Source organism: Rutidosis leptorrhynchoides, chromosome 10 (genome assembly GCF_046630445.1).
Source record: "Rutidosis leptorrhynchoides isolate AG116_Rl617_1_P2 chromosome 10, CSIRO_AGI_Rlap_v1, whole genome shotgun sequence".
Taxonomy (NCBI): Eukaryota; Viridiplantae; Streptophyta; class Magnoliopsida; order Asterales; family Asteraceae; genus Rutidosis; species Rutidosis leptorrhynchoides.
The window spans coordinates 265,513,860-265,585,948 of record NC_092342.1 but is presented as its reverse complement, the minus strand read 5'-3'; the positions used below and the strand labels follow the sequence as shown (position 1 = coordinate 265,585,948).

At 33.8% G+C, this 72,089-nt stretch overlaps 1 protein-coding gene across 1 annotated transcript; it reads left to right on the top strand.

Annotated features, from left to right (window-relative positions):
• The first annotated feature begins 38,773 nt into the window (after nt 1-38,773).
• LOC139872237 (actin-depolymerizing factor 5-like) lies at nt 38,774-40,762 on the top strand. Its single transcript, XM_071860080.1, has 3 exons — nt 38,774-38,868; nt 39,060-39,319; nt 40,414-40,762. Exons 1-3 carry the CDS (start codon nt 38,848-38,850, stop codon nt 40,562-40,564), a joined length of 432 nt encoding a protein of 143 aa, XP_071716181.1. The 5' UTR covers nt 38,774-38,847; the 3' UTR covers nt 40,565-40,762.
• The last annotated feature ends 31,327 nt before the right edge of the window (nt 40,763-72,089 follow it).

Here is a 72,089-nt window from a genome sequence, read left to right as displayed (position 1 = left end):
TGTATCCCTGTGGAATGAACCGGACTTACTAAAAACTACACTACTCTACGATTAGGTACACTGCCTATAAGTGTTGTAGCAAGGTTTAGGTATATCCATTTTATAAATAAATAAATAACTTGTGTAAAATTGTAACGTATTTAATAGTATTTCGTAGTAAAATATAATCTATTTCATACTACACCTAGCACACATCACCTGCATTGTTCAGTATTGTCGTACGAATATTTTTACTACAAAATATTGTATCGCGAGTTTCATTTGCTCCCTTTTTAAATGCTTTTGCAATATATATTTTTGGGACTGAGAATACATGCGCTGCTTTTATAAATGTTTTACGAAATAGACACAAGTAATCGAAACTACATTTTATGGTTGGATTATTGAATCGAATATGCCCCTTTTTAGCTTGGTAGCCTAAGAATTAGGAAAATGGCCCCTGATTGACGCGAATCCTAAAGATAAATCTATGGACCTTGACATGTCCCATTCAGGTTACGAATGCTTTAGTACTTCGATTATCATGTCCAATGAGAGTCCCGGAATGATGGGGATATTCTATATGCATCATGTTAGTTCGGTTATCAAGCGTTCACCATATGAATGATTTTTTTATCTCTATGCAGTTTGCGAAATGCCTGATATGAGATGATGTTTATGAGAAATGAAATTAAACTCTTGTGGTCTATTAAATTAATGGAAATGATTGTTTATGATAAACTAATGAACTCACCAACCTTTTGGTTGACACTTGAAAGCATGTTTATTCTTAGGTATTAAAGAAATCTTCCGCTGTACATTTTCTCATTTTAAAGATATTACGTGGAGTCATTCATGTCATATTTCAAAAGACGTTGCATTCGAGTCGTTGAGTTCATCAAGATTGATAATAAGTCATTCATAGTTTGGATATATTATGAGATAGCATGCATGCCTGTCAACTTTCATTGTAATGAAAGTTTGTCTTTTAAAAATGAATGCAATGTTTGTAAAATGTATCATATAGAGGCCAAATACCTAGCAATGTTACCAAATGTAATGTATTCGTCCTTATGGATTAGGATGTGTCATTAAAGTTGGTATCAGAGCGGTGGTCTTAGCGAACCAGGTCTTGCATTAGTGTGTCTAACTGATAGTTGTTAGGATGCTTTAGTGAGCCTGGACTTCGACCGTGTCTGCATGTCAAAAGTTTTGCCTATCATTTCTAGTCCAAAATCATCTGCTTATCATCCTTAGAAAATTACCTGCTTATCATTCTTAGTCTAGACACATCGTACTGCATTGATTGTATGAATAGTGTATAGACAAAAAAATTCATATCTTAGTGTATCTGCTAATTCATATCTTAGCGTATCTGTTACTGTAAACTTTGCCTGACATATTCTGAAAATTCCTCTGCAATCTACGGAATCTTTTGTTCTATATATAGATATTATATGTAATTAGAATACCATTTGATATCCGAAAATCTTTTCATATCGAAAAATCCTTTATTCAATCGTACGAAATGGAATTCACCACTAGTTCAAGTCCCTCGGATTCTGAAATGGAGTTTCACTCGAGCTCCGAAAGCAGTGTGACTGGAATGGATTAACCAATCAGCCATCATCAATTTGAAATATATGGTGCAAAACGTACCAGCTTCAATAACATCACTGGCACCAACAGTACTACCACCAGCAACATTAATGTAAGACCCAAATATTTATTGTACATAATGTATTTATGGTGTACGAGGCGTGTACGAAGTGTACGACGCATGTACGAGTTGCTTGCTCGAACGTCGAGGGAAACTAGACGTTGTCTATAGTGACAAAGTGTGTACGTATCTTTTCAACCCTAAATAAATTTGAGTTGATGTTTCAAAGCCTTACCATTGGAAATAAAATCTTATTACGTTTCCAACGATATTTGATTCATCGAAAATGGAGCTACGGTCGAAAAGTTATGGCCAAAACAAGTTACTGAAAACTGTTTTTCCTCGACTGCCAGCACCTGAAGGTTGGAGCGACGCTCCACCTTATGGAGCGGCGCTCTGATTATGTCTGATGCAATTTTCAGCATTTTTAAAGGGTTTAAATGAGGGGTACTTCGGGCTTTTCACTTGGGGTCGGTTTGGGTCATCAAAACTGATCCATTAATCATTGTGGATCACATTTCACTCATCAACACTCTCATCTTCAAAGCCTAGAGAGAGAGGAGAGATTTAGAGAGAGAGAGCTCCAATTGGAGAAGAAGAAGAAGAGTGTTTCGGGTCAAACCTCAAGTATTAAAGTTGTTCATCTCGTCAACGGCATCATTTTGGCAGTATTGGTAAGTTCTAACTCCGAGTTTCATTGTTTGATTTGAGATTCAATGTTAGGATTTTGAGATTGTTAGTTGTAAAATCCATTTAGTTGATGAAGAGGGTTTATGGAAACTTGCTATTTTGATACTTGGCGGGTTTTAGGTTGGTTAATGATTTAACCATGTTTAAGACTTGTAAATGGTGTATAATCACTAGTATTAGTGATTATTGATGTTTTAGAGACAATTAGGGTTCTTGTGGTTGACTAATTTTGACTAGAGTCAAAATTAGGGTTTGTTGATGATTATGATCCAATTTTCGATTTAATAAGGTTTATAAACTTAAAATGGATTAAGTTGAAGCATAGAACCGAGTTAATTATGTTTTGGTGTCAAAACTTGCTAATGGCGCGATGTTGACTCCTTATGGGTCAAAATTAGGGTTTAAGTGTCATTTTGGGAAAGATAGGTGTTTAACACCTATGATTGGGTTTAATTGGCATATTAGGACCATTCTCACTTGTGTTAGTGATTATTGATTAGTTTGGGCGCGGATTATGCTTGGAAGTGCATTTGGGTCGAAATTGCACTAGTTGTCAATTTAGGTTGATTTGTATATCCACCCTAATTGTGTTACTTGTTATGTGATAAATGGAATAGGTACATTCCATCGGCGATTGCGGATTATTCGGTGGCATTCTTCAAGGCAACAAGGTGAGTGTTAATATCCTATGTGCATATGTATGTGTAGGATGGGTGCGGGTCGGGTGAAGTGGTTCTCGGTCATAGAGTTCACTTCACAAATAGGTGGATTGATGGACTTGTGTATAGGTTCAATTGGCACGGTTGTGCGTTTTGGTTGACCACCATTGACGAGGTGCACACTTTGTGTGTACGTTATCACATGGGCGAGTGATGTGGATTATATAACCCCAATGGCGAAGGGTTAATATTGTGAGTGGAATAATTATGCGTTCATGTTTATGGCGTATTTGTTTGTGGATGTTATGGTATGAACCACGTGCCGGTGGTACCATGACATGTATGTGACGAGTATAAGATGTGAACCACGAGCCGGTAGCATCGAGTGTGAACCACGAGCCGGTAGCACTATAAAATAAGATGTGAACTACGAGCTAGTAGCATCGAGTGTGAATCACGAGCCGGTAGCACTATAAAATAAGATGTGAACCACGAGCCGGTAGCATCGAGTGTGAACCACGAGCCGGTAGCACTATAAAATAAGATGTGAACCACGAGCCGGTAGCATCGAGTGTGAACCACGAGCCGGTAGCACTATAAAATAAGATGTGTACCACGAGCCGGTAGCATCGAGTGTGAACCACGAGCCGGTAGCACTATAAAATAAGATGTGAACCACGAGCCGGTAGCATCAAGTGTGAACCATGAGCCGGTAGCACTATAAAACGAGGCGTGAACCACGAGCTGGTAGCGTCGAAGTGTGAACCACGAGACGGTAGCACTATAAAAGAGTATGACTCAAATGCGTATGGTGTGAACCACGAGCCGGTAGCACCATAGCGTTTATGGTTAACCATATTGTGTTTGTGATTGTTTAGCATGTTAAATATTGTATACGTATAATATTGTATTGTTGAGATGTAGCTAACCCTTCGGGTGTAGCTTATTGGCATTTGTTTACATTATCGTTGGTGAACTTACTCATTGTTGATGTTGTTAGCTTGTTGCTTAGTGATCGTACGGTATGCTTAGCTTAGCTTGCCTTTATGCTTGGATGCTTCGGTATGCGTTATTTGATTATTTGTGTGGCGTGTCCATTTTATGCATATATATGTATGTAGTACATTCTCACTCACTAAGTGTTAGCTTACCCTCTCGTTGTTTACATTTTTATAGATTGCATGAATGCGGTGGCTCGGGTAAGCGTGGGAACTAGTGGACTTGCGTAGTTGCTTAGAAAACTTGCTTTTGGTTTTGATTAGGATTGGGTAGCGTATCCCCAATTGCCATGCTCGGCTTCATTTTGTATTAAAAGTCATGTGGTCGAAGTTTGTATTTTGTACAAAAAGGGCAAATTGGGCTTATGTGGGCCCGGTGTCGTAAAACTCGTTTTATTATTGGAACGTGTTAGTTTTAACTATTATTAAATGTTGTAGCGGGAGATCTTTTTGCGGGAAAACGACATTTGGGACAACAGGGATCGGAGCGGTGCGCCCCTATATGGAGCGGCGCTCCATTTGCCTGTAAACTTGAACTTTGTAAAAAAAAAAAAAATTATATTTTGCGTATTCGGTTGGATAACAGGTTAGGTTGTTACAATTAACAGTACCATCACCACCACCAACAACAACATCCTCATCCCACACCTCAACATCACAATCTGTCCCACGAACATCAACATCATATGCACCATAGATACCAAGGAGTACCAACAATAATTAACGATGAAGTATTGATCCATAACTTCATTGAAGAAATATTCTGCGAAGAATATGTGGTTTCTAAAATTTTTAGAGATTACTTATTTTAGCTCAACCCGAAAAGCAAATGAGATTAATATCATATTAACTCATTAAATCTATAATTACATCCGAAGAAAATATATATGTATATATATTTTCATAAAGATTGTATTTAAAAGTTCTTTTGTACAAAATGTTAATGGTGAAAATATTTTAACGGGTAGGTAATACCCGAGGAATATTTAGATTTCACATTAATAAGTTACACTGTACATTCTTCGAATCTGATTAAACGGTCATTTACTATCCTACTTACATCCACATATATACGAATCCGTTCACCACAAAATAACCATTTTTATTCAATTTCATATTTGTATTTTGACTTACCAGAATCCAACAAGTGGCATAATGAAGAAAACATTGGACAAAAATAAAATTTGCTAGAAATAAACAAATTAACTATGAAAAATTTTGTTAAGAATCCACGCTAACAAAATCCTAGTTAATTGTTCCTAGCTAACTGCTAATTCCTTATTACATTTTAATTATCGCAATTTAATTCTGGCAATTTTATTTATTGTCATTTAATTTCTGTTATTTATTTTACGCACTTTAAATATCGGGACACGTATACAAGGTTTTGACATATCATATCGACTATATATATTATTTAGAATAACCATAGACACTCTATATGCTGTAATGCTCGAGTTCGCTATACAGGGTTGAGGTTGATTCTTAAATAATATATATACTTTGAGTTGTGATCGAGTCTGAGACATGTATATAACGGGTCACGACATGTATTAATTAATTCAAATATTATATATTAAACTATGTATGAATTATTGAATTACTAACTATGGACTACCAACATTGGACAATTAAAATGAATTAAAATATTGATTATAACATATGAAACTAAACAATTCTTCAAGTTTGCCACTTGATTTCATCTTAAACCTCATTTGTATCTTGACGATTACAATTTGCGTTCAAACCTTTCAAGATTCTTGAAAACGCCTCAATCGAAAAGATGAACCAACCGCACTTCATCTACGGAAGAAAAGATTGATGCATATAGTTATGCACTTGAAAACACTCGGAACCTGAGTAAACGTTTAACACGTATCTGTGCTAGCTCCTTTGGCGTTGTTATTACCGAAAATAATTTTACAATACCTCTCCAAAGTAGCCAATTTTGTCACAGCTCCAGCAAGTCAACTTTGACTTTTCATTTGGATTAGCCTTATTATAACCGTGATATATAAGTTACCTTTTGTCATCGTTATCGGGGAACCATTTATATTCCACCACATTAGCAGTAAACTTACCAACAACTTCATTACTCATTGATTTAAGTTTCTCCGAAAAACCATTTGTTTATTAAAACCCTACCATATACTCATTCGCATCTTGTAACGAGAATAGCCATACCAATTACAGAGAATTAGCAATCAGTATTTCAAATCTAGCAGCGTTTCTACATCAACAGTTATATGTATACATATAACATTTATCTCTTAGAAGTATGATCTTCCATTCTGAAACTCTAAAAAGCGTCCAATCTGCGAATCAATACTCCAAATTTTGAAAAAGCTGAATGAAGTAGCAGAAACTGTAGACAACCGTAAACGACCTGAAAGGTTGGAAGTTTGATGATAAAGAATAGTATGTTGGTAAAACTCAGAAAAGTTGGCACCGAAAAGCGAATTATGCGAAAATATGAAGGAGGCTGTAGACAAATTACAAAGACTAAACCTGCCTCCAAAGAATTCAAATGATTCAGTATCTGCTGAAGTCATTAAAGAATACCTTGCTCCTGATTCTACACTTTTAAGAACAAATCTTCATTATCATCCATCGATATTAGAAATTCTAAGATATCATCGTACCTTTCATTATAAATATTCTCGATATTTCTGAAGATAATTTCATAACTATTCTTATTTGAAATCATTTATCTCTTCGCGTTATCAGTATTACATCATAAGGGAAACTGTATAGTTTCTATATTCTGAAACCTTCAAGTTTAAAATATGAATGTTTTTGAAGTAGTGTTGGGAACTGAAACATGAGTTAGTATAATATAGTGACACTTGATCAACGTGATTATATTACAGTAAGTCATGCTGAGTTTCTAATGGAACATGATGATTCACAGACCCTACTGTCATCATGTGCTCTGTTACACAACTCTTACATTCTATCTAATCTATAAACACATCAAGAACATATTATCTTGGTAGTCCTATCTTTTCCCTTGAATTCTGGTAATTTGACAAATCAAGATCGTGCCATTACAATATCCTTCTTAGAACATTAACTATGTTCATGCCGAAACTCATATCTACAAATTCTGGAACATTATTCGCTTGACTTAAAGTCAGGAAGATAAAACAAAAGCATGGAGCTCCGAAATATAAGGGAGAATATAAAGCCCGATAACAACACTTAAACTACAAACCGTGTATATCAATGTTTATTGCAACATAAAGACACGGGAGGACTAAAAACACTATAAACCCAAGAACGTAGTAGAAGTAGACATATTCCTCCGGTGGTAGATGGAAAAGGAGAATGATTGATATGAAAGTCAGAAATATATTCAGAATTAAAACTGGATGAAGCATATTGACTGATGATTTGGAAATATGAATTAAAGTATAGAAAATGAGAGTGGTGAAAAGTTTAATTTATAATGGATATATCAGACAAAGCAATCAAGACAGATTATCGCATTTAGCCAAAGAGGATTCTAATTTCCTTAATTATCGAAGAACCATATCTTATTATGAAGATTTCCTCTAAATCCCTTGAAATCCGGAAATCAACCGTGGCTAGGTCACCGGTTAAGACAAACTTGCATTTACTCATTCACACTTTTGTGATAGCTTCACTCGTACGCTTCACACAATTGAATCATTTTATCCACTGTTGCAAAACACCCCATCTCGGGCCGTCTCGACACCCGTCTCGACAGTTTGGTGACTAGTCCGTCCCGTCTTGAAGAAAACCGTCTAATATGACAGTCAACGGTCAAAATTCGGGTCAAAGTTGAAAAAATCGGGTCAAAGTCGGTCAAAAATTAGAAAAAACAAGAAAATCGGCAAAATCGGTAAAATATATCTGATGTGCAGCGGGGTAGTATATAAAATAGCTTATATTTTTACAGAAAATACTATTAAATACGATACAATTTTACACAAGATATTTATTTATTTATAGAATGGATATACTTAAACCTTGCTACAACACTTATAGGCAGTGTACCTAATCGTACAGTAGTGTAGTTTTTAGTAAGTCCGGTTCGTTCTACAGGGAATCTTTTTAAACAAAGCTTAACGCTATATTAGTTTACTTTTATAAAAATACAAATATATATATATAAGTAATATTATTATTATAAATGGGGGGTTTTTACCGTTTAATGACCGGTTTATCGATTTTAAAACTTTAGTCGCAGTTAAAACCAAATGTAAAATATTAAAAATAAATACAAGACTTAAATTAAAGCATAAAGTAAATAACAATAATGAAATTGGGAATAATAAAAGTGCGATGAAATAAACTTGCGATAATTAAAAAGTACGATAATTGAAAGTACAATTAAATACAATAACAATAAAAATGCGATAATTAGAAGTGCAATTAAATATAAAATAAAGGAAATTAAATATGAAATAAAAGAATTATGCTTATTTAAACTTCCGTAATCATGATGTTTGACGTGTTGATTTTAGTTTTATGCCCATGGGTTAATTGTCCTTTGTCCTGGATTATTTAATATGTCCGTCTGGTTTTTGTCCATAACAGTCCATCAGTCATAAATATAAAGTGCGAGTGTCCTCGTCAAATTATCCTTATACCCGAAGTTAAATATTCCAACTAATTGGGGACTTAAACTGTAACAAGATTTTAATACTTTGTTTAATAATTACACCAGGATGTCGACTGAGTGTAACTCAAGATTTTAATATTTTGTTATCAATTATACCAAGTGTCCTTGTACATAATTTCACCCCTGTTTTAATTATTCTAGTGGCTATTAATCCATTCCCGTGTCCGGTTAAATGAACGATTATTCGTACATATAAATACCCCGCCCATCGTGTCCGATTGAGTGTATATGGTAATTTATAGGGACGCCCAATTGTAAATCTTTATATTAACATTAACAAACTATCATTTAGTTAAACAAATATAAAGCCCATTAATAGCCCATAGTCTAATTTCCACAAGTGTCGTTCTTTTGTCCAAACCCCAATTATGATACAAAGCCCAATTACCCAATTTTAGTAATTAGCCCAACATCATGATTACTTCGGATTAAATAAGCATAATAATAACTTAGCTATGAGACATTAATGTAAAAAGGTTGAACATAACTTACAATGATTAAAAATAGCGTAGCGTTACACGGACAGAATTTCGACTTACACCCTTACAATATTCGCTAACATACCCTTATTATTAGAATTATAATTAAAATTAAAATTAAAATATAAATTATAAATATATATTTTACGTATATATGGAGAGAAGAGAAAGATAGATGATATTTTTGGTGCACCAAAGCTCGATTTTTATAGGTATGTGGGCTGGAACTGGGGCTCATGCGATCGCATGGATTTATGCCTTCCAGGCCATGCGATCGCATGGCCAGCTGGGGAGGCTCATATTTGGTTGTTTTCTTCTGCCGACGGTTTTATAAATAATATAATATATTAAATAATTATAAGAATTATTTAAATATTATATTATATTTATGTGCATAGTTGACTTGTAATTTTTAGTCCGTTGCGTCGAGCGTTGAGAGTTGACTCATGTCCCGGTTCCGGATTTTCGAACGTCCTTGCGTATAATTTAATATCTTGTACTTTGCGTTTTGAATCTTGTACTCTTGTAATTTCGAGACGTTTCTTATCAATAATTGGAACCTCTTTGATTGTATTTTGTACTTTTGAGCTTTTTGGTCGTTTGCGTCTTCAATTCATCGAATCTGTCTTTTGTCTTCACCTTTTATTATTTAAACGAATATCACTTGTAAATAGAACAATTGTAACTAAAAGCTTGTCTTTCTTGAGGAATAATGCTATGAAATATATGTTCGTTTTTAGCATTATCAAATATTCCCACACTTGAGCGTTGCTTGTCCTCAAGCAATATCGTCTTGAAATACAAGAATCACTTCTTTATTCTTCACACTTTGTACATCAGTGATTTCTATACGGTGGTATAAACAATGATAGTAACGATAGAACCATGGTTAAAGGTGGGTGTGTCATCCACAGTTGCCTCGGGTTTAGGTCAACGACACTTGCAATCAAATAGCCGATTTACTTTCGGTTTCCAAAGCAAAGTGCACATTTGAAAGGCGGTTTACAGTCCCACATGACTATGAAAATGTAGATCCTTAAGGAAATTGGATCTTTATGAAAATATTTGATCTTTTGAAAATTCAATCTAGCTTTTACCCTAGATAAGTTTTCCGGAATAACCCTTCACCGGTGTTTGCAAAATATTTTTGTGGGTTTGGTGAGTTTCAGATTTGAAAATTTTAGCTCAAAACTTGCGGTTTTGTGTCACCCACTTGCTAACCTTGTATTTGGAAAGCAACACGTCCAGTTTACTTGTCCCGTATATTACCTTTCGATAAACTACCGTCCGGTTGTAAAGGAAAGCGTTTGAACAAGCAACTGTTAAGGCAATGTCCTCTGACATGCTTTTAATTATGGTCTATAATGTGTCGGATGCAATTACTATCCTTGGTAGGAGCAATAGTAAAGCTTACCCTTATAATTTTTCGGTCTGGCACAAGGTCCTGTCTTTGACCATGCTATGCAACCACCGTTCTTACGGTTGACACCCGATTTTGTTCAGGTGACCTAATGAATTCCAGGTGAATTCCTAGGATTTTACGTTCAATGGTAATGAACGCATTGAAAATAGGGTTTTCAGAAAACAAATCGGTTTGTAATTTTGATCAAAATATTTTCTCGTTCAAGCTCGAGTTTAGATATCATTGAATTCCATGAGTTTGAATTCTCAATCTTTAAGGTCAATCTCTAGGATTGAGTAATATCAGGCTTAAAAGCTGATTTTTAATCTTTAAGGAGATTATCCTTTCTGGGGATCTGATTTGTTAGTCTTATCCAGCTAATTTGCACGGTGCCCCCCCATTTTACGAGATAAATCCTTCTCATGGTTAGGATAAATCTGACCACTTGGCGAACCTGTTTAATGCTGAGGTCCGTGGATTTCCTGCTGATTTTAGTGATGACTTTTCTAGATTTTTCGTCAACCTACAGCTGGTCTGGACGACAACTTCCAGACTTAAATTAAGAAGCGCGTGTCTTTTTTGGAAGACTTTACTTCCTTTTAATGATGGAATTGATTCATCGTGTAGATCCATCTCTTCTTTTCTTTCATCGGGTAAAATAGTTTAGTTTAGTCCAAAGCAAAAGTATTTTCAGTTATTTGTACAAAAATATGTGATATATGTTTTGAATAACTTGGAGAATTTTCCCACACTTGGCTTTTATTTTCCTTTTTATCGTCCTCTATTCCATTTTAAATGAATTTTAACATTTTGGTTTGTTTCTCAATTTATGTCCTTTCCGAGGTAACAATAATTTCGGTGTTAAAACCTAGTTTTATCGTTCATAAATATGTATAAACATGATTTTGAGTTCATTTAATTAAAAATTTTGAAAAATTTTACTAGAATTGGGTAGTCAGTATATAAGACTAGGGATGTTCTTTATTATCAGAGAGCACTAGATTCTAATACAACTACTGCTTTACTAGTATTTTTAATGGTAACCAAGTGTTTAAGATAAAAATTTTAAAATCCGAAAGAATTTAACCCCTTCCCACACTTAAGATCTTGCAATGCCCTCATTTGCAAGAAATCAGTACAATTTAAATTATTGAGGGTGATTAGCGTAGAAATGATTAAATTTTACCAAAGTTTCCAAACATATTGGCGTTTGTTTGCTGAATGATAAATGGTGCATATCATTTGTTCATTTCGTCTTTTGTTACATCACATTTATTTGTCATCTTGTCGTCAAAATTAGTAGCTTTTGCTGAACTTAATGCCAGTCTTTGAAAATGCGCTGTTTTACCCTGTTTTGTACAATCGACAATATACATACATACAAATATAATCATGCATGGCAATTTGAAATGGGACTTAATATCCCACTTTCAAATTCTAAATATGAAATATTAGTACACAATAATAATAAAATAATAAAAATTACACAAATATATCCAATAACATAAGTTTAAACATGAAAAAGTCAAAAGATAAAAACATAAAAATCATAAAAATAACCAAATGGAACTAAATCAGTCTGGATAGGGGTTCCAGTTCATCTCATCGGGTGGGTTCCATTGTTGGTTATAGGTGTTCTGATAGGCTTGGTTATAGTCATACCGGTTAAAGGGTGGTCGGATATCGGGGCTATGTGGCGGAAAATGAGCAGGTCGAGTAGGTACATAGTTATTTGGTACCTGATATGATAGCTGGCTCATGATTTGGTGCTGATGAACTAACCAGCTATCGTGTTGGCGTCGCCTATAATCCTCGTATACTCGCTCGGAGTTCCACTGCTCATACATACTATGTCTGGCCGCGTTCGTCATTGCTTCCTCATCTATACGAACGTGGACGTCAAGAATAGCATCTCGAAAGACATCCCTAATGTCTTCCGCCTCCTCCATTTCCTCGTCTGAGCCTCTCTCTACCTGAGGATGAGATCCCTCATAGGGTACTGCCTGGTTACGTCTACTTTTCAATACCTTAGCACCCACATAAACTTTCAATCCTAAGGGCTCAACCTGTTCTCTACAAATCTGTAATGGACCCCCTTGGTTCCTATCAACACCTAAATACTCTCCAATGAGAGTAACAAAAATATCTCCTCCTATTATACTCCCGTCCTGCATTCCCTCTACCATTTTAGATAAATAAAAAGCAACACAGTAAGGGATATTGACAAAGCTTCTAGGATCCCGAATACACTTTAGGTAGAATAAATCATATAAGGTAATTTTTTCTTTATTATGACCTCTTTGTGTAATCGAGTTAGCCAAAAATCTATGAATAATACGAAGCTCGGCTCTGTCAATATGTGTATAGGAGTGTCCTCCTTCTCGTGTAAAAACATCAAAATGTGACATACGCCTCCAAATGGCGTCAGCGTCAAAGTTACTATCTACCCGTTCACCATAATGAATCAAGTTTGTACAATCGGGTAATAGCAACTCACCAGGAGTATATATCTGTAATGCCCTGGCCATGTCCAGCATGGACATTCTGTACATCCTACCGCCAAGGATAAACCTAAGAAATCTTCTATCATCTATTCTAACTATATTTGTATCAAGTGATACAGTACTCATTAATTCAATACACCATTCCTTATATACAGGTCTACGAATGGTGAAAAGACGTTCCCAATCTGTAAAAGAAGAACTGCCATACCTTTGAACTAAAAGCTGTCTAACACGGTCAGCTAGATGGACCGTTTCCAAAGGGGCCCAATCAATTACCCTTAGCACCTCTACATTTTTTGTTACCAATTTGAATTTGTTCCTTTGATATGTCTCGTAATCTCTCCATCTTCTATCAAATCTCAGATTAGGATGTAGAGTGTGCTCAGGAATCGTTGGGAATTCTACTGGCGGCCTCATTGGGAATACTATGAATTCATCAACAAACTGTATCGGATCATAATAAGGTATGTGCTGATCAGGCTGTTGTTGTTCCTGTTGTGGTTCTTGTTCGTGTTGCATTTCTGGTTCTGGTTCTGGTGCTGGTGCTGGTCGTCTAGATGATGATGCTCCTGAACCTCCAGTATCGGCTCTCTGTAAAACACATTAAACACAAAATTTGTGCATCCAAATATGCATTAGTGTTAGCAAAATAACAACTTAAAACAATCACTATAACATGTTAAATCAAAATTAAACTTATACACATTTTCACAATTCTACACTTTTCAAATAAGCACATATGAAAATGTATACAAAATTCATAAGCATTTAACTCAAATAACATGTCAAAATATTCATTATTAATAATTAAACAAGTCTCAAATGGCAAATATATCAAATTAATCAAGTTCATGAATTTTGGACTTAAAAAGTCCACTTTAATCTCCAAAAATTATGTTTAGGATCATTGTTTGGATCATTTAACTATCTAAACATGTTACACTACTCAATTTAGCAATAATTCATGACAAAAATCGGCCATAACCTGTTTATATCAAAAAGCCCCAAATTGCTCAAGAACACAAACCCTAGATTTCTAAAAATTTTGAAGTTTTTGGCTTCAAATCATGTTAAATAGCATCAATCTAGGTTATACATGCATAAAATACTAACAATTTAACACTAATTACACTAGAAATTAACAAAATTGCATTAGGTAAAAAATTGGTAATTATCACAAAAACTAGGAATTTATAGAGTTTAGGGGTGTAATTTTTACCAATTTGCTGAAGAATGAGAATCTAGGCATGATTAGAGCAAGAAAAATGACGAATTACGGTGGAAAAATGGCGAAAATTGGTGAATTTTTGGAGTTGGTTCGTGAATGTGTGTGTGTTGTGGTGAAGAGCAGAACTCGCTGGACTTCTTGTATCTGGCCTGGATTTCAGCTCCATGCGATCGCATGGAGTTGAAGTGTAAAACCCATGCGATCGCATGGGGGTCCGGGTACAGTGTTTTCAGCTTTTTTTTTTTTTTTTTAAACCTTATACTTTATAATTAATTAAATTTTTAAAAATTTTGTTTTTCCTTTAGGAGCGAGGGCGTTTCGGATCGTTGTCCTAGTCTGTCCCTCGACAAAATTTTAAAATTTGTCAAATCAAAGCGCGGTTTTTAAAAGTAAAGATTTTTGGGTTTTTTAATGTTTTTGGCATACTTTAATTCAATAAGATTAAAAATAATGATAATAAAAGTTCTCGTCCCTTCCTCGGGTAAAGCAATTTCGGTTTAAAGACCTAGTCTTCAACTTACGACTAATTTTAAAAATCATATTTTTAACTTAATGAGATAAAGTAAATTTTTGTTTTTAAATTCACACAAATTAAATATAAAATTCAAAATTAATATTAAAAATTCACACCAAACTTAAAATTTGAAATGCATAAAATTAAAAATTCATATTTTAAAAATTAAAAATTCACACCAAACTTAATTTAAAAATTCAAATATTTACAATTTTAAAAATATTGTTTTTACAAAGTTTACAATATTAATTTAAGATTTAAATATTAATTTTAAAAACATGGTAAAAATAAAATTAAAAATCTTTTTGGCTTTTTATCCCACTTTAATCAATCAAATATTATCAAAAATATGCGCCCCTCTTTTCGGTAAAGTAATTTCGGTTCCAAGACCTAATTTAACTCATGACGAATTTTTGAAATATTTTGGGTTGATTGATTAAAGATATTTATACCTTAAGAATAAACGTTAAATTTCGCAGTGATGTAATAAATTTTTGAATGATATCAATAATTTCGGTCGCCAAACCTAATTTTATTCAATACCAATTTAATACTTTATAGCGAACAAATTAGCGTTTATTATCAAAAGGTTAAAAATAAAAAAAATAAAATAAAAACTGTACAGACTTACCTGTGAGATAGATTTCTTAGTTAAATGATCTATCTCATTCATAAGATAGTCGGTTTAATTGGTTTTCCATAGCTACATAGGCGTAAGCTCGAGCATTCAGTGTCTTTTCTTCTAAACATATGAACGGTCCGTCTCTGCATAAAGTAACAAATTCGGTATTTGAATAGGTTTGATTATTTGAACATTTACCTCCATGTGACCATTTTCCGCATTTGTGACATCTTTCTAGGTGTCGTGCTCTTCTTTTCGCTGCGGATTTTGATTTTCCTTTACCAAATTGTAACTTATTATCTTCGCATCTAGATTCTTTTCTAACTCCGTCCATTCTTTCTCTGATTACTGATACTAATTCACTCGGTAGTATGTCATTATTACGTTTAGTGATCAAAGCGTGTAGCATTAGACCATGGTTTAGTTCACAGGCAGTCTTCATTTCCTAAAAACCTAAAAAAAAATAAAAATTCAGAATGGGGGGAGAAGACTAGTTCTTTAGGGTCTGCTAGGGAAAGACCATTCGGGTTCCATTTTCGAGAACTACATGAAAACAGACAATCTAACTCTAACAGAAATACATATTATCCTTTAAAGACTTGATTCTCCCCACACTTAGTTAGCTGTGGTGTCGAAATTGTGATTAACTTCGTTGTCGACTTCCATCGGACCATGTACGTAATGTTTAACTCTGTGACCATTAACTTTAAATTCAATCCCATTTGAATTTATTAATTCTATCGTTCCGTATGGGAAAACTCTTTTGACTATGAATGGTCCAGACCATCTTGATTTCAATTTTCCAGGAAATAGCTTGAATCGTGAATTGAAAAGAAGAACTCTGTCTCCTTCTTTAAATTCTTTTGAACTTCTGATTCTTTTATCATGCCATTTCTTCGTTCTTTCTTTATAGATTAACGAATTTTCGTATGCTTCATGTCTTAATTCTTCTAATTCGTTTAGTTGACTTAATCGTAGACGTCCAGCTTCATGTAAATCAAGATTACATGTTTTCAAAGCCCAAAATGCTTTGTGTTCAATTTCTACTGGAAGATGACATGCTTTTCCATAAACAAGTCTAAAAGGTGTGGTTCCAATTGGAGTTTTGTAGGCTGTTCTAAAAGCCCAGAGTGCATCCTCCAATTTAATGGACCATTCCTTTGGATTTGATCCTACGGTTTTCTCTAGAATACGTTTTAAAGCTCGGTTGGTATTTTCAACTTGTCCACTTGTTTGTGGATGATATGCGGTGGAGATTTTATGAGTTACTCCATATCTTTTAAGAACTTTCTCAAGTTGATTATTACAGAAATGAGTACCCCGATCACTTATCAAAGCTTTCGGTGTTCCAAACCTTGCAAAAAGATGTTTTAAAAAGTTTACTACAACTCGTGCATCGTTAGTTGGGAGAGCTTGTGCTTCCGCCCATTTAGATACATAATCAATGGCTACGAGTATATATAGATTATTATTAGATTTTGGAAATGGACCCATAAAGTCAATACCCCAAATGTCAAATACTTCACATACTTGGATGACATTTTGTGGCATTTCATCACGTTGACTTATTTTTCCGGCCCTTTGACATGCATCACAGGATTTGCAAAGAAGGTGTGCGTCTTTGTAAATTGTAGGCCAATAGAATCCAGCATCATAAACTTTTCTTGCTGTTAGTTGAGGCCCATAATGCTTTCCTGTTGGTCCTGTGTGACAATGGTTTAAAATTTTACTAGCTTCATCTCCAAATACACATCGGCGTATTATTCCATCGGGACAACTTTTAAACAAATGTGGATCTTCCCAGAAATAGTGTTTTATATCACTGAAGAATTTCTTTCGTTTTTGGTACGATAATCCTTTTTCAAGGAATCCACAAACTAAGTAGTTTGCATAGTCTGCAAACCATGGGATTTCTTTATAATCTATCTTCAATAGATATTCATCAGGAAAGTTGTCTTGTATGGCCGATTCATTTAGAACTTCTAATTCGGGATTTTCAAGACGAGAAAGATGATCATCAGCGAGATTTTCTGCTCCTCTTTTATCTCGGATTTCAATATCAAACTCTTATAAGAGTAAGATCCAACGGATTAATCTTGGTTTAGCATCTTGTTTTGAAAATAAGTATCTAAGAGCAGAATGGTCGGTATAGACCACCGTTTTTGCTAGAACGAGATATGATCGAAATTTGTCAAAAGCAAAGACAATAGCAAGGAGTTCTTTTTCAGTAGTTGTATAGTTTGTTTGTGCTCCTTGTAACGTCTTACTAGCATAATATATAGGTTGAAATCGTTTTTCAATCCTTTGTCTTAAAACGGCTCCCATTGCAAAATCACTTGCATCGCACATTAGTTCAAATGGTAGATTCCAATTTGGTGTTATCATGATCGGCGCATTAGTGAGTTTCTCTTTAAGAATATTAAAAGATTTGATACACTCATCTGAAAAGATGAATGGCGCATCCTTTTCTAGGAGTTTATTCATAGGAGTGGCAATTTTAGAAAAATATTTTATGAAACGTCGGTAAAAACCGGCATGCCCTAGAAAACTCCTAACTCCTCTAACATTGGTGGGATATGGAAGTTTAGCAATTACATCTACTTTAGCTCTATCCACTTCAATTCCTTCTTTTGAAATTTTATGTCCAAGAACGATGCCTTCTTTAACCATGAAATGGCATTTCTCCCAATTAAGTACTAGATTTGATTGTTCGCATCTAAGAAACATTCGTTCCAGATTAACTAGACATGATTCAAATGTATCAACGAAGACTGAAAAGTCATCCATGAAAACTTCCTTGCATTCTTCTATCATGTCGTGAAAAATCGCCATCATACACCTTTGAAAGGTTGCAGGGGCGTTGCAAAGTCCAAATGGCATGCGTTTGTAAGCAAAAGTACCATAAGGGCACGTGAATGTGGTTTTCTCTTGGTCCTCGGGAGCTATTGGAATTTGAAAATATCCGGAAAATCCATCTAGAAAATAATAGTAACTATTTCCGGCTAATCTTTCCAACATTTGATCTATAAAAGGTAAGGGAAAGTGATCTTTTCTGGTGACGTCATTTAATTTTCTATAATCAATACATACACGCCATCCTGTTACAGTCCTAGTAGGAATAAGATCATTTTTCTCATTTGTAATGACAGTCATGCCACCCTTCTTAGGCACGCATTGAACCGGGCTTACCCATGGACTATCAGAAATTGGATATATCAAACCTGCATCTAGCAGTTTAATAATCTCTTTTTTAACTACGTCTTGCATATTTGGATTTAGTCTTCGTTGGCGTTGCACATACGTTTTATGACCTTCTTCCATAAGGATTTTATGTGTGCAATACGAAGGACTTATTCCTTTAATATCATGAATCTTCCATGCAATGGTTGGTTTATGGGCTTTTAACACAGAAATGAGTTGTGATTTCTCATTTTCAGTAAGAGAAGACGATATTATTACAGGTAATTCAGATTCACCTTGTAAATAAGCGTATTCCAAATGGTTTGGAAGTGGCTTTAACTCTAATTTCGGAGGTTCTTCTATCGATGATTTGTATCGATATCTGTCTTCTTCTTTTAGCATTTGAATTTCTTCTGTTGTTGGTTCATATCCATTAGCTATAAGTGTAGCTAACATTTCAGCTTCATCAATTGGTTCATTACCTTCTCCTAAAGAACATTCTCCTGTTCCTTGTAATTCTGGAAATTCTTCTAATAATTCTGCATGTGCATCTATAGTTTGAATATAATAACATGTATCATCTGCAGATTGTGGTTGTTGCATTGCTCTATCAACTGAAAAGGTAACACTCTCATCCTCTATACTTAGGGTCAATTTCTTACCGAACACGTCTATCATTGCTTTAGCCGTGTTTAAGAATGGTCTTCCTAATATGAGAGGAACTTGAGAATCTTCTTCCATGTCCAAAACAACAAAATCTACTGGAAATACTAAAGTACCAACTTTAACTAGCATGTTCTCCATTATCCCTCTAGGATATTTTATTGATCTATCGGCTAGTTGTATGCTTATTCTGGTTGGTTTCAATTCTCCAAGGTCTAGTTTAGTATATAGTGAATACGACATTAAATTTATACTAGCACCTAAGTCTGCCAATGCTTCTATTGAACTAAGACTACCCAGAAAACATGGAATTGTGAAACTTCCTGGATCAGATAGTTTTTCTGGTATCTTATTCAACAGAACTGCTGAACAATTAGCATTCATAGTAACAGCCGAGAGTTCTTCCATTTTCTTTCTATTTGAGATTAGATCTTTCAAGAATTTAGCATATCTAGGCATTCCTGAAATCACATCAATGAAAGGAAGATTTACATTTATCTGTTTAAACATATCCAAGAATTTGGATTATTCAGCTTCAAGTTTCTCTTTCTTCATTTTACTCGGGTAAGGAAGTGGTGGTTGGTATGGTTTAACATAAGGTTTATCCTTAACTGTGTTATCTTCATTAACCTTTTCAACTACCGGTTCTTTTTCCTTATCTTGATCAGGTTGTGGTTCTTGTGGAGTAGGAATAGTTTCATCAGAAGTTACAGGTATTTCCGGTGGTTTAAGTGTTGTACCACTTCTTGTGGTAATGGCTTTAGCTGTTTCATTCCGGGGGTTAGCATTTGTATCATTAGGTAGACTTCCCGGTTTTCTTTCACCTATTAACCTTGCTAGGTTACTTACTTCTTTTTCCAGATTTTGAATAGAAGCTTGTTGATTTCTAAATGCTTGAGCATTTTGTTCATTGGTTTGTTTCTGAGAGGTGAAAAACTGCGTTTGAGTTTCAACTAGCTTCGTCATCATATCTTCTAAATTCGGCTTTTTATCATCGGTTTGTTGTGGTGGTTTGTTTTGAAAATTCGGTCTTTGCTGATTGTAATTATTATTGGATATTTGTTGATTGCTAGGACCTTGTTGGTTGTTGTATGGAATATTTCGGTTATAATTCTGGTTTTGATTGTAAATCGGTCTTGGCGGTTGATAATTATTCTGATAATTATTTCCAAGCCTTTGGTTTATGTATGAAATATTCTCTCTTTGTTCCATTGTTAATTCAATACTGAGACAATCTTTTGTCAAATGTGGTCCTCCACACTGCTCACAACTAATTCGTATTGAGTGAATATCTTTAGTCATCTTTTCCATTCGTCTCTCCACAGCATCTATCTTTGCGGAAATGGAATCTAAGTCATGGCTAGAATCGGCTCTAGCTGCTTTAGATGATCTAACGATATCTTTTTCTTGGTGCCACTCATGTGAGTGGGAAGCAGTGTTATCAATAATTTTGTAAGCATCAGTTTCGGTTTTCTTCATAATAGAACCACCAGCTACTATATCTATGTCTTTCCTTGTAGTGATGTCGCATCCTTGGTAGAATATTTGTACTATTTGACAGGTGTCTAAACCATGTTGCGGACATCCTCTTAACAACTTTCCATATCTTGTCCATGCCTCATATAGAGTTTCATTTGGCTTCTGTGTAAACGTAACAATTTCTGCTTGAAGTCTTACGGCTTTAGATGCAGGAAAGAATTGTTTAAGAAATTTGTCAACTAAAACATCCCATGTATCAATCGCCCCTTCAGGTAACGATTCCAACCAATCTTTGGCTTCTCCCTTTAAAGTCCAGGGAAATAACATGAGATATATCTGTTCATCCTCTACTTCTCGGATTTTAAATAGTGTGCAGATCCTATTAAAGGTACGTAGATGTTCATTTGGATCTTCCTTCGGCGCACCACTAAATTGGCATTGATTAGTCACCATGTGTAGAATTTGTCCTTTGATTTCATAATCTGGCGCATTAATGTCTGGATGAGTAATTGCGTGACCTTGGCCAGTGCGTTTAGCTCTCATTCGGTCTTCCATACTTAAAGGTTTCAGATTCTCCATAATTGAATTTGTTGAATCGGTATCACTAGAGGATTCTGATTTAATGGTTCGTTCCTAAACAATCTCTGTTTGAATGATTGGTGGTTCCGGAGGAAAGTTTAATGGTTCAGGATCTACGAACCGTTCCTGAATATTCTCCGGATTCTCAATTGTGAGGTCGGGTTCAAAAAATGGATTATCGGAAATTTGAACTGAAGTACTTGGTCGACTGGATGACGATTCTAAAGAGAAATCAACGGCGGTTATATTTGCTAAATGTCTTGATCTAGTTACAGGTGGTGAACGTACAAAAGGTGGTGAACGTCTTGCTCGGTGCATTCACTGAATATCCTATTAGTTTTTAAAAGGAAAGAAAAATTATAAGTTATCCAATCAATAGACTTTTCTGATTTTGCCCACGTTTCGAATAGCCAAAAGATGCAGCAGAGGGGCAGGATTCGTTTGGTCTCAATATAATTGAGGACTGTTTGGCTCCAATAACCCGGTCCACGTACAAATCCAACTATTACTACGAACCAGAAAATTTTGATGTCTATCAATTTAACCACTTAAAATAAATTTTCGTAATTTTAAGAAATTTAGATAAGGAGTAGAACAAAAATCTATGTCCTAAAACTAGAATAACGAGAAATAAGAAAGAAAAAGAGTTCGTCGGAAAAATGTCGAAAAAGAAAAATGGTTGAAAAATAAAAGGTGACGGAAAAATTAAAGAAACTTATAAAACTTAAAAATACTTAATTAACCTAACCTTATTACTACAACTAACTTAAAATTATAATCGCAAATTGAGATTACTAATTGGAATGATAATTGATACATAGGTAAAAGTCGTCTAAAAATATTAAAGCTTACAGGAAAAACTAAATCCCAAATGGAAATATCTTAAAAAGAAACTAAAACTTAAAAAGGCGTCGCAAAATTCTAGAGTACCTAAATCTTAGTCTAAAGAAAAAGCACTTAAGGGATTTTACGGCAAAGCCTAAAAATCTAGAAGTAAAAATAACTATGGCAAAAACTAAGTTTAAAACTAAATATGAGCGAAAAATATAAATATTACGCTAAAACCAATAAAAAGTTACAAAATATAAAAATAAACTTAAAGTTGTAAAAAGTAAAAATTTTTATAAAAATATTATATTATTTATTTTTAAAGGTATCAATTTTATAATTTATTAAAACAAAATAAAATTAATTAAAACTAAAAAAGAATACAAAATAAACTAAATAATAAAATAACAATACCCTAATTAGGGTTAATTAATAATAAATATAATTAATTTAAACCCTAAACTGGTCGGACTAGGTTACCAGACCTGTCAACTCACCTCATGCGATCGCATGAGGTGTTAGTTGTTTTACCATGCGATCGCATGGCTTGCGAATTCGGGCCACACTTTGGGCTGCAACAGTGATCGAGCCGAGTGGTTTTTTACTACTTTTTTTTTTTAATTTCTGTTTTAATATTTATAAAAAGTACTTATATAAATTAAATAAAACTTATCTAAAAAAAACTAAGATAAAAATAAAATACTTTATGATTTTATAAATAACAATCTAAAAAATAGATTTATATATAATTATTTTTTTTTCGATTTTAAAATATATTTATAAAATAAATTAAATAAAACTTATATTTTTACAAACTAAAGAAACATTATAAAACTTAAATATTTATCAAACTCCTAAAAATATTTATATTTTTGTTTTTCTTTTTATATTTTCGAATATTTAAAACGTATTTTTTTTAAAAAAATGAATTTTAATAAAAGTAAACTAAAAATCTTTTTTTTTTCTTTTTTATATATATTAGCGTTGCGCTTCCGGCTTTTAAGCGAGTCCCCGGCAGCGGCGCCAAAAATACTTGATGTGCAGCGGGGTAGTATATAAAATAGCTTATATTTTTACAGAAAATACTATTAAATACGATACAATTTTACACAAGATATTTATTTATTTATAGAATGAATATACTTAAACCATGCTACAACACTTATAGGCAGTGTACCTAATCGTACAGTAATGTAGTTTTTAGTAAGTCCGGTTCGTTCCACAGGGAATCTTTTTAAACAAAGCTTAACGCTATATTTGTTTACTTTTATAAAAATACAAATATATATATAAGTAATATTATTATTATAAATGGGGGGTTTTTACCGTTTAATGACCGGTTTGTCGATTTTAAAACTTTAGTCGCAGTTAAAACCAAATGTAAAATATTAAAAATAAATACAAGACTTAAATTAAAGCATAAAGTAAATAACGATAATGAAATTGCGAATAATAAAAGTGCGATGAAATAAACTTGCGATAATTATAAAGTACGATAATTGAAAGTGCAATTAAATACAATAACAATAAAAATGCGATAATTAGAAGTGCAATTAAATATAAAATAAAGGAAATTAAATAAGAAATAAAAGAATTATGCTTATTTAAACTTCCGTAATCATGATGTTTGACGTGTTGATTTTAGTTTTATGCCCATGGGTTAATTGTCCTTTGTCCTGGATTATTTAATATGTCCGTCTGGTTTTTGTCCATAACAGTCCATCAGTCATAAATATAAAGTGCGAGTGTCCTCGTCAAATTATCCTTATACCCGAAGTTAAATATTCCAACTAATTGGGGACTTAAACTATAACAAGATTTTAATACTTTGTTTAATAATTACACCAGGATGTCGACTGAGTGTAACTCAAGATTTTAATATTTTGTTATCAATTATACCAAGTGTTCTTGTACATAATTTCACCCCTGTTTTAATTATTCTAGTGGCTATTAATCCATTCCCGTGTCCGGTTAAATGAACGATTATTCGTACATATAAATACCCCGCCCATCGTGTCCGATTGAGTGTATATGGTAATTTATAGGGACGCCCAATTGTAAATCTTTATATTAACATTAACAAACTATCATTTAGTTAAACAAATATAAAGCCCATTAATAGCCCATAGTCTAATTTCCACAAGTGTCGTTCCTTTGTCCAAACCCCAATTATGATACAAAGCCCAATTACCCAATTTTAGTAATTAGCCCAACATCATGATTACTTCGGATTAAATAAGCATAATAATAACTTAGCTACGAGACATTAATGTAAAAAGGTTGAACATAACTTATAATGATTAAAAATAGCGTAGCGTTACACGGACAGAATTTCGACTTACACCCTTACAATATTCGCTAACATACCCTTATTATTAGAATTATAATTAAAATTAAAATTAAAATATAAATTATAAATATATATTTTACGTATATATGGAGAGAAGAGAAAGATAGATGATATTTTTGGTGCACCAAAGCTCGATTTTTATAGGCATGTGGGCTGGAACTGGGGCTCATGCGATCGCATGGATTTATGCCTTCCAGGCCATGCGATCGCATGGATAGCTGGGGAGGCTCATATTTGGTTGTTTTCTTCTGCCGACGGTTTTATAAATAATATAATATATTAAATAATTATAAGAATTATTTAAATATTATATTATATTTATGTGCATAGTTGACTTGTAATTTTTAGTCCGTTGCGTCGAGCGTTGAGAGTTGACTCATGTCCCGGTTCCGGATTTTCGAACGTCCTTGCGTATAATTTAATATCTTGTACTTTGCGTTTTGAATCTTGTACTCTTGTAATTTCGAGACGTTTCTTATCAATAATTGGAACCTCTTTGATTGTATTTTGTACTTTTGAGCTTTTTGGTCGTTTGCGTCTTCAATTCGTCGAATCTGTCTTTTGTCTTCACCTTTTATTATTTAAACGAATATCACTTGTAAATAGAACAATTGTAACTAAAAGCTTGTCTTTCTTGAGGAATAATGCTATGAAATATATGTTCGTTTTTAGCATTATCAATATCGTATTTTAGCTTGAATTTTTTGTATTAAATTAACGATGATAGCAATTATGGGCACAAATTAATTAATTAAAGTTTTTAGCTTTCATTTTTATACTTATATATTTAAAAGTCAACTTTGGTCAACGTCCGTCTCGACCCCCGTCTCGAACGTCTCGACCTTTTTCGGACCCGACCGTCTCGACCCCGTCTCACGTTTTTTGCAACCTTGATTTTATCTATATTAACCAATAATGATAAAACTCTATTTATTAACTTATATTCGTCATGAAAACATATTTATTGTCAACCATGACCATCCTAATCAAATTTCGGGACGAAATTTCTTTAACGGGTAGGCACTGTGACGACCCGGAAATTTCCGATCAAATTTAAACTTTAATCTCAATATGATTTCGACACGATAAGTAAAGTCTGTTATCTCGAATTTCAAAATTTTGAACTATTTACATATATTAAACTGACCTTTGACTATTCCCGACGATTCACGAACAATTGTGTGTAAATAAATAGGTAAATATAAATGTAGGTATATATATAATAAATGGGAAATAATAAATTATAATATAAACATTAAAGTTAAATATGTAAAATAAGATATAAAATAATATATATATGACTTTTATACATAATTAATATTATATGTATATTGTAATAAATATAAAATATATAAATACTAACAATTCAAATATGATATGGGTATTACATAATTAATAATATAAAATATAATCACAAGATAAAATATGATTATTATATTAATGTTATTACTTTCATTATTATTAATGTTAATATTAATGTTTGTATTATTAATGTTATTAATTCTAATATGATATATATATATATATATATATATATATATATATATATATATATATATATATATATATATATATATATATATATATATAACAATTTGATATGAATAAGTTGTTATATTATTATTATTAATATTATTATTATCGTTAATAATGTCAATGTTATTTTGATGAGTACTAATATCATTAATAACATTATTATTATCATTTTTATTATTATCATTAATATTAATTATTATTAAACTTATTAAAATTATCATTTTTATTATTTTAATATCATTATATTATTATTATTATTCTTAAATTTATTAGTATCTTATCACTAATATTATTATTATTATTAGTATTATTATTATTATTATTATTAATTAGTATTATTATTATTAATATATTTATTAATTATTAATAATAATTATTAATTATATAATTTAGAAAATCAGGAAAAAAGGGATTTGATTCATTTTACGTATCCACCAATCTGTAATACATTTTTTTCTGTCCCCAATTCGTTACATATCACTTTCCATCGTACCAATCTAATTAACAACTCAGTTTGTTTTTTTTTAAAAGTTCTGTTCTTGATTGAATTAAACCTGTCGACATTGGGTTATATAATAAACGAGTTACTAGATGAATTTGATTAACACACACTCAATTATTTTATGATCATTATCAATTAAAACCCTTACAGACACTTCTGATTGAATTTAAATAAAAAAATGAAGAACTCAGGTTCTGTACCCTGTTCGCGTTTGATTTTTTTTAAAACTCTAATTCAAAACAAATTACAAAATGTATAATTTCTGCTATGTTTGTAATCTCACATTCAAACTTTCTGCAAAGATTGAGCTTTCAATTCTTCATAATGAATTCTAATTTTCGAGTCAAAGTTTGTTTTCAAAAGTCAACATTTGAGTTCATCGAAAAATTTGATTTCTGTAAGTTGTTTCCAGTTAAATTGAGGACCCATATAGTTTCTAGGAGTCGTTTACAAACTATTTCATGTTATAATCTTTATCTAAAACATCCTCAAATTATGAAATTGATTTCTAGTTCGTGATGAGCTGCTACAGCTATTTTTATTTTTTTATTTTTTTTATTTTTTTTCATTTCTATTAATTTGTTAACAATCATAATAAGTCGTTTATCCTCAATTCAAGTTTAAATCAATTTGGTAATTCAATTTTTAGTTATTGTTTTGTCCCTGGTCGACTGGTATTGAAGAAGGAGGGAAACATAAATATTATACATGTTATATAAAATACTGATGGGATTAAAACTGAAAAACAGATATGGTTCACTGGTTTGATGGGTTAGTGGGTATGCGAGGGGTCTTAGGTTCGAGCCCGGTCTTGGGCAAATCTTTTTAGAACGATTTCTTTTAAAGGGTATACATTCTTTTTCTTTCTAATTATTATTATTATTATTATTATTATTATTATTATTATTTGTTGTTAATATTAATTATTATTATTATGCTGATTATTAATAACATGATTTTTATTATTATCATTAATTTAGTTTATATTATTATCATTATTATTACTTGTATTATCATTAAGTATCATTAATATTGTTATTATTATTATTATTATTATTATTATTATTATTATTATTATTATTATTATTATTATTATTATTATTATTATTATTATTATTATTAGTATTATTATTATTATTAGTTTTATTATTATTATGATTATAGTTATTATTGTTATTATTAGAATTATCATTAGTTATTATAATTATTATTACCATTATTATTATGGTTACCATTATTAGTATTATTATTATTATTAGAATTATTATTAGAAATATCATAAATGTTAATATTAGTAGTATCAATATAATTAAAACTATTATCTTAGTATAATTATCATTATTAATATTATTATTATTAAAAGTAGAACTATTAATACCAATAACATTATTATTACTATAAGTATTACTAAAATTATTAATATTATGATTATTATTATTATTATTAGTTATTGTTATTATGATTAGTATTATTAATCTTATTATAAATGATACAATTTATTAGTACTTTCATAAATATTAGTATTAATACCATTTTATAAATAATAGAGTTATTATTATTAACATAAGTATATTATTAATGTTATTATCACTATATTTATCATTACTAATATTAACTCAGTATAATTAGAGCTACTGTTTTGATAAACAAAGGATATATATATATATATATATATATATATATATATATATATATATATATATATATATATATATATATATATATATATATAACACATATAACATAACAAAATATTTATATATATATAAAAGGAATATATGAAACATAAGTATATTATTAATATAAAAATGATATAATTAATAAGTTATATATATAAAAACTTATTCGATTTCGATTATGTGTATTAATACATATATGAATGATATAGGTTCGTGAATCCAAAGCCAATCCTGCATTGTTCAGTATCGTCGTACGAATATTTTTACTACAAAATATTGTATCGTGAGTTTCATTTGCTCCATTTTTAAATGCTTTTGCAATATATATTTTTGGGACTAGGAATACATGCGCCGCTTTTATAAATGTTTTATGAAATAGACACAAGTACTCGAAACTACATTCTATGGTTGGATTATTGAATCGAATATGCCCCTTTTTAGCTTGGTAGCCTAAGAATTAGGGAAATGGCCCCTAATTGACGCGAATCCTAAAGATAGATCTATGGACCTTGACATGTCCCATTCGGGTTACGAATGCTTTAGTACTTCGATTATCATGTCCGATGAGAGTCCCGGAATGATGGGGATATTCTATATGCATCCTTTTAGTTCGGTTATCAAGCGTTCACCATATGAATGATTTTTTTTTATCTTTATGCAGTTTGCGAAATGCCTGATATGAGATGATGTTTATGAGAAATGAAATGAAAATCTTGTGGTCTATTAAATTAATGGAAATAATTGTTTATGATAAACTAATGAACTCACCAACCTTTTGGTTGACACTTGAAAGCATGTTTATTCTTAGGTATTAAAGAAATCTTCCGCTGTGCATTTGCTCATTTTAAAGATATTACGTGGAGTCATTCATGGCATATTTCAAAAGACGTTGCATTCGAGTCATTGAGTTCATCAAGATTGATAATAAGTCATTCATAGTTTGGATATATTATGAGATAGCATGCATGCCTGTCAACTTTCGTTGTAATGAAAGTTTGTCTTTTAAAAATGAATGCAATGTTTCTAAACTGTATTATATAGAGGTCAAATACCTCACAATGTTACCAAATGTAATGTATTCGTCCTTATGGATTAGGACGGGTCGTTAAAGTATCCTCCAGTTGAGGAACTGAATCATCAGAATCCGATTCGTTATCATTTGTCCCTGTTATTGGTGCACTATCTTCAGCGATAATCGGTATGTTAGTTTGCACACACACATTAGACATGCGTTTTGCGGTGATACGCATGTTATACATCATTTGTGCTGCAAGCTCTTCATCCTCAGAGTTGTCCTCAGGTAGATGGAAAGATTCAAACAACTCATCATAATCAAACTGCCACGAATACCCTTTACCAGTTGGAATAGATGCATGTCTTTGAACATCAATTTCAGTACGTTCTTCAACACACCGAGAATTTAAGTTATATACCCTTTTACACGCATTCCCATAACCCAAGAACCTTCCTGTAACTGCTTTCGGATTGAATTTTCCACCTGTATCCCGAACCATAATGGTACAAAGAGAACCAAATGGCTCAAGATATTTGATATTCTATTTTCTTTTCAACAGCAGCTCGTAACTTGTCTTGCCGTGACATTTCACAATAAGAACCCTATTCATCGTATAACACGCATTCAAAATTTCTTCACTCCAAAAAGTAACAGGTAATTCTGAGTCAGCCAACATGGTTCTGGCAGTCTCAATTAAAGTTCTATTCTTTCTTTCAGCTACACCATTCATCTGTGGAGTGTACGGTGAACTAAATTTTTGTTAAATACCTCTTTCATTATAGAACTCTTCCATCTTCTGATTTTTGAATTCTGTCCCATTATCTATACAGATCCTTCTTACCCTCAACTTATATAACGTTTCAAGTCTCGTGATTAGCAACTTGATTTGATCAAACATATCAGCTTTACTTTTCAGCATTACAACCCACGTGAAACGCGAGTATTCATCGGTGGCCACTAAGCAGTAGGAATGACTAGTGATACTCTTCTTGTTGATTGGACCAAAAAGATCCATACGAAGAAGCTCAAGAGGAGTATCAATAGAACGATGTTTCTTAACTTTATGTGGCTTCTTGACTTGCTTCCCTTTCTTATACGGCAGACAACCATCAGGAACATGAAACCCTTTGACATTAATGCCTTCCACCAAACTGTTGTGAACTAAGTGATTCATTTTCCTAAAACTCAGATGACCCATCCGTTTATGCCACAAAATAGACTCCTGTTCAGTAGCTTTGGACACAAAAGCCTGCTGCCCTATTGCTGCTTTAACATAAGCCTTTGACATATCCAGAATATATAGGTCTTGACATATTGGTGCCATCATAAGAATCATGCTTTCTGGAACTTTATAATATTTTCTCATGATATAACACTGCTGCTCGTCAAATAAAACTTTATGCCTTTTATCACAAACTTGAGAGACTGAAAGCAGGTTATTCGACATTTCTTTCACATAACTCACTTGATCAAAACTGACTGAGGAATTAGAAATCATTCCTTAAGCAGTAATAAAACCTCCTGATCACCCACAAAAGAAACAGGTCCACCTTTTATTGATTTAACATCATGAAGCAGTGACATGTTTCCCGTCATGTGCCTGGACGCCCCACTATCCACAATCCACGTATTCTTGTTTGGACTGTAGGCGACCTGCACAAATAAAGCAAAATGATTAGTTTAAGGGGGATACTCATGCTTTTTCAGCAATGGGCTTTCTGTTAACATTTACAACCTTCTCATCTTCCCTGTCATTAGCTGCACCCGAGCTGCTAGCCCCATCCTTAATATCCTTAGATTTCCACATTTGATTTTTGTGCAAAGGTTTCTTAAAATAAACGTTGTTTTGAACGACCTTTAAATCATTTACTGGTTAGGACGGATTTGTAGCAATCACATGCTTTTCAGACTTCTCCGATGTAGGTCTGTAAGGCATACGATTCTTTGGAGGATAAGCTGATCTTAACTTTTGAAAATTCTTAGGGGGACTCAGCTCAACTCTCCTCCTAGGAGCAATAAACCTTTTCGGACAATTAATTGCCCTGTGACCTCCTAACCCACAATGAAAACAGGAACGTGTAGTTTCTACATTATCATCCCTATAGTAAGCATTAAACCCAGGGTTATATGCAGGTGGGTATCTAGGTCTTTGAGGCCTTAGTGGAGACCTCCTATGCACATGTGATCTCTCAGGAGTTCCAACTAAAGACCTTTTAGGTGGAGGAACATATTTCGGTGGTGAGTTACATGTTAGTTTCAAGAAATCCTCCTCCTTAAAGTTAGGACCTTTAACAAACTTAATTGGGGATCGATTCCTAATTCTGATTGGTCTCTGATTAGCCGGGTTTTTCAAGATTTTGACAGGCTTGGGGTTAGGGTTTTCAGTCTTATCTACCCCCACCTTAGGAGTCTCAGTTGTATCTACCCTTTTTCCCTTATCCTTTTTGGTCTCAATAGGTTGAATTGGAACATAATCCTCACCAAACTGTTTCTCTAGAGGTGAGAAGCTATAATTATGCTCAAACGGTGGAGGGCACTGTTTATAGTCACTACTGATTTCTTTGCCTCCTATGTTGTGATAATACTCTAAAACAAATGCAGACCTCTTATAGATATATGCATTATCTCTTTCAGTTTCATAACTAATCCTAAAGGATTCTTTTGCTCTCTTAAGGTCATCTATCTCAGCAATCTGTCTCATAATGGTCTGAGTATTTAACAACACATTCGATTTCAAATCAGTCACTTGGTCATCTAAGGTTTTAATGCTTTCCCTAAACTCTTTCTCTCTAGTATTAAAGATCAAATTATCCTCATACTGTTTCTTGAGAACCTGATCACCTTTCGTAAGCACATCAATTTCATGTTCTAAGGCAGTACAGTTATTACAGTTTAAGCAAATCTCAGTCAACTTCTTAACCTGTTCTTCTAAAGTAACACATCTAGTGCAGATCTTTACAGATTCCCTAAGTTCTTTAAGTTCCAAATCTAAGCTAACACAAATTATTACAAACAGTATTAGTTTCAGATTGTACCTTAGCTTTGTTAGAAGAATCTGCCATGAAAGCATAGAGACGTGTAACCTTTTCCTCTCCTTGACCAGATTTAGATTCAGATTCCGATTATGATTCTGAACTTGAGCTATCAAAACCAATTTCCAAGTTACCCATCTTTTCCTCATTTACCTTCTCAGCAACATTACCCACTGCCAAGGTTGGAGAATTCGGATCTCGGGGAGATCTCGTTTGGACTTTTTTAGGGAGATCTCGGACGTTGACTTACGTTGACTTTATAGTTTTTTTAATCTTAATATACATAAAAACATAAATAAATGTATATTTATATACTTTTTTACGAGATTTTACAAAAATATTCGAGAAATAAGCGAGAAAATCTTAGAAATTACGATTTTTACAAGAAAATCTTACAAATTAGCAAGAAAATCCGAGAAATCGTGGCTTTGACTAAGTTTGACCCCGTTGACCAAGAAATCTCGGGAGATGCACATCTCGTCTCGGTTTCCTTCTAAAAACGAGATCTCGGGGAGATCTCAGGGAGATCTCGGGAGATTTACAACACTGCCCACTGCTACGCCATCATTACCAGAATCGCTTCCCGAAGATTGACCGTCATTCACACACGATTTCCACGAGACATCATCTGAAGATGACGATTCACTATCTGTCCACACATCACCATCACTGTGAATGGCCCACTTAAACTTTTCTTGCACCCTTTTGTTCACTATCCCTCGACGCAAGTAATTTTTCCAGTACCAAGACCTGTCAATTCTTTCTTCCATCTTGCATCCAAGGCATTTGCACAACTTGTCTCGTCCAACACAACCCATCTTCTCTCTCTCTCTCAGCTTTCTCTTTCTCAACCTCTTCTTCAGTCATTTGAACTCTCACAACATTCGCATGATGATCATAAGAGTCAGTAACATCAATTGACCAGTCATATACTTCATCGTCATACGTGGCAGCCAAGGCCTTTGTGGACTCCTCTACAATCGGAATATTGATCTTAGCCTTCGGCTCTTGCTTCTGATTGTGAAATAGATTATGAAAACCTGGTTGCTTCGGCTTACTACAGTTTCTTTTGAAATGAGCCAACTCATTACAATTATTACATCTCACCTTATTCATGTCGAAGCCAAACTTGGTGTTCTTGTTGACACCCAAATTTTTCTCACCGGTCTTCTGAAGATACCTCTTTGTCCTACGAATAACACTACACATAGCCCAGAGGATGTCCATTTTCTCCATCTCATTCTCATCGATCTGATCATAATCCTCTTGTTCCAGATGACTGTTCCCGATATGTCCATTCAACATATCATTGTACGAGTTCACAACCATGGCAACCAACGCCATATCCTCCTAAACCCCTTGAATAGTATGCAAGCGAATATTATCTGTTTTCAAAGTAGCAGTACTCTCATCCTTGCATGAAGAAGTCTAATGAAGAACACTTTGTGGAGCTGGAGTAACATAGCTAGACGTTAGCTTCTGAGTGTTTGAAGTGAAAGCTGTTTGAGAAGGTGCGTGTTTCTTGTTTGTTGAACCAATTGCTGGAGGTTTGTAAACTACAGGGTTTTGAACTACCTCCAATCTTTTCAACCTCTCCTGCAAATCTAGTTCCTTTGCCTGTAGCTTAGTAATGAAACTGCTAAAAGAGTTATCCAAAATCACACAAGTTTTTTCAATTTCTTGCACAATAGGATCCCACTTAATCGGTAACCCCTCACGAAAACATTGCACAAACTTCTTATTTGTGAAGACAATATCAAATCGTTTAAGCTCTATTAACAAGTGACGATACCTAACAACAGCAGCTTCCAATGACTCCTCAGGCTGAACTGCAAAATTCTTCCATCCTTCTTAAGAACCTTACCCTTAGTTTTCCGGTATTCAGCACTCCCCTCAACTCCACTCTCAATTGCATTCCACGTAGCATATGCGGTCAGATGAGTCTCAAATTGATAAAATATTTCCTTAGAAAGAGCCTGGGTAAGATGACTGTATGTTTTGCATTCTAAGTTGTAATCCTCTCTTTCTAATGCACTAAGTTCCATAGGAGTCTTAGATTCACCATGATCCTTAGTAGAGAATGTGTACTCAACCTTTAAGAAGTTGTATAAGCGAGAATCTATCCCGTTCAGTGAGATTAAAAACTAAGGTTTCCATTCTGCAAAGTCATCAAGTGATTCAAGCCTAGGTACACGATACGAGCTTCCTATCTCATTTTCTGTCTTAAGCAAATGATGCAGACCCGACGACGAAGAACAAACTAGAGAAAATTGCATTTCTGAACTATCAAACTGATCTAACATTGTAACCGTACAGTTGCAATATACAGGAGCAGAAATTAACACGGTTGCACTACACGGGAGTACAAATTATCACGGTTGCAAATAACACGGTTGCAACATGTAACCGGGTGAATTTAATACGGTTGCAAGTGTAACCGAACGGGTACAGTGTGTATCCGTACGGTTGCAGTGTCACACGGTTGGAGTTTAAAGGGATTGGTTATACACGGATGCAAGTGTGTATCCGTGCAATTGCAGTAACCGGGTGATGTATCCGTACGGTTGCAGGGTGTAACCGTACGGTTGTATTATTGGTCGAATCTGGACAGAAAACTGCACAAAAAAATAGGGTTTTAGGTTTGATTGGTTCTAGCACTCGATCTGGATCAAAAAGCTAATGTTTTTAACGTCCAAAACACTTATTTTGACCAGATTACAGTTTATCTTAACAAAAACACAATTAAACACGTAAAAAGTCTTAGATTTAGTGATTTTTCAACAAAAACACCAAAACTCAAACTTCTTAATCAATTTTGACACAAAACCGATCGTTTAATCACGCACACAAGTTCTGATACCACTTGTAGGATCGTGTAAACAGGGTTAAACGATCTTATCTTCAATATCGAGTGCGGAAAAAATCGATATTGGGTTTTCTAATCAAATCACACAATAAACCTTTGATCTTAATATATTAATCGACTTTAAGATCATTCGACCAAAATGAATGCTAGAGAACCAGGGAATCGGATTGGACACTTTAAGATGTTTAGGATACGTAACCCTAACAATGAACCCGTAATTCTCATTATATACTTACAGCACGTGCAACCGTGCGGTTGCATTCCAATTGTGAAAGTTAAACGTTAAAGCTTATCAACTTGGTCGTAATGAACTCGGGGACTAATAATGCACCAACATTTTCTTTTTTTGAGAAAATAAGGGTGAAAAAGAGCTTTTTTAATGAATGACCTTTTAAGCAAAAACATGAATTAAAATAAGAATAATCGAAAGATCTAGTTGAGATACAATTGTTCCAGTCGTATCCATGTCTGATTTGAGAGATCCAAATGATCTTTGTAACTACTATTGACATGAACCGTATTATATTCAACAAACAATGAGATATTGTCACTAACACAAACCGGTGAAAAAATTGTTACAACATCGGCACGATCGATGCCCTATTCAGCGAACCAAACATTTGAAGCATCCCACTCTAAAATTCTCATCTCTTTACATCACCATACCATCAGCGTCCCAGACTCCCAACAACATTCAGAGCTCACATACAAGCGAAGGCATGTTAAAACCCACATCATCATAACACAAAGATATTCCAGTTGCTAATAGATTCGTGAATGATCATCGAGAGTAGAGAAAGAATCCTGAAATTATACGCATCTTTTCAATTTGTTCTCCGAATTAAGTGAAGTAAAAACACATCCTCATGAAGATTATTGGAGATGGTCGTTATCAGGTGAATTGTGTTTTACGGTTCATTCAGTAAAATGTCATTTAGATCGAGTCATGCTGTAGTCTCTTTTTCCCGCTACAAATTGAAAGAGTTTCCTTCCGAGTAAAGTTAATGTTTTTATATGGCGATTTATTATAGACAAACTTCCTCATTAGTTAAACTTATCAAGACAGGAATTGAAGATAAAATTAATTAGTTGCGCGATATAAAACCAAGGAGTTGAAAGTTTGCATTGAGTCTTCATTCAATGTTCCCTTGCTCTTGAGGTTTGGTGTATTAATTTTTCTTGGATGAACTTGCAGTTTTCGGTTTTTTCCTCTTGGCCAGATGTTTTAATTTGATTAAGGAGGGGAACAGAGCTAAGGATTTAAAGATTTGTATCTATGCTATTATTATGGTGGTTCTTTGGTTGACTGAATAAGTGTAATATCTATGATAATATTAGCTTTTACTTTTATGTTTGGCTTAGATATATGGGTAGTTATGTTTCAAATTGGAACTTATGATTTTTATGCCCATTGTAATGCTCTTTTAGCTTAAAGCGTTATTTATTTGTGTTATATGATATTGGCGTTCAAAAAATACAAAGGTTTTTGAAGTCACCATTTCCAAAAATGAATTCTATAACCTCTATAATTAAGCCAAAAGAAAATACAACATATTAATGGATTCAAAAGTATCACATTCTTCATAAGGTGCTCGTTGAAACACATACTAATCTGAAATCTTCACAATCATCATAGATTAGTGACCACCAAGGGTGATGTTATGCTAAACCTGGTAGAGTCCCGTGACATAAATAGTTTAGAATTAATTTTGTAACAAGATACCCTTCATATTGTATAAGTCACCACGAAATTCAACTACAGGACCTCATATATCATTATTTTTGGGGGTAAAAAAAATTAATTCAGAATCTCTTTAAATTTTAATCCTAAATTTGAAACTAGCGACGATAATGTGTAAAGAATTTCCTGTAGACAATATTGCCAAAATGAATAAGAACAAACTTACTATCATGGTATGTAAAATTACTTGGTAAAACCTTTGGTTTCGTAACGCCTCGATCATAAGATCGTCCATAATTCTGCTTGACGTGGAGTTAAATACCCACCCTTTTTTGGCTAAAAAGTTATTTTCTCCTTGAGACTGTATTTATGTTTATATATATATATATATATATATATATATATATATATATATATATATATATATATATATATATATATATATATATAACTTTATATATAAATAAATATAATTAATATATATAATATTATATATATATATATATATATATATATATATATATATATATATATATATATATATATATATATATATATATATATATAAAATGAAAATTTTAAAAAGGACAAATTGTTTAGAATAGTAACATAAAAGACATTATTTCTAATAAAAGGTATATAAGTTTTTTCTTTACCCATAAAGAAGTTTGATTTTAATTTAAAAGCATAGAAAGGTGTCTGATTTGAAAATATTTGCAATTGAGGTATTAATTGATACCTTGAATTTTTTCATTTTTTTATTGTTGACATGTGTTTTCATGTTATTTTTTATTTAAGGGAAAATTGCCTAAAATGGTAACGTAGTCATAAGTGTGTCAAATTATACCTAAATTGCAACCATTTTCAACTCGTACAACTTTTTACGCACTAAATTGAAATCAATTTCTTTATGGGCAAACAAAAAACTGTTATACCTTTATTAGGAAAAAGTGGCATTTATCTTAACTTTCTCGACACTTTGCCCTACTAAAAAATATAGATTACCTCTTTCCTTTTTCTTGTTTTCTTTTGTGTTTGCGTGCAGGGTCATTTCCTGTTGGGTTTTGGGGATCATTCTTGTTTAGTTTCCGGTTGCGAGGTTGGTAGTTGAAAGTTTTGTTGCTCTTGTTGTTGTTGGATTTGTTGGAATGTTCGTTGTTGTTCCGGTTGAGTGGTCGGTAGTAAGAGGACGGAAGTGTTGGTAAATATTGGGAATTCGTTTTAGATTGTTCAGGTTTGAAGAACCACCGCCATGAAAACCAGTATACGCCATGTAGTCTTGAAAATCGTTTAAAGTATAGAATCGATTACGGTTAGACATTTTGAATTATTTGTGAAAAGATGAGTTTTTTTAGAAGATAGAATTTGAATTGTTGTTATGAATGACTTGTTTATATAGAGAAAAACTTGAAATAAATTCGGATTTAAAAAAATAGAAAATAAGAATAACGGTAATATTACCGTTTGAAACGGTCAAACACCTCCACCCAATTAGAAAACAACACACGTCGCGAATGCCACTTTTCCAGCCAGTAATGACTGGCGCTCCCTCGGCCTCTGCCGTAACATCACGTGCAGTGGCGGAAATTCTAAGGGACGGATGGGGGCAGTCGCGTCCAGTAGATTTGCAAATTTAAGTGTTAAAATTTTGGATTTTTTGATTTTGCCTCCAGTGGAAAAAAAAAATTTTTTTGCCCCAAAATCTTTATATTTTGCCAAAAACCTCAAAATTTTACCTAAAAAGTTGTTACACTTTTTAAAAAAAATTCTTCCCGGGTGAAAAAAATCATGTTTTCGCCACTGATCACGTATAGTCATTTTTGTCAAATCAGAGGGGGATGGATTATGGATGGTCTAAGTCACCAAGAAGTCGACCATTGTTACTTTTCCTTATTCATAATTTGGTAGAAATTGTAATTCTAGTCAACATCGGGGGCATTTTAAAGACACTACATGTATATATTCCAGCACTCGCCAAATTCCCTCCTACTTCCCCACCTCCTCTCCCTAATCTTTTTTCCAAGCACTTGATTCACCTTAGGTTCACTTTTAGATTCTAGATTATTCATCCACCATGGCTATGGCTTTCAAGATGGTATATCTCCACCAAACTCCCCTAGTTTATTCCAATTTCAATTCAACTTTTTTGTTAAACAATAAAGAAAAACAAAAAATCCATTTTGATTTTATGTCTCGTGATCATTCATTAGTTTAAGTTTCATTATTAGATTTATCAAATTCAATATCTTCAAGTAATTGTAACTAGTTTAATTATGTATCTTATAGGCGACAACGGGAATGTGGGTGACGGATGAATGTAAGAACTCGTTTATGGAAATGAAATGGAAGAAAGTTTATCGATACTTGGTGTTCAAGATCGATGAAAAGTCAAAGCTAGTGACTGTCGATAAAGTTGGCGGTGCAGGCGAAAAGTATTCGGATCTCGAAGCTTCCCTTCCCGGTGACGATTGCCGTTATGCCGTCTTTGATTTTGATTTTGTCACCGTTGACAATTGCCATAAGAGCAAAATCTTCTTCATTGCATGGTCTGTCACAATCTTTTCCTCTTACTTATATATATATGTGTCCGTATTCTTAATAATTATTAATATGTCACTAGGATCTGATCCTCAAACAGGACAATGATATACAGGCATCGCTAATCTCTCGTGATTTCACAAAACTAATGGTGTAATTAACATCACAACGACGACATTTAAGGCTGTCTAGTGGTTGAGATTGACATTTCAATGGGGGTTATGTAAATGTAAACAATGAATTAATTATAATTATGCACGTTTACAACAACTCTAAGGACCGTTATTAGTAAAATCATAATTAACTTTGTCACACTACTTGCTTATGTGTCTGGCTTGAATGGGTCTATTTATAATAAAGAATGGAATTCGAACTCGAATCCATAATAATAATAATAATGATATTAATTCAAAGCATGAAATATATCAAGCCGTTAAAATATAAAGTATTCTTATGGTTATAGTTTAGTTTATTTATAACAAAATCGAACTCCTAATGGGAATATATGACGTCTATATGGAAAAGGTAATCACTTTCTTGAAATATTTAAAGATAAAAATGGTGTTTCTAAAAGAAATTGTTTTATTTGTGTGCTATGATACTCTACTAATTACACACAAATATAGAAAAAGGAAAAGAATGCCTATGATTGCACTTAAAAAGTCTTTGCAATACAATTCTTGTATATAAATTGAAAAAGATACATTTCTCCTAAAGAGTATGTCTATGTTTTTTTTTTTTTTTTTTTTTTTCAAAAATAACGAATACTTTCAAAAAGAACATAAAATGTTTTCGTAGAATTAGTCTATGTTATAACTGATTTTATGGGAAAATTTTGTATTTTTTACTCAAATGTTCGCGGCCTAATCGGATTATTTCGTGATTATTTTCGACCCTTACTCTTATCACCCCTAAGATATGCTGTTAGTAAGCCTTAAACCTAACACATGTTGTGAGGATATAAGGACTTCAAGTAATAAGCTATCTTGGGATGCTTTAAACAATCTAGCTATAATCAAATGTATAAATCTTGTACATAATAAACAGATGAATGAATAAGGTATTTGAAATGAGAGTGTGCAATTTTTTGTATATATTTCAGGGCTCCAAGTGCATCCAGAATTAGAGCAAAAATGTTATATGCAACATCAAAAGATGGAATAAGAAGAGTGTTGGATGGTATCCATTATGAACTCCAAGCAACAGATCCAACTGAGATGGGATTTGATGTTATTCAACACAGAGCCAAATAATTTTTTTAATCCAGATGGTTACTTACCAATAAACACCAATTACTCTTGATCCTTTACAAATTACCTTATCATAACTTACATGCATCAATAACAAATTACGAAACCGCGTATATAATTATGTTGATCAACCTGATGGATTAAGATAATTAAGGTCTTTTTGGTAAAGTAACCCTAGATTTAAATTATAAAAAAGCATGAGATCGGATCCTAAGTGATATTATTAGTCCCAACACATCATGTTCTTGGCATATTAGAACTTTAATTACTCAATTATGAAGCTACATGCTTCTTGCTTTTATCAGTCTCACTAGATATCTATATAGTTTAATGTTAATGTTAACTAGTGTACTAATGATTTAACCTGATGTACTGATTTTTGTACTTGGTGAGTTGGTGTTGTCCTTGTTTTCTCTAATGTAATGGCACAAATGGTTCCAAGGCAGATCTAGAAACATTTGTTAAACAGGTAAAAAGAGACTTACAGAATTAGAGATAAAAAAGAAGTACGTATTAAACATCAGTACATCATCACTACTATTATAAATTTTATTTTCACCCTTTATTATTTATTTTTTCAATTTTGTTTAAACAGCAAAAAAAAATATTATTGAAAAAGCCCCCTAACGAAAAGTTTAAGGGATTACAACGACTTTTAAAACCACGTGTTCCAACAAACATTATTACGAGCTTTAATACATAACCAACTAAACGAATAATTACAAATAATAATCAAACAAAACACTAATCTTCAACGGGGACAGCTCGAACATTATTCTATTACAGAGACGCCATATCATCCGAACTGAGGCCAAACAAATCACCATGATCTTGTCCTTCTCCTCAGCCAGTCCTTCCCAATCATCCACCCATGAAGTCAACTCTTGTCAAGAAAAGAAAGATGGCATTGGACGACCAAGACCAAGCCAAACCCTGATACACCTCCATAAGTCTAACGTCAATTGACACTAGAAAAAAATATGATCAACGGATCGACTCAATGCCATGTTAACACGATACACAACCAATGTCTTCAATCTCCAACCCTTTTTACAATTATTTGAGATGTCTTGGAAGCCTATCAAGAGTTATCTCCACAAGAAAATATTCACCTTTCGGGATAAACATTTGAGCCAACTAGTTTTATGAGCTGCAGCCGGAAGAATGTTATCACCAATGGCTGATCTTGTACAACTTACCGAAAAAGTGTTATCTTTAAGTCTGATGTTCCCAATCTCGTCAATTAACTCTTGAAGCAGTTGAAAGTTACGGCTTCCTAAGTCCTTACGAACCCAACTTCATGCCCAAACACCTTGAGACCACATTTGTGATAAACAACATTCGGCATTGTTGTAGAGAAGGAAGAATCTCCGATAGCGCAAACAATAAACTCCATTATGACTCCATTTATCCAACCAGAATCGAACAAGGTGGTTCCCAATCTTCCTACTTAACGGGCTACATGGAATAACACCGTTAGCCATCGAAACATGGTAAGCTTTAAGATGTTGGATCAAATACCTTTTAGGCGAGCACCACTACCATCAAAGTTTACGCAAGATCTATAGATAGACTTGATAATGATATCTCATTTGTGTCTGGAAACATGACGAACCTCCACACCCACTTGAAATTTAATGTGAAGTTGAGCGCTCTCGACGACTCAATTCCTAAACCACCTTTAAGAGATGCCAATTCCAGCTAACACAATGTATCTTCTTGTTGTCACAAGTAGACCCCAAAAGAATTATGCTCGAAGTCTCTCTAAGTCATTAAGAACCATATCATGGCATTTGAATAAGGGCAAACAATATATACCAATACTTCACCCAACTGAAATCATATTAACTTTCCAACGTGAGAGCGTCCTCCTGAAATGATCTACAAGAGGATTCTATCTCGCGATTTAGTTCATGTTAATACCCATAGGGATGCCAAAATAATGAAAAGGCGAACACTCCCATCGAACATCCGATCACCCTTATAAAGTTTTCGACCACATGAGGAACCCGTAGGCTAATATATGAGATTTATCAACATTTAGTTTAAGATCTGATTGGCTATAAATTGAATCAAACACCAACATGATTAAAAAAAAAAAAAAAAACTCGGCTTATGCCAATCAGAAATGACCACCGCATCATGTAACGACCCTGGATTTTCCAACGTTTAATTAATAATTATTATTATTAATACTTGTAATTTAATGAATGTATTGTTTATATACATTTACTTGTTACCATACTTGACTTTTAAATGCCTGAAACGTCTTTGTGACATACGTACATTACACGAATAATATTTTTAGAATATTATTTACATTCATGATTAAGTTTTATTAATCATTTTAATTAACTAAGGTTACTAGTTAATTACTTGGGCTTATTTATTTAATTTGTTACTTACATGCATACTTGGGCCTTATGATTGTACATGGGCTTAGAAGCCCACCCTACTTATCTTAATGGACTAATTAGCCCATCATTAAGCTAATGAAGTATTAAGATTAAGATTAAGGCTTAACTAGTTAGTTTAGTGCATGGAATCTAGTTACTAGTTTGGTTACACCTTGTTCCAACACCAACACACCTATTAACCAACTTTTAAGCCTTTACATGTTAGTGACTAGTGAACATTCTCCTTCCCCCTCCCCTTGATCAAACCGTCGGCCTACTTGTGTATGGGGAGGATTCAAAATCTTTTTTTTTTGTTACATATTACTAGTATTACTCTTTCATTTTACACACACACAAAAATACTTCACATTTTCTCTCATTCTTTTCTCTCTTTTTCTCTCTAATTCTTGTAAGTAACTTGAGACTTTTCTCTCTTCTTTTCTTTGTCAAAATCGAACCTAAACAAGCACATCATCATCATTTACTTAACTTTGATTGTTGTTTAATTACTTGTTGTTGTTTTGTTACTTGTCTTTGTTTGTTATTACTTACTAGTTACAAGAATCAAACTACTTAGTTTGATTCTTCATATTATCTTGTATTTACAAGAACATACAAGAACTAAACTTTCTAGTTTATGTTCTACTTTTAATGTTTGAAAGATTGAAAGTTCATGTGTTGTTAAACTCATACTTGTGATTCATGTTTGTAAACTTAAAGTTTACATTCTTAAAGATCAAGCTTTGGCTTGAATCTTTAAAGTATGAACAACCATGACTTGTTACTTGTTTACTTAGCTTATTTCTTCATTTTCTTGCATCTTAAATTCGTGTTTGATGTTATAATGGTCAAGTGTTACTAGTTAATCTTGATCTCATACTTTCTTGAACTAAAGTTAACTTTATTACTTAGGATTCAACTTAATAACTTTAGATCTAGACTTTTGAGTCTTGAATCTTCAAGATCAAACTAAGAAGTATGTTCTACATCTTAAGATCTTGATTAGTTAGTTTACTTTCAAGTTTGTAGTTCAATATTACTTTTATAGTTCATGTATGTGTCGGATCTAAGATTTTGATGTAACTTTGGTTCATCAAGCTACTTGCAACACTTAAATGAGTTGTGCTACATGTCTTAGACTTACACAAGTGTTATGATGGTCAAACCTTGGTTAAGATGATGCAAACACATCAACGAGTTGTACACTTGAAGCTATATGCATCAAGGATGAGAACCGTGATAAGCATCGAGTACCAAGAAACCCACTGGAACCTACTGTTTACTGTTTCTGGGTCTGATCAGTATGACCTGGGCTACTGAAAAGATGATTTTAAGTTAGCTCTGTTCGATTAGATAACTTTTCATTTAGGACTCGTCTTAATCTGAGTTACGGTTTAGGATTTATGGCCCTCCGATCGTCACTATGTCCTTTTAACGTTGTGCTGAAAATTCTGACCTACTCGCACTTAGACCGTCGCCACGGTCAAACGAAGATGAGTTTGATTCTGGAATTTTTACCACAATTAAAGGACTCATATACGGAGCCATGACCACTGGTCTCACCTTATTTTAGTAGGTATAGAGGCCGTGGTGACTGATCCAAGTCAGCCTTTGTTTTAAACTCTTTTCTAGAACGAAACTTACTTTACACCTTTTGTTTGATGATGAATGATGATGACCTTTAAGACCTAATTTACATACATATAAACCTATTGGGACGATTTACTGACTTAGTACTATTTGACTTAGGTTGAGGACTTTCCGGACCTACGTACTTGCTTATTTCCCGACTCGAATTTACCACTACTTTACCACTGTGAGTTATAGCATCCCTTTTTACTTTAACTATTTTGGGAACTGAGAATACATGCGCATTTTACGTTTTACATACTAGGCATGAGTACTTAAACTTATATATGTGTGGGTTATACAACGGCATAAACATTCCCTTTAGCTCGGTAACGTTTCGTCATTGGTTTTTGAACCGGTGAACGCGAATCTTAGATATGGATCCATAGGGTTTGACATCCCCACTCGGGCTAGTCGCGCTAGCATTTAACGAGTGTTTAATACTTCGTAAACATACGCACTCGTCAAGTGTACTTTCAGGGGGTTATAAACGTTAAGTTAGTTACCAAGTGCCCACGGTTAAACATATACTTTATCATACTGTTTTGAAACGCTCTATATAGCACTGAAATCTCGTGGCCTACCTTACATTACTGTTATACTTAAACTATAGCTCACCAACCTTTGTGTTGATGCTTTTAAGCATGTTTTTCTCATGTGCTTAAGGTTGCTTCCGCTGTGTACTAGTCTTGCTGTAGACACCCGCAGCTTTAGAGATGTCACCGCATAAACATTTATCTTGCATTCATAAACATTATTACTTTTGAAACTATGATTTGTAACGACCTAAGGGTCACACACTATTATACTTTCTTCTGTTCATAGAAGCATACTTTGGTTGTAAAACATTCGACGTTAGTTATGACGTCACCTTTTATCATGAATGCAAACTTGATTTGAAATAGCATATAGTGTTTGACCTTGTAATGATCCTGTTGTTGATGATTCGTACACGATGGTTTTGTACGGGGCATTACACATCATCTGCATAGAGAAGGTTAGAAACAAAAATATTATCAAAACCAGCACGAGCCTTATTGATGCGTCCTAAATAGACTGAATCCTTCTATAAAAAGAAGGAACAAACAAGAGCTAAGGGGGCCACCTTGCCGTAATCCTCTTTCCAACTTAAACTCGACCGTAAGACTCCAATTAATGAGCACCGAAGTTCTAGCATATTCTGGGCACATACTTATCCAATTCCGTTACACAAACCCAAACCATAACATAGACATCATGAAATCCAGATACTCACAACTGATGGAATCATAGCTTCCTCGAGGTCTACTTTGAAAGTAAAAAACCGTTTGATGCTTCTTCTTGTACCACTCCATATTTCTCTCAAATTCAAAGGGCCATCGATAATCTAACGTTCAGTAATAAAAGTTGATCGATCTGCACTAATAATCTTTCCAGTCTTTCCAGTAATAAAAGTTGATGAAGCCGGCAGCTGGTTGTCAATCAGCCTGCAGCTTCATCCGCTCGCAGCCAGCAGCTTCATAAAGCCGTCCAGCAGCTGAAAGTGGACAAAGCAACGGTCAAAAACATATTTGTTAAACCTATGAACTTCACTCAACCTTTTTGGTTGACACTTTAGCATGTTTGTCTCAGGTGCCGATTGATCAAGCTTATTTACTTACTGCTTATGTGATGCTACTTGGACTTAGGATCAAGAGATATCGCATTTATTATTCTTTCATTTGAAACAATTACTTTATTGTAATTCCCATTATTGTAACGACATTTCATTTTCCGCTGCGTACTCAATAAAGTTTGTTCTTATCATTTAGTATTGTTCTCGTATATTATAATATGTTGGTTTATTTGATATTAATGTCACATTCACCCAGGCCCTAATTGAGGGTGTGATAGATTGGTATCAGAGCATAACCAGGCTGTTATAGAGAACCAGGATTGCATCTTTATGTGTGCCTTATTCGCTAGCAAGGGTGCCTTAGCAATCTAGAAAACTATAACCTTTCATGCCTTAGACTTTAAAGCGCTTAGGATTGCCTTATAATCTTAACACTTATGGCCTACTAAACTCGACTCAAAGATTCTAATCAAAGTCTCTTTCCTAATGATAGGATGTCAAGCTCAATCGTTAATCAACCAAACAAAATGACTCTTCAAATCTTCTGAAGAAATGGCTCGCTTTAAACCTACCACCGAAGTAGGTGTTGGACACTCTTCAACTTTGAGACGAGTTCAAAGCCCACCTTATGGTCTTGGTGGTCCTCCCTCACCAAACTATAGTCCAAATACTTTACCCAAGTCTCCCGACTACTACCCAACCCCAAAAATTAAAGACAAGGGGAAACGCCCTGTTGATTTTAATGAAGATGGCCCGTCTAAGAAAAGAGCTCGATCTCCTTCTTATGATAACCATAACGCCATGTGTGAAATCATGAATCTACGAACGAGTACCGAGAAGAACTTCGATGGTTTGCTTCGCCACCCGTTGGGGAAAGCAATTACTTGCTCATCTCAAGGAGAATGTTGATTTCTAGTTGGATATGAAAAGAAATCGAGTCAACAAGCAGTTTGCTCTAAAGGAGTACGATAACAACGCAGTCAACAGCCGTGTCACTAACCTCGAGTATCTCTATTAGAAGCAAAAGGCGAGGAACGAGAAAGTGGATGAGTTTATGAAGAAGGTGAAGGATGAGAAGAAGAAATATGAAGATTACTTCAATCTTAATATTTCCTAGATTATTTTTCCAATTTCCTATCTATGTAAAGGCTATGCCTTAAACTATTTCTATTTCCGAATCGTGTATTAAAAAAGGCTTATTTAATGCCTTGTTCTAATAATATAAAGTGTTCTATTAATATCATGTGATATCAATGCTTTATTTTATTCATACTTATAGTTGCCCAAACTTATAACTTGTCACCTTACCAAACTTATGTTCACTTCTATGTAGTGACATCATGGTTTGTCCAGCTACACCTACTGTTAACAACATCGTATTGACCACCGAACAATTCCAACAGTTGCTTGCTGCCGCCCAAGGCAATACTCAAGCTAATAATGTTAATCCTCAACGGAAGCCTTATTCTTACAAGGACTTTACAAACTGCCATCCTCTCGTTTTCAAGGGAAATGAAGAGGCTGTCGAACTAGTTCGATGGTTCGAGAAGCTAGAGTCTATCTTTCGCATTTGCAACTGCGGGGATGACGATCGGGTCAAATATGCCACTAGCTCATTAGCTGGTAATGCTTTGACTTAGTGGACTGCTTATGCTAAGTCCGTGGGAATTGACAATGCTAATGCAATCCCATGGGACGAACTCAAAAGCATGATGGTTAATAAATTCTATCCGAGAAGTCAAGTTCAAAAACTTGAAGCCGAGTTCTGGGAACTCAAGGTGAAGGGTACTGATATTGAAAGCTGCACCAATCGTTTTCTTGAGCTTTCAACATTGTGTCCCGAGATGTTTCCTACCGAAGCACGAAGGATTGAAAGGTATATTGAAGGTCTCCCCGAAGATGTTCAAGGGAATGTTATTACTGCCGAGAATGTTACTCTTGATGCTGTGATTCTCATGGCACAAAATTTGATGTTGGCCAAGAGAAGAAGAGCGTCGGCTAATAAGCAGGTTGACACTAAGAGTAATGAAGGTAAGAGGAATTTTGAGCCATCTCAAGGTTCGACTCAGAATGTTAGTAAGAAATCGGCGGATAGTACAAGGACGAATTATAAAGGCACTTATCCTTTTTGTATTCGTTGTGAAAGGCATCACCCGGGGCAGTGTACTGCTACTTGTACGTTGTGTAAGAAAGTGGGACACGTTGCTAAGACGTGTAAGACTCCTCCAAAGGATAAAGCTATTGTTCCTGCTCAAGCTCCTCCTACTTGTTACACTTGTGGAGAAAAGGGACACATTAGTCCAAATTGTCCTAAGAAGAAAGATAATCCCACTACTGGAGCCAATACTACTGCTGCAAAGGGTCGTGCGTTTGTTCTTACTGCTGCTGAAGCCCGAGATGAAGATGAGGTCATCACAGGTACGTATCTTGTCAATAATTGTTATGCAACTATTTTATTCGATAGGGGTGCCGACAAAAGTTACGTGTCTAATGAATTTTGTACCCTATTTACTGAAAAGCCTCAACCCTTAGAAACTAAACGATTAGTAGAAGTAGCCAATGGAAAGATCATGAAAGTCGATAAAATCTATAAAAACTGCAACCTAATCTTAGCCAATAAAGAATTTAAGATAGACCTTTTGCCGGTCGAGCTCGGAAGTTTTGATGTCGTAGTTGGAATGGATTGGTTACGTCCATTACATGCTGCAATCTTGTGTTTTGATAAAACCGTTAACATTCCGTTGGGAAATGGAGAGACTCTAGTCATTCAAGGTGACAAGAGTGGTTCTAATCTCAACATTATCTCCTATATTAAAACTCGCAAATACCTTATGAAAGGTTATCCAGCTATTCTAGCCCACGTTAAGATGATCGAATCGAAAGAGAAGTGTATTAAAGACGTACCAGTAGTTAAAGACTTTCCTGATGTGTTTCCCTAAGATCTTCCCGGTCTTCCACCTCCTCGACAAGTCGAATTTCAAATTGATTTAGCTCCCGGTGCTGCTCCCGTTGCTAAAGCACCATACCATTTAGCACCTTCCGAAATGAAGGAATTATCTAACCAACTCCAAGAACTATTGGATAAAGGTTTCATTCGTCTAAGCTCGTCCCCATGGGGAGCTCCTATTCTATTCGTTAAGAAGAAAGATGGTACGTTGAGGATGTGCATTGATTACCGCAAACTCAACAAGCTTACTATCAAGAATCGTTACCCGTTGCCACATATTGATGATATATTCGACTAACTTCAAGGGTCAAGTGTTTACTCAAAGATTGATTTGAGGTCCGGTTATCACCAACTCAAAGTCAAGGAATCCGATATTCCTAAGACTGCTTTTCGTACATGTTATGGGCACTATGAATTTTGTGTTATGCCTTTTGGCTTAACCAACGCTCCTGCCGTATTCATGGATCTTATGAATCGCGTCTGCAATCCATATCTTGACAAATTTGTCATTGTGTTCATTGACGACATCTTGATCTACTCCAAGAGTGAGAAAGAACATGAGCAGCATTTGCGCATGATTCTTGAACTCTTACGGAAGGAACAACTTTACGCTAAATTTTCTAAGTGCGAGTTTTGGCTCAAAATCGTACAATTCCTTGGACATGTTGTTGATAGTGAAGGAATACATGTCGATCCAGCTAAGATTACCGCTATTCAGAATTGGGAGATACCAAAGACTGCGAAGCATATTCGTCATTTTTTGGGACTTGCCGGTTATTATCGAAGGTTCATAAAAGATTTTTCCCTCCTTGCTAAACCTCTTACGAAGCTAACTCACAAAGGGAAGAAGCTCGAGTGGTCCGAAGAACAGGAGTCTGCTTTCAAGATTCTGAAGGAGAAATTGACCACAGCTCTGATTCTCTCTTTACCTGAAGGTTCAGACGATTTTGTTGTTTACTGTGATGCCTTAAAGCAAGGCTTTGGTTGTGTTTTAATGCAACGTGAAAAGGTTATTGCCTATGCATCTAGACAGTTGAAGAAACATGAGGAGAACTATACCACACACGACCTTGAGTTAGGTGCCGTGGTATTTGCATTAAAGATATGGAGACATTATCTATATGGTACTAAGTTTACGGTGTACACTGACCATAAAAGTCTTCAACACATCTTTGATCAAAAACAGTTGAATATGAGTCAAAGTCGATGGTTCGAGCTATTGAACGATTATCACTGTGAGCTGAAATATCATCCTGGTAAGGCGAATGTAGTTGCCGACGCTCTTAGTCGAAAAGACGATGTTAAATGTGTTCGTGCTTTGAACCTGAAAATCAAATCGAATCTTTTATCACGAATCTGTGAAGCTCAACTTGAAGCTATCAAACCAACACTTATCGAAGGTGAAGGACCTATAGGTTTCGAGAACCAACTCCAAGTGAAAGCTAATGGTACACGGTACTTTGACAACAGAATTTGGGTCCCTCGCTTCGGTAATCTCCGTGAACTAGTCTTGGATGAAGCTCATAAGACTAGGTATTCTTCTTCATCCCGGTTCCAGTAAGATATATCACGATGTGAAGGAATTCTACTGGTGGCCTAACATGAAAACCGACATTGCTACTTATGTTAGTAAGTGTCTCACTTGTCTGAAAGTCAAGGCTGAACATCAAAAGCCTTCTGGTCTATTGACACAACCCGACATTCCGCAGTGGAAGTGGGAATGCATCACTATGGACTTCGTTACTAAGTTGCCTAAGACTTCAAACGGTAACGATACTATTTGGGTCATAGTTGATCGTCTTACTAAATCTGCACATTTCATACCGATCAAGGAAACTGACAAGATGGAGAAATTATCCCAGCTTTACATTAAAGAAATTGTCTCACGTCATGGAGTTCCTATCTCGATTATTTCTGATCGTGAAGGTCGATTCATTTCTAGATTCTGGAAAACTTTACAATCTGCTCTTGGAACTCCACTCGACATGAGTACAGCCTATCATCCGCAAACTGATGGTCAAAGTGAACGAACTATTCAAACCTTGGAAGATATGCTACATGCTTGTGTAATCGATTTCGGCAAAGGATGGGATAGACATCTACCTTTGGTTGAATTTTCTTACAACAACAGTTATCACTCTAGCATTAAAGCTGCACCTTTTGAAGCTTTATATGGCCGGAAATGTAGATCCCCTTTGTGTTGGGATGAACTCGAGGATAGACATTTAACTGGTCCTGAAATTATCCATGAAACTACCGAAAAGATTGTTCAGATTAAGCAACGATTAGAAACTGCCCGTAGCCGACAAAAGAGCTATGCCGATAAGAAGCGAAAGGATATAGAATTCCAAGTTGGAGATAAAGTCATGTTGAAAGTATCCCCTTGGAAAGGCGTTGTCCGTTTCGGTAAGCGAAGCAAACTCAGTCCACGATATATTGGACCTTTCACAATCACTCAAAGAGTCGGTCCCGTGGAGTACCGATTAGAATTACCAACTGAACTTAGCCAAGTACATGATGTGTTTCATGTATCAAATATTAAAAGGTGTCTTGCTGATGACACACTTGTTATTCCTTTGGATGATATCCGCACTGATGAGCAAATGCACTTCGTTGAAGAACCTACAGAAATCATGGAAGGAGAGGTCAAACAAACGGGTAAAAGCAACATACCTATCGTTAAAGTCCATTGGAATTCGCTTAGAGGCCCCGAATATACCTGGGAACGCAAAGACCACATGATACGGAAATATCCCCATCTCTTCTCAACTACTGATGTAAAAAATATGCTTAAAATTTCCGGACGAAGTTTCTAATAACGGGGAGGTACTATAACGACCCTCATTTTTCCATTCTATACTTTTCCTTATTAAATGCCCAACAATATAATAAAACTTAACAATTAAACTTTAATTAACGGTTGTTAAGTATTAAGAATTATAAATTACTCTTAATAAATTATATTAATTAACTTTATACATTAATTGGCAAGTTAATAAAAGACGGAAATAATAAGTTAATTAATTTTCGTGAACAAAAGGTAATAAATTAAAGTTTAAAGTATATAACTTAATTAATCTTAAAACAAGTTTAGGGATTATTTAAGCTAATTTAAAGTGCAAGGACTAAAACGAAAAATCCCAAAACTCCTCCCTCGATAATGCCTAGCCAGAAAAAAAAATATGAAACGTCTAAAATACCCCTCCCAATTTTCGGCTCTCATGACCCCCATTACTTCCTCTCCAAGTCCAACTTGTTCCCTAAGTAAACCTAACCCTAACCCTCATTCTAGAATTTTCCTAGCACTCCTATAAATAGAGGCCTAAGCTAAACCTTTTCTTTGTACCAAATCTCATTCACAAATCTCTCTCCCCTCTTTCTTGTTTTCGGCCAAACAAATCGAAACCATCACCACCACCATCGAAATCCACCACCACCACCTTCAAGTTCTTCAAGTGATCTTCAAGTCGTTCTTCGCGTTCTTCAAAGTTCTTCATAGATCTTCAAAGGTGTTCATCAATCTTCAAGATTTTGATCTTCATCTTCAAAGTGTTTCATCTTTTCTTTGTTAATCATCTTCGAATCTTTAAGGTATAACATAAACCCTAAAACTTATTTACATAATCCTTGATCTTTGTTTTAAATTCATGTTCATGATACAATCTTGATTAATTCATAAACATATACATTATATACATGTACACACATAGATTTATATATACATGAAAAAGAAAAAAAAAATTTAATATGTATGTATGTGTATCGACCGAAAAAAAAGGGGGGAAGGAGTGTTTGATCTTTAAACCCTAGATAATTGTTAGAAGATTGGTTTGTGTGTAATTAAGGAAACAAAATAAATACATATATACATATACATATTCGATATATATATATATATATATATATATATATATATATATATATATATATATATACATGGAAAAAAAAATATTTTTATATACATACATATATATACGGTTTATATATATGAAAAAAAATAATATATATATATATATATATATATATATATATATATATATATATACATATACACGATTTATATATATACATATACATATTTAAATATTAAAACCCTAACTAATTAAACCTAACCCTAATTTATTAAACTCTAATTTAATAAAACCCTAATACATTAATTAAACCCTAATCATTTATTACTAAACCCTAATGTTAAATAATACTTTAATTAACTAAAACCCTAACACTATTATATAATACTAACACCTATACACTTATATTATTACTAACACATATAATATACTACTACTTATATTATATTATACGATTACGTTAGTCATTCACGATAACGTGTGATTACTCGAATGTCAATGCTACTTAAGGCCTAGGGTGATCCTTGGTACCACTATGGGACGCTTGTGGATTACGAATGCCAAACTTAGATTTTGGTCAAGAAATCCTGGGCCAACCGGTAACAATTGGTCATTCCGGTGACTCGGCGGTGGAATAGATGTTTGAGTATGGTGCACAATGTCAAACCCGACTATAGTAATCATACACCTAGTTATCTTCACACTTAGTAGGTGGTAGACTTATTAAGGACAACTCACTAGTGTTCGACACTAACTTTCTAAAAGTGGAAACTTACTAAAAATGGAAACTTTCTAAAAGTGGAAACTTACTAGGAATGGAAACTTAGTAAAATGAACTATAACACTTTCATACTTAACTTAAACTTGGGCAAAACACTTAACTACTCTTAAATGTCATTAGGTTGACTTTCTGCTCATCCATCCAAACTTTCTATTTCGAGGAATAACTCTCTCTCCTACTTACTAAGGTGAACTCATAGCCCCTCTCTTTATTGCTAGCAACTTATTTAAATTTTTGGGGTGAGACACATGCTACTTTTACTATTTACAATGTAGACACAAGTATCAACTGTTAAACTATGCTATACCCGGCTATATCCGACTAAGTCCCTACAGTGATATTTTTAATTGTTCGTTGAACGCATTCTTAATTATTGGGGGTAGGCCTATCGGGAGTAACGTCCCTGATACATTTGACCAAGTCATTGTATTACTTAATAATGAAATTAAACCGACAAGGACAGACACAACATGTCATTGGGGCAAACTTGAACGTTTAGTCTAAATATCACGAACTGGCATTACTTTTTGATCCCTGCGAGATCAACTTTATAAACTAAATCTTGTGGTCTAAAACAACGGTCAAACATATTTGTTAAACCTATGAACTTCACTCAACCTTTTTGGTTGACACTTTAGCATGTTTGTCTCAGGTGCCGATTGATCAAGCTTATTTACTTACTGCTTATGTGATGCTACTTGGATTTAGGATCAAGAGATATCGCATTTATTATTCTTTCATTTGAAACAATTACTTTATTGTAATTCCCATTATTGTAACAACATTTCATTTTCCGCTGCGTACTCAATAAAGTTTGTTCTTATCATTTAGTATTGTTCTCGTATATTATAATATGTTGGTTTATTTGATATTAATGTCACATTCACCCAGGCCCTAATTGGGGGTGTGATAGATTGGTATCAGAGCATAACCAGGCTGTTATAGAGAACCAGGATTGCATCTTTATGTGTGCCTTATTCGCTAGCAAGGGTGCCTTAGCAATCTAGGAAACTATAACCTTTCATGCCTTAGACTTTAAAGCGCTTAGGATTGCCTTATAATCTTAACACTTATGGCCTACTAAACTTGACTCAAAGATTCTAATCAAAGTCTCTTTCCTAATGATAGGATGTCAAGCTCAAGCATTAATCAACCAAACAAAATGACTCTCTTCAAATCTTCTGAAGAAATGGCTCGCTTTAAACCTACCACCGAAGTAGGTGTTGGACACTCTTCAACTTCGAGACGAGTCCAAAGCCCACCTTATGGTCTTGGTGGTCCTCCCTCACCAAAATATAGTCCAAATACTTTACCCAAGTCTCCCGACTACTACCCAACCCCAAGAATTGAAGACAAGGGGAAACGCCCTGCTGATTTTAATGAAGATGGTCCGTCTAAGAAAAGAGCTCGATCTCCTTCTTATGATAACCATAATGCCATGTGTGAAATCATGAATCTGCGAACGACTACCAAGAAGAACTTTGATGGTTTGCTTCGCCTTGTTACAAGGATCGAGGCTCGAATGGATGAAAAGGACCTAGTAATCAAGAAACTTTTGGAGGAGAATGCGGAGTTAAAGAAAGATATAAAGTTGGTGAAGTATGAGGAAGAACGTAACACCCGTTTGGGAAAGCAATCGCTTGCTCATCTCAAGGAGAATGTTGATTTCTGGTTGGATATGGAAAGAAATCGAGTCAACAAACAGCTTGCTCTAAAGAGGTATGATAACAACGCAGTCAACAGCCACATTACTAACCAATATGATAACCTCAAGTAACTCTATGAGAAGCAAAAGGCGAGGAACGAGAAAGTGGATGAGTTTATGAAGAAGGTGGAGGATGAGAAGAAGAAATATGAAGATTACTTCAATCTTAATATTTCCTAGATTATTTTTCCAATTTCCTATCTATGTAAAGGCTATGCCTTAAACTATTTCTATTTTTGAATCGTGTATTAAAAAAGGCTTATTTAATGCCTTGTTTTAATAATATAAAGTGTTCTATTAATATCATGTGATATCAATGCTTTATTTTATTCATACTTATAGTTGCCCAAACTTATAACTTGTCACCTTACCAAACTTATGCTCACTTCTATGTAGTGACATCATGGTTCGCCCAGCTGCACCTACTGTTAACAACATCGTATTGACCACCGAACAATTCCAACAGTTGCTTGCTGCCGCCCAAGGCAACGCTCAAGCTAATAATGTTAATCCTCAACCGAAGCCTTGTTCTTACAAGGACTTTACAAACTGTCATCCTCCCGCTTTCAAGGAAAATGAAGAGGCTGTCGAACTAGTTCGATGGTTCGAGAAGCTAGAGTCTATCTTCCGCATTTGCAACTGCGGGGATGACGATCGGGTCAAATATGCCACTAGCTCATTAGCTGGCAATGCTTTGACTTGGTGGATAACCACATAGTGCAGGTAATAAAACAAGTAAAACTAAAAGTAAATGAATAAGTAGGATGAGCTCAATACAAGTGTTCATCAAAGTCTTCAAAACAAAATTGAATAAGTATTTGAAAATAAAGACTAATCTAGTACAAGAAATGAAAATAACAGAATTAGGAAGTAAAACTAAGTTAAACCCTCTCTACAAGATGTCTCTAAAATGCCTGAATTTGGGCTCTATTTATATGTAAAAATTAGGATCAGCAGGCGGTTGACTTTTCTTAGCCGATGGCTCAGTGCGGGTCGACGGCTTAAATGATCTCCGTCTTAATGATGAATCTAGCCGGTGGTTTTTCCAGCGGGTGGGTCTTTAGTTATGGTCAACTACATTGAAGTTTGGTGCTTGGTCGGCAGCTGATCTTGCTGAGCCTGCGGTTGAAGGCGAAAATCTTGGAAAGTCATTAATCTTCAGACGCTCTTTCCATTTTTTCTTTAGCATGCGGCTAATGATTCTCAACTGGCGGCTGGCCTTCAAATCTTGGCGGGCTTTTGTCTTGATTAAAGATGGAATCTTCACCTTGGATGCCAGCCGGCGGCTGGGATTTCTAGTTGGGGGTTGTGTCTTTGACTTTTTGGTGACTTCTTGTTTTCTTGACCTTTTTGAACTTTTTACTGGTTTGATAGCTTATTTTCTTATCATAGATGTTAGTAAACCTTATCACATAAAATATGCTCAGAATACACATAAAAGGCCACTTTTGTGTGAGGAACCGAGAAGATACTGTCATAAAAGTATTGTAAAAGTAGGTATAATTTGAGGAGTACTATCAAAAGTTTAATAAGTACCTTTAGAGAGCACATTGTTCATGAACGCATTCAAAATTGAAATCTGCATGTCATCTTTATTGACATCCCAATACTTCTAAATAAATCTGAAAGAAAAACCATTTGTACCTGGAGCTTAGTTATTCCCGCAATTCCAGACTGCTTCTCTAATTTCCTCAACAGAAATTGCACATTCCAATATAATCCTATCCTCTTCCTCAGTTCCTCCACTTTGAACTCCGGATTTAGAGCCACCAAACGCGATGACCTACTAACAGCAGCAAACTTAGACTTACGAAAATCAAACAAATAAATTCCAATTATTTTTAATAGACGGCAAATGCAGTAATTTCTCATTTAGTTGCATTAAACTTGCATAAAAATACATTTATTTATAATTGAGTTATAAGAAATCTTGTGACCTTGATTTACCAATGTGATACCGCCCCTAGTAGTCCTTCAACAAAATAATCTGATTCTCTTTCAATTTGCGAAATGCTACATAAGTAAATCTTAAAAAAAAAAAAAAAAAAAAAAAAAAAATAAAAAATAAAAAAAAAAAATAAATCTAAATCTTAAGTGGTAGTGTAGTATATGTATGTTTTAGTATATATGTCACAATTAGCGAATCACGACCAAATTTTGTTAATTGGGAAATAAACTTTTGTAGTTTGAGAACTTCTCTGCGAACCATAATCGTAATTGATTTTTTTAGATTTGAACAAATAGTAACTTGTGAATTATGGTACAAAAATGGAACATAATCCAGGTACAAAATATACTTGGTCCAGTTTTGTATTTAAATGGGCTTATCTAAATTTTTTATATCTGGGCCCAAGTCCCGTCTTTCCAGATAAACAAAACAGTACATACATTGCGTGATTTGACATATAAAAAATGTTGGTCCACAACTTTTACAAAAGTTCATACATAAATCTGTGAATCATGAAAAATTCAAAATTTCATTGACTACTTATACATTTTTTTGGTATACTGCGATATTCTTGTATTGGTTAACTTATTAAATTAGTATGCTCTAATCCGTTTGTATAAATGTGTTAGGGACCTTACATGTTTAATTGCATCCCCATACCTAAAGATCAAATTTCATAATTTGTTGACATTTTGAAGTTTATGTAAACATCCGTAAGTAGCAAATTCAACTTATTTTGACGTACATCTCTTTCTAATGCGTGAATGTTTTTTGTACGACCTTCAAATTGCACATCTTTAACGACTTTGAAAAGCTATTTGTTGTTGTTATATGCTTTTCGTTATCTTCAAAACTTGCATATTCTTTGCCGTTGCATATAGATACATTGACATTTTCTCTTGTCCCACTCGATCAATTGAATTATTGAAAGTTCTTATTTTTTTTTTTCTTTTCGAATCTATTACTAAGTTCAAGTTGACAAGTGGAAACAATCATTTTCTTTCCATAACGTTAATTAATCGTACGTTTTTTTAGTTAAATGCTGATTTTGGAAAGAAATGGTCACGTAAACGACAATTTGCTTTTTGTTCAACTTACCTACCTTTGGACTTACGTAGAGTATGGCCTTAAATTAATTATTAGGTGTTGTGGTTGTTTGAGTTGTCTTTTTTGTTTTTTTTTGTTTTTGTTTTTGTTTTTTTTTTTTTGACAATCAAATCAAATAAGTATGTTAATGTTAATAAAGCAGATCATTATTGAAGCTTATTAATTACTAAAGCTTGGTTATTTTTTTCTGTCTCAAAATTTCGAAAACTTTGGCGGAACGGTGTAGACGTACTAGGACCTTAGATCAAACGTAATAACTAGATTAGAGGCGGAAAACACTAAACTAGGATGAATCGAATACTAAGTTCACCTTGGGATCAATTTAACCAACTAAATGTTGATATAATCGATGCCTAAATGATTGTATTCGGTTGGGGTATAGTCTGGGACGATAGTAACAGCAAAATACGACGGCAAGAGGGTGTAGGGTGTGTAACCTAACAATGTAACCCGACTTCCCTATTTATACACCATTACAGCGACCATCGGCCGGTGGTCTCTGACCTACGGCAGGTGGTGTTCGTCCCTCGACCGATGGTCTCTACCATCGGTCGATGGTCTGAGCTGCCAACCAAACAGCTCGAACCATACTATGTCGATACATTAATCAAACCAAACACAATGTATTAATGACAAAGTCCTTACACGACTGAAATATCAAAGACAAAACGAATAGAACATATTACAATCATAGAACTTGGGATTATGCACCAACAAACTCCCCATAAGACATAGTTCTATAACAAAAGTCTTCAGTCGTCATCCAATTCATTCGTGCGGATCAATCACCATATTGTTCAAGTAGCACAGCTTAGCTACTTTCACATACTGTTCAGCCTGCACCTTGTTCTCGCGTCGATAAAGCATACGATTATAATATAACGTGAAAATGTCAGCCTCGGTACAGTTTCGCAGCCAAATCGGATCCAACACACGAATGCACTCAATATCATTCTCGTTCACCTTATCAAGCACAATCACAGCTTCTTCTGAACGATCATCATAAAACCACCATCTGAATCTCTGACTCCAATTTTGCGGCAATTTCCTCAACGGTACCTTCTTCATAGTCTTTGCCCGCTTGTACTTTACAATTCTTCGAGATTCACCAGTTCGCGGATTAATCTTGTAACTAATCCTAGGAAACTGTGGTCTAAAATCTTCCCAATTCTTAGAATTAAACGCAATTCTAATCTTCTTCACCAGTAACGAAGATAGATCGTTCATTCCACAATACAACATTCTTAATCTAGCAATCTGCATCAGCTCAAAATACGGTAGCGACTTGAATTCGTGACCATGTTTAAAATAATCAACACCAGACTCTCGTTTAACTGTAAACATGTTGAATTCTTTAATGTAAGCCCAGGCTAGAATTCTTCCTTTCGCACTCTTTCTCAGATTTATCATCTTCAAATACTTCGGCTCAAGCTTTGGTTTCTCACAATACTTCCTAATTCTCAATATATCTCTCCAATCAGCTTCCAACTTCTCAACTGATTCATCATTATACTTAACAGGCAACAAACCTTCAGGCAAAACTTAAGTTATCTCCTTCTCTTTACACCTTCTATTCAAAATCTCATCATTAGTCTTAAACAATTCATCAAAACTAGGAAGATCTTCATTCTTATCATTTCGATATGTAGGAAAATCTTCATGAGTAACATCTTCAACCAGACCATCAACATCTCTATCACTTAGATCCTCAGTAATCTCTGGACCAAAAGATTCATCCTTAGATGGAGAATCATCGGACTGTGCGTCAGCAGCTTTAGCTTCCTCTTGCTCTAGACGCACTAATTCGTCCAGCTCTTCTCTAGAGAGGTTGTGAGGGATCTCTCCCTCTTCTAGGTCATCATAAACAACAGAATGCTTAAGCTCATCCTGTTTATAAAAGAAATCACTAAAACTATAATCAATATTAAGAGGAATTACTGACAGCACAGTAGCATGTGAAGAACCAGGAGCTTCCATCATTCTGTTATCCGGCTCATCCTCTGTAATCTCAATCAAAACAAAATTTTCTTCCCAGGCAGTCACTTTTGCAATAGCTGACGCCGCCAATTCTCTAGCATGTGCAGCCTCTCTCTTAGCATCAGTCAGTAGCAACGACTGATCACCTACTTTCTTCTGCAACAGATCAACTTGCATAGTCAACCGGGTAACATCCTCAGACTTAACACGATTCTCCTCTTTCAGCTTTTCAAATTGCTCATCCATTTCCTTTTTCATTGCCAAATTATCTGTCATAGCTTGAACATAAAGATCGTTCAAATTACGGAGAGTCGAGGAACCAACACCTCCTTCTGTCCCAGCATGAGGAGGAGCATCAGGAGTAGGAGTAGAAACAGTCTCCTGAGATACTTGTTGAGTCACAGGCGGTGACTGATGAGTTGATCGCGTTCGTTGTTGTGGTTGTTGTTGTCCTTGAGCTTGTGAAGGTGGAGTTCCCGAAGAAGCACCAGCAGCCGATCCACCAGTTTCTTTATAAACGAACCTGAATCTCTTCTTCGGTTTAAGCTTGGTTGAAACCTGAGAACCCTCATCTTCAACTAATCTCCTTCGCACACCTCTCGACGTATCCTCAACACCAGCATTAGGATTAACATCTCCTGCTTCATCAACTAATCCACCAGTACCGGACCCACCAGCAGCTTGAGTATTCACTGGTTGTTCCACTTCTTTATCACTATTAGCCACCTCAAAATCAGGCTCTCGATCAGATACACTATTCTCGTTTCTCCATTTCTTCCCTGGAGGGCACTGATAATTTTCTCTCGCAAGATGACACACAAGCTTGCCATCATCAGCACTCTTCTTTTGGTTCAGTCGATTGAAAGTAAGATCTGTCATATGCTTCAACTCAATAATATCTTTCTTCGATCTGGGCAAATCCACTGTTTGACGGTTGATCATAATTTGTAGAAACCTCGGATAAATCAAGTACAACTGGATTGTCACATTCTCCACCAGCAAATCAAAGATAACCCCCGAGAAATTGAAATCAGTCTTCAAAACTAACGCAACAAACATTCCTTGATATATCTCGCTCAATTCATCAAACCCGCCTTGTAACGGACTTAAGCATTTAACCACAACCAATGACAAGTATCTGTATGGTGGAGTGAACCCACTTCTCTTGATTGTAGCTCTAGTAATATCGCCAGTATACTTGCATCTTAACACACATCCAGTAATCTTCGTCTTCGGCAACTTCTTTGGTATGGTCTCATCATCCTCTAATAAAAATGTGTTGCGGATCGTATCTTCAAATATCTTTACCTCTTGACCACAAACAGTACTTACTATCACCTTCATGTCATCCACAGTATCAATCCTTGCATGTTCCTAGAATTCTCTCTGATGAGAATAATGTGCAGTACATGGCATGGACACAGCCGCAAACACTCTAGAACGCTTTAGAAATTCTATCACCCCTTTGTATTTACCAGGATTCGGCCCTTTATCATTCAGACATGCCATCAAGTTCGATCCATTACAAGCTTTTAATCCGGGAAGATTAGCAGATTCCGGACCCCCTGATGATTCAGTATCGGATCCGTGTGCAACATTTTCTGGATCTGCTTGAACACCTAACATTATGAAAATAACTGCAAACACAATTCAAATCAGTATAGAAAATTCATGACTCGTTAGATAACACAGTGTGATCATCACAGAATATATTACATCATTTAGACTAGAAGATCAAGATCACTATTACACGATCACATGTCCGAAGTTAGATTATTACAGACATAGAGTAGTGTGTCGATGCTAACAGGCTAGCATCATCAAATTACATACCAAGCTGTAAATACATAATAATAACACAAGCAAACACATAAACATAAACTTAAAATCATTTATCCCACAATGGGATTCTCTGGAACAAGCTTCTTAACATATTGAACCACACCAAGTTTCTCAAACAAGTTATGCAATAAAGCTGCATAAGGAAAGGGTTCTTCCATCTCAAGAAAATCTTTCATCACATGAATGAGAAAGTGACCAACATTCACTTGAATACCCTCTAGTAGGCAATACAAAAGCAGAGCTTCAGTACCAGACAACAGATTATCTTCTTCTCTCCTAAAGGTCACATTACTTTTGATTATTCTCAAGTGTATCTCATGTTGTTGTGACACATCGTCATCACTAATCTCAACCCTACCAGCATTAATTACTCTCCCTGGCTTGCATATCCTTGCAATAATGTCAGACAGTTTGAATTTGTTGGGAATCTTTCTTAGATCTTTGCTAGGATACAGAATTTTAACACCAGTGTAAGGAACATTCAACAGGTTTGAGAATTCCTCCATGGTCCATTTATACTGTTGGTCAAATAAGCCTGAGTGGATAAATTTCTTCTTACTATATTCTAAGGCCACATTGGCATAAAATTCCCAAAATAATACAGGACAAAAGTAATCCCCGATGTCTAAGAATGCTTGACACCCAATTTGTTCCCAACGACTATAGGTCTGTCGAGTCACAATGACCATTTGTTCCACTAGAATGGGTCGTCCACTAGCTAGAATCCTCCTACGATCGATATTAAACATCCATTGTCCAACAAAGGAATCACCTGACATTCTAATACAAACTACAAGCACAAGCATTAGATAGGCATAACAGAAAATACCAGAGACCTAAAATTCACTCAAATTAAACATAAAACTGCACCATCGGTCCAAATAAGTGACCATCGATCGATGGACTAGACCATCGGTCCGATGGTATAGACCTACGGCAAATGGTCTAAACAAAACACCAAAAATTTACCATCTGTTCAACTTGGGGACCTACCACCGAGTGTGAAGTCCTACGGTCGAGTGTAAGATACCATCGGTCGAGGGTCAGAGACCATTGGCCGAGGGTAGTTCATCAGATCTATCCCCAATTTGAAAACCCTTTTTCATCAAATCGACATTATTTTGATTAAAAACTATCGAATAAAGATCAGACAATGCCGTTTAACATGAATACATCAAACAATTCACACAAAACAAACTGAATATCAACGAATTTAAGCAAACATCCTAATCACCTTTTCAAACCTAAAATTAATCAAATCTAACAAATGAGATTGAGTTATGATACCTTGATTACGACGCTGGAATGACAATGAAAAGTTGCACAAATCACACGGACAAAAACTCATATCGCTCAATCTTGAAAATCGATTGTAAAAATCCACCAAAATCACCAAGTGACTGACCCGGTGGTATTTTGGGTCCTTTTATACCTCTTAGTGACCATCGGCCGATGGTCTTGTCCTTCATCCCGTTGGTCTAGACAATCGGTCGAGTGTCATAGTCCTTCGGCCGAGGGTAAATACTGTCGGCCGGTGGTCTTTGCTTTGAAAAAATTTAAACTTAACACTTTTCAAATCCAAACTTTACCTTCTTTTTCACATCCACTCCCCATGTGACTGATCTCCACAGTATAAAAATAAACACGCTCTATTCCTTTAAGCTCTAAATAACTTATTTTCAAGATTAACGTAAAACATAGGATTCCTTTCACAGTAAACCTTTTCGAGAACTGAGTTGTTAAGCTTAAAATACAAAACATAGATGCACATGCAACTAACTTATGAATGCAAATAAGAATGCACATGCAAACACCCAAAGCAAACTACTGTACAAGATTCAGCCTGTCATGATCAGCAATATTATAACAGACATATTCATTAACTTATAACCTTTTAAGTCCGCAATAATTCAACTTCTAACATCAGTTTCATTAAACAATAACATAAACAGATATATGATGTTATCAGCATAAGAGCAAGTGATACTGCTTATCATGAAGCACACTAAGAAGAGTAAAACACATATTTTTGTGAGTTGACATAACAAATTGATTCAATCTTTTGATTCAGGGATCAGAACTGAACTATGTTGACATGTTATTCCATAATTCATTCCTTAACTTATTTAGAAAAGCATATACAGAACAACTTTTAAATATATCAATAAACATTTACCAACTTTCACCCTAGACTTCGATGATCACATTATATTAATTACTTTAACATTTTTTAATGCCAGATTTTGATCACAAAGTCAGTCCTCATTTGAGATCGCACGATGTTTCAGGTAGAACAATTGAGCACAACATGTTGACGCTGTCCTCTTATCACATCTATGTACTTTCAATTTGATTGAACAGAACCATCTCACGATGTTTCTAGCAACCCTGTCAGCCATGAGCTTCTACCTTAAACTTACACTTTTCGTTTCAGATAACATTGTGTGTCTCAAATTTATTGCATACTTTATCAAGACGCATACCGGCTGCTATAAACCCCATACTTAAACGAAAATCGTATGATATATGATGTTTAATGGATGGAAGTGATATATATTTGAGTGATGGAATGCTAAGATACCTTCCAGAAGATATTCCCTGCTATCCAGGCCAATAGGTACAATCCCATACCACAGACAAAAGATGTAAAGTCCACCAAATTAGTGATGTGAACTGAATGATTTAAGTTCTCTATATCTGATGATCTGATAAATTTCTCCCCCTCGGATGTAGATAACTAAATCGTCCAAATAATTCTCCGATTGGAATATCTGTTGTCTCAGACTTAGATAACGTAAGAATCTTCGAAGCTTTGTTCAATTCTTGATCCATGATTCTCTTGCAGTAATGTGATGCATCATGTTATTTACAACTTGGAATAAACAAACATAAACATAACAAAACATTTTTTTTCGGATTTTCTGATGTTGCCTTTTTCGCCATGCTATTCAACAATACATAAATAAAATAACCAAAATAAATAAATACAACTATACATGATGATGCACCACTGTCTCTGACTTTTGTTGTAATTGCATGGAAAACCAAACTTCCGATATTGAAATCTATAACCCGATGACGTTGCATTGTACAAATCATTCTGTGTCTGTGATATAAGACTGCACTTCTTAACCCTTCAAGAGAAAACACCTCCCTTTGGGTACCCGGCATGTGTGTTGTTGATCTTCGGTCTAAGTAATAAAGGTAAATAGAAACAAGTATGCATCCTAGATAAAGTATGCTCAGCTTGGGGACTCACAAAATTATCCTTTGCTACCGAGTATAAATCGTAGTAGGGGATACCTCAACCGTCTTTTGAGTTTATGAACAATCATTTCTCAGTACATATTCAGCGATAAGTAGGTGACTACCCTCAACCGCTGTAAACCTTTCCTTGATTTCCTCATCATGATATTTAAACGTTGTTAGTGTGATCATCTCTATCTAGAATTATGCCAATAAAGTCTATTAACACATTATCAATCATTCTGTATTACTTGTTTTCCACAACTTACATGTCAGTTCACTATTGCAATCACTTCCCCACAAATAGAATAAGCAACTCATTTTCAGGATTTTCACTTTTTGTTTGATTTTCCATTTTTCCAATTTTTATTTGTTTTTCTGGTTTTAAATTTTTATGGCTTTTTGAATTTCTCTGTACAAAAGCATAAAACTATCTAAAAACATAACCAAGCATGCAGAAATATCATAAAATACTAACCCTACATGCAAACGAAAAGAAAACATGCAAATGAACTACAAGCTACCATGCAAAACTACACGTACTATACAAGCAGTTTCAAGCCATTCACAACTCAGTCTCTTGGTTAGGTTCCTCTGTGTTAGGAACCTCAGTTTCAGGAACCACGTCTTTAAGCAATTTAATACCTATCTCTTTTAACAAGTAATCAAAGCGTGGTTTATCAAAAGCTTTAGTGAAGAGATCAGCCCTTTGGGTTGTAGTGTCTATCTGCACTACATCTATCAACTTTTTCTCATAGCAATCTCTAATGAAATGGTATTTAATCCTTATATGTTTCATTTTAGAATGATTTACGGGATTTTTAGTGACAGCTATGGCAGCAGTATTATCATCATAAATAGGAGTGCTAGAAATTTGCAAACCGTAGTCACGTAGTTGCTGTTGAATCCAGATAACCTGTGATGTACAGCTGGCCACAGCAATATATTCTGCTTCACATGTGGATTGTGCCACTGCAGTCTGCTTTTTACACTGCCAAGTAACTAGCTTGCTACCAATAAATTGGCAACCCCCTGATGTTGACTTAAAATCTTTCTTGCAACCTCCATAGTCAGAATCACTATAAGTCGTGAGATCAAAACCATCCTCACACGAATACCATAACCCTAAGCTCGGTGTATCTTTCAAATATCTCAAAATCTTCTTAACCACAAACATATGATGAACATTAGGATTTTTCTGATAACGAGCACACATGCAAATCGAAAACATAATGTCTGGTCGAGAAGCAGTAATATACATTAGAGATCCTATGATCGCCCTGTATAATGTGGGATCCACTGGTGCACCCTCACAATCGGGTGTGATCCCATGATTCACTGACAACGGAGTCTTAGCTGGTCTTTCTGCTTCCATTTGAAACCTCTTCAGAATATCAGCAACATATTTGGTTTGATGCAAAAAGATGCCTTTATCCGTCTGAACTACCTGCAGACCTAAGAAAAACTTTATAGTTTCCATGGAACTCATTTTGAACTTCTGCTGCATGACTTTCTCAAACTCATCAACCATTCCTTGATCTGTAGACCCGAATATAATATCATCAACGTAAACCTGAACTAACATAAGATGTTGTCCATTCTTCTTGATGAAAAGTGTCTGATCAATGACACCTCTCCTAAAACCGTTTTCAAGCATATAGTTGGACAACATTGCATACCATGCTCTAGGAGCTTGGTGAAAACCATAAAGTGCCTTTTCAAGTCGATAAACCATTTCTGGGAAATGCGGGTCTTCGAAATCGGGTGGTTGTTCAACAAATACTCTTTCATTGATCTCTCCGTACAAAAAGGCGCTTTTCACATCCATCTGAAAAACTTTAAATCCCATGAAGGACTCAAAAGCCAAGAAAATTCTAATTGCTTCCAGTCATGCAACCGGAGCAAAAACCTCATCATATTCAATTTCAGGGATTTGTTGATATCCCTTTACCACCAACCTAGCTTTGATTCTGATCACGATACCATGTTCATCTTTCTTATTCTTCAACACCCATCGAAGACCATAGGGTACACAACCATGTGGTGGATTGACTAGTTTCCAAACTTTCAAATGTTTAAACTGTAACAGCTCTTCCTGCATAGCACTAAACCACTCATCATATTTCAATGCTTCAAAAGCATCTTTTGGTTCAATTTGACACACATAGTATGAATGAGCATGCACAAATTGTAGATACCCGTCCTAATCTATCTGGATGAAATCCATATTGATTATAAATGATTCACAATAGTTGATTACATCGTGAGGTACTTGACCTCTATATGATACATTTTACAAACATTGCATTCGTTTTTAAAAGACAAACTTTCATTACATCGACAGTTGACAGACATGCATACCATTTCATAATATATCCAAATATAATTGACTTAATAATAATTTTGATGAACTCAACAACTCGAATGCAACATCTTTTGAAATATGTCATGAATGACTCCAAGTAATATCTCTAATATGAGTAAATGCACAGCGGAAGATTTCTTTCGTACATGAGAATAAACATGCTTTCAAGTGTCAAACAAAAGGTTGGTGAGTTCATTAGTTTAACATAAATAATCATTTCCATCATTTTAATAGACCACAAGATTTTCATATTTCATAAACATCATTCTCATATCAGGCATTTTGCAAACTGCATAGAGATAAAAATCATTCATATGGATTGAACACCTGGTAACAGACGTTAACTTAATGCATATAATATCCCCAAAACAGAACCTCTCGTCTGTATAATAATCTCAAAGTACTAAAGCATTCGTACCCCGAACGGGACTTGTCAAGGTCCATAGATCTATCTTTAGGATTCGCGTCAATCAGGGGCTATTTCCCTAAATTCTTAGGTTACCAGACTTGATGGGCGATATTCGGTTTAATAATCCAACCATAGAATGTAATTTTAAGTACTTGTGTCTATTTCGTAAAACATTTATAAAAGCAGTGCATGTATTCTCTGTCCCAAAAATATATATATCAAAAGCATTTAAAAAGGGAGCAAATGAAACTCACCTAATGTATTTTGTAGTAAAAATACATATGACTATACTGAATAATTGAACAATGCAGGGTTGGCATCGGATTCACGAACCTATAACATTTGTATATTTATTAATATTCATAGTTGTAATTGAACACACACACACACACACACACACACACACACACACACACATATATATATATATATATATATATATATATATATATATATATATATATATATATATATATGTTTTATATGTTCATTTTGTATATATATAAAAATATTAAATTTTATTATGTTATATGTGTTAAATATATATATTTATGTATGTATTTAATTTGTTTATCAAAACAGTAGTTCTATTATACTAAGTTAATTTTAGTAAAAATAAATAATGATAATAACATTAATAATATACATATATTAATAATAACCTATTAGTGATAATAACAATGATATTAATAATAGTACTTGTAACAATATTAATTTTACTGTTTATGGTAGTTATGATATTAATGATTTACCAATAATAATAATAATACTAATAGTTTCAAAAGTGATACTATTACTAATATTAATGAGAAAAATGATAACTTGTATTATATTCCGTAATACTAATGATAACCCTAATCAATATAATATTAATACCTATATTAGTAACATTATCTATAATTCATAAATGATACAATTTAACAATAATCAACATATTAATAATACCTATAGCAATAATAATAATAATAATATTAGTAACAATAATGATTATGATATTATTAATAATCATGGTAATTATAATACTAACATTAATATTAATTATAATACTTATAATCATAATAAGAACATCAATAATCAATAATAACCATAATATTAACAATAATAATGATAATAGAAGAAAAATAAAAGTTTATACCCTTTAAAAAGCTTTGAGTAAAAAAATTGTTGCAGACGGGACTCGAACCCTCGACCACCCGCTCACCGCTAACACTCCTAACCATTGGGCTGTTGCCCCTTATCTGTTTTATAATACCCAGAAAATGTTTATAACCCGTACGTAACATTGTATCTTCATCCTCAATAGAACTCAGACGACCCAGAGCTCCATTTTTACTAAACAAAGATTTAATTTGATTGTTTTAGGATATGAAATTAATTCCTAAACATTTCATAAATGAGATATTAAATCAATAAACGCGAAAAAAAACTGGCAAGCTGCTGTTCGTCGTGTAGAAAAAAAAAATATTGATTTTGAGATTAGAAACGTTTTAGACAGAAATTATAAAATGAATTAGGTTTCAATTCATCCTTTGAAACTATTGGACTCATTAATTTAACTTAATCCATCAAAGAAAATTCGAATTTAATCGATGAACATAAGTTTGACTTTTAAAAATTAAAACTTTGACCCACGAATTCGTACTCGATACCACGAATTGAAACTTGAGATCTTGGAGAAAGATCGAGTAAAATATTCCTAACACAATGGCATTTGTAGATTTTGAAAAATGATCCATAATCGAGTTTTTGTTAAAATTACACATACATGGAAAAATAGAAAAAAGTGTGAGCTGTGTTCATCAGTTCTCTTTTTTTTTATCCGAATTGTAGTAGAGATTAACATTATATAAATGATAAAAATGATGTAAATTGATTGATGGTTTGGTAGCAGACAAGAAAATATCAAGTTGTGTTTGCTAGTGAGACTTTTGGGGAAGACATAAGTTCACGAGCTGTATATAAAATCAGAAGGGAAAATTATGAAACAGATAATGATAAATGGTGCGTCCATATATGTATTTTATTTATACAGATTAATTTATTTTATTAAATATAATACCCCTTATTAATAATAATAATAATAATAATAATAATAATAATAATAATAATAATAATAATAATAATAATAATAATAATAATAATAATAATAATAATAATAATAATAATAATAATATCAATTATAATAATACTAGTTACAATTAATAATAATAATAATATAACAATAACAATTTATATATATATATATATATATATATATATATATATATATATATATATATATATATATATATATATATATCAAATATCATAACTATAGTATTGGTAATAATACCGATTCTAATATTAATATTTATATTGATTGATAATGGCAATGAAAGTAAAAAATGCATTCTCAATATAATAACTATACTTTTAGTCTGTAATAACTTGTATATATTGATATCACACCTTATTTAATATTATAGTATATGATAATTTGATTATAACATGTATTGAATACTGAATATTCATATATTTTATATAATATGAGGTTGCTTATTATTTATATCATTCTATATATATATACATATATATATATATATATATATATATATATATATATATATATATATATATATATATATATATATATATATATATATATATATATATATATATATATATATATAATGCTTTATTTACTTTAGTATTATATGTTATTTCATAAGAGATCTTATAAATTTTCCAGCATATAATAGTTATACTTTTTATATTACAATATATTTATAATAATACTTATGTATAGAAACTATATATATATCTATAGATTTATTTATATATATATATATATATATATATATATATCAAATATCATAACTATAGTATTGGTAATAATACCGATTCTAATATTAATATTTATATTGATTGATAATGGCAATGAATGTAAAAATGCATTCTCAATATAATAACTATACTTTTAGTCTGTAATAACTTGTATATATTGATATCACACCTTATTTAATATTATAGTATATGATAATTTGATTATAACATGTATTGAATACTGAATATTCATATATTTTATATAATATGAGGTTGCTTATTATTTATATCATTCTATACATATATATATATATACATATATATATATATATATATATATATATATATATATATATATATATATATATATATATATATATATATATATATATGCTTTATTTACTTTAGTATTATATGTTATTTCATAAGAGATCTTATAAATTTTCCAGCATATAATAGTTATACTTTTTATATTACAATATATTTATAATAATACTTATGTATAGAAACTATATATATATCTATAGATTTATTTTTGATAATACAACCTTATTATATCTTAGTTAATTTTATTTTACGTTTTTATTTCTAACACAATAAATAGTATTTTATTTCAAATCATTATATATACCTATATATATATATATATATATATACATTTAAATATATATGAATCTATTTACAAATAGTTGTTCGTGAATCGTCGTGAATGGTCGAAGGTAAATGATTTTATAAAGTAGTTCAAAAATTTTGAGACTCAACTTTACAGACTTTGCTTATCGTATCGAAATCATATAAAGATTAAGTTTAAATTTAGTCGGAAATTCCCGGGTCATCACAGTACCTGCCCGTTAAAGAAATTTCGTCCCGAAATTTGAGTGAGGTGGTCATGGTTAACAATAAAAATGTTTTCATGACGAATATGAGTT

Excerpts from the sequence above, each read along its gene's own strand:
- LOC139872237 (XM_071860080.1), top strand. The coding sequence starts at position 38,848 with ATGGCTATGGCTTTCAAGATG. Across the intron at positions 38,869-39,059 it reads TGGCTATGGCTTTCAAGATG|GCGACAACGGGAATGTGGGT; the intron begins GTATATCTCCAC and ends TGTATCTTATAG. Across the intron at positions 39,320-40,413 it reads AAAATCTTCTTCATTGCATG|GGCTCCAAGTGCATCCAGAA; the intron begins GTCTGTCACAAT and ends TATATATTTCAG.